This window comes from Triticum urartu, chromosome 6 (genome assembly GCF_003073215.2).
Source record: "Triticum urartu cultivar G1812 chromosome 6, Tu2.1, whole genome shotgun sequence".
Taxonomy (NCBI): domain Eukaryota; kingdom Viridiplantae; phylum Streptophyta; class Magnoliopsida; order Poales; family Poaceae; genus Triticum; species Triticum urartu.
In genome coordinates this window covers 270,368,072-270,440,160 of record NC_053027.1, presented here as the reverse complement: position 1 = coordinate 270,440,160, position 72,089 = coordinate 270,368,072, and positions in this window count along the sequence as shown.

Here is a 72,089-nt window from a genome sequence, read left to right as displayed (position 1 = left end):
TCAATGGCTCCGACTAAAATTTCGCTACGGTGGACACCACCAACGATCTAAAAGCGCTCAAGGTTTCATGCTTGAAATGCCCGAATCTTGTCAACATCCAGCGCCACTACAAGGTTTGGGCAGCGACAAAAACAAACTGAACTCCCTGGTTGACCTCGCCTCGGCCATCATCGACCACTACTACATGAAGATGAAGAATGAGAGCAATAAGGACAGGAACGCCTGGCACAGTGTGTGGCATAAGAGACTGGATGAACAACATGTCAAGTACGCGGCCATGGACGCGTACACAAGCTATGAGATGTACAGGCGAATCGTTGACATGAGGAACTATCTTTTTCCTGACCTAGATGAGGGATCGAGCCACATAGCAGTGGTGGGAGTGTCATACGAAGTATATGACTAGACGATTGTTTCTCCTAGTTTAGAATGCATGCAAATGTTTATTGAGGTTTGTGTGAATGATCTATATAGTCACTTATGTAATTGGATGTTTATTTCAGTTATATATATATACATGTTCTTCTACTGTAGATAGAGCAAATCACACGGCTTATTAGCAGCAATCATCTGTGTTATTATTGGTCTTCGCACACATTTCTGATTACTGACTTGTTTGCCGCATATCACACACATCTTGCTCAGTTGAAATGTTTCCATTGTGTTGCCTAATCACACACAGTTCATCCTAGTGAACCGTATGCTATATATCGCACACGCCTTCATCTGGCTGCCTGTTTCTTTTGTTCCTCCTCATCCCAAACAGTTAATTGAACTGAACTATATGCCCTGCATCGCACACGCAACTAAAATCTGAACCGTGTCTGATGCATCCATCATCGCAAACGTTTTGCACCTTTTTGACGGTTTTTTACACCACTTTTGCGATTATGGCATCGCACACAGTTTCGTCGAAGGGTCTCTGATCGTAGTGTCGCATTTGGACCATCCTGCAGTAGTGTTTGGAGGTGAGCGATATGGTTGAGAGCAGGGATGATGCTTCCATCTTTGGAGGTGAGAGTGATGATCTGTCATCTTTAGCCTTCATCCACGGCGACGACTACGAGATGGTTGAGCATACAATTTCCCCTTTGAGCTAGGAGGCGTATGGTGATGAGTTGAGTGACATATGCCACCATATTGAGTGAGAGTGACTTCACCACTTGCCCCATATATGATGAGCTTCCCCAATTCCCATGTGAGGAGAGCTACCACCACCACTTGAGTGATTTGAGTGATTCCACCATATGTGACATAGAGTGCACCTACCTTGAGGGAGTGAGTGAGCCACCACCACATAGAGAGAGTGAGGTAGTTGATAGGGCATGTGAGGCCATTTCGATTTCTAACAACTTAACCTCCACCTCTATTGTGTCTTTTCATTTGGTGCTAGGTTCCTCATATGATGACACGCCGATCCTCGATGACTTCGCCCTTCCTTTGGCCAAGATGATGTCCATGGTGGAATGTGATGCACCCCCCACATGGTTCCATCACGATGATGACGTTGACCACGATTTGGTCTTTGCCACCTCACCTACACCACATGAGTGGAATGACAAAGTAACATAGGTGATGGTGATGCTCTAGTCCCACTAGTGGACATTCTTGACATTGATTGCTCGCATGATGTTGATCCACCTATTACCATGCTTCATGCTAGTATGATTTCCCCATGCAATGGTTTACCCATTTATGATGAGTTTGATGATTTTCATGTGTATTATATTAGTTGTGATGCCATGTTACATAGGATCTCTTGTGATAATTCTATTGGGCACATCATTTTTGACAATTCGCTTGACTTTTCATATCCTATGCATGAGATCTCCCATATGTCATATTTGCAATCTCATCATAGTGACTATGCATATGCCATTAAAATATACCCAATTTGCACATATGGCATAGATGACAAACCCATGGTTATTGGCATTTGTTTTTCTTGTGATGATATTGATATGCTCCCTTTGCATCAGTTCCATCATATGCCATGCCACGACCATGTAGCTTCAGACATGCATTGTTTTCCATGTGAATTTTCTCCATATTATGCTTCTCCTATTGCACATGAGGAGAGCCCCATAGTTTCCTCATACATTTTAGGAGATTTTGATCCATTCTATCCATTGCATGATCCTAATACTTGTGTACACAATATTCTTCCCATGAATAAACATGCTATTGATGTGCCATATACTTGCATTCCCAGTTTGTGTCCCCGTTGTGTCATAAGTAACAACTATTCTTTCATGATGGATCACATGTTCATATACCATGTTTCCAATTTCCTTGAGTGATGCTTATCTTGCGCTAACTTTCACGTGCACATACACATCATGATGGATGATGTGTACATTTACCACGCACACACTTTCTTTGGGTTGCGTCTCTTTTGTGTAGGTACCCATGCATACTCGTCAACCTCGCAATCCCATGAGTTGATGAATCAAGCTATAGAGAGCAATGATGATTTGGGATACCGTGGATTGTCCTTACCACTGCTCCCTTCATGCGAAGACCTCACGCATCTCTTCTACGTGGCCCTCACATGGTTATGTGTTATTTACCACTTCTCACTTTTTGCCCACATTGCCATGATCACTTCGCATGATATGCTCATTGCTATGCTTTGGCCATGCATTTGTGACCCATGCTTTGCATCTCACATGACACTTGATTCTAGTTCTTATATGTGTATTTGCAAGTTTGGTGGAGATATTGCTTGTTATTGCCATATTCCTTTGATGGATTCCTCTAGTATGTTGCATCTTCGTGCTACTAGTTTGCATGTTATGATTGATATGCTTGCCTATGTTGCATCACCAATGATTCATCCTTGTTCGTTTCATGCGGTTGATGTCATCCATTTCCATTCTTTACACATGATTACTATTACATGTTCTCATATGTCTCCATATGTTGCCTCTCTCATGCTAGATGGTTTGTCATGTATTGAGTGAAACAATGTTGTTAGTCTTGCTAATGAGATTGCCCCCATAGCATTCTCATATATATTTGGATATTTTGACATATCTCTTGTGAAGCATGCTTATCTTCCTTCTTTGCACCATATTCCTAGTGCCATGAGTATAGCCATTGTTGCATCATATTCTTCATGCACTTTTGTTTCTAATGGTTATGTGCAAGAGAAGAAAACTGATACGTCTTCATCGTATCTATAATTTTTTATTGTTCCATGCCAATATTATTCAACTTTCATATACCTTTGGCAACTTTTTATACTATTTTTGGGACTAACATATTGATTTAGTGCTTAGTGCCAGTTCCTGTTTGTTGCATGTTTTATGTTTCGCAAAAACCCCAAATCAAATGGAATCCAAATGGGATAAAAACAGACAGAGAATATTTTTGGAATATTTGGAGAATTTCGGAAGAAAACTCCACGCAAGACGGTGCCTGAGGGAGGCGCGAGGCAGGGGGGCGCGCCCCTGACCCTCGTGGGCTCCTCGTAAGGGGGTTGATGCCCTTCTTCGACCGCAGGAAAGCTAATTTTTGGGAAAAAATCATGGCGAAGATTTCAGTCCAATCGGAGTTACGGATCTCCATATATATACGAAACGGCGAAAGGGTAGAAGAGGAGAACAGAGAAACAGGGAGAGACAGAGAGATGGATCCAATCTCGGAGGGGCTCTCGCCCCTCCCATGCCATGGAGACCAAGAACCAGAGGGGAAACCCTTCTCCCATCTAGGGAGGAGGTCAAGGAAGAATAATAAGGAGGGGGGGCTCTCTCCCCGTCGCTTCCGGTGGCACCGGAGTGCCACCAGGGGCCATCATCATCACCGCAATCTTCACCAACAACTTCACTGCCATCATCACCAACTCTTCCCCCCTCTATGCAGCGGTGTAACCTCTCTCTTACCTGCTGTAATCTCTACTTAAACATGGTGCTCAACGCTATATATTATTCCCCAATGATGTATGGCTATCCTATGATGTTTGAGTAGATCCGTTTTGTCCTATGGGTTATTTGATGATCGTGATTGGTTTTGAGTTGCATATTTTACTATTGGTGTTGTCCTAAGGTGCTCTTCATGTCGCGCAAGCGTGAGGGATTCCCGCTGTAGGGTTTGCAATATGTTCATGATTTGCTTATGGTGGGTGGCGTGAGTGATAGAAGCACAGACCCGAGTAAGTAGGTTGTTAGCGTATGGGATAAAGAGGACTTGATACTTTAATGCTATGATTGGGTTTTACCTTAATGATCTTTAGTAGTTGCGGATGCTTGCTAGAGTTCCAATCATAAGTGCATATGCTCCAAGTAGATAAAGTATGTTAGCTTATGCCTCTCCCTCATATAAAATTTCAATAATGATTACCGGTCTAGTTATCGATTGCCTAGGGACAAATAACTTTCTCGTAACAAAAAGCTCTTTACTAAAACTAACTTAGTTGTGTCTTTATCTAAACAGCCCCTACTTTTTATGTACATAATCTTTGTTATCTTGCAAACCTATCCAACGATACCTACAAAGTACTTCTAGTTTCATACTTGTTCTAGGTAAAGCGAACATCAAGCGTGCGTAGAGTTGTATCGGTGGTCGATAGAACTTGAGGGAATATTTGTTCTACCTTTAGCTCCTCGTTGGGTTCGACACTCTTACTTATCGAAAACTGTTGCGATCCCCTACACTTGTGGGTTATCAAGACCTTTTTCTGGCGCCGTTGCCAGGGAGCAATAGCGTGGGGTGAATATTCTCGTGTGTGCTTGTTTGCTTTATCACTAAGTAATTTTTATTTGCTGTTCTTAGTTGTTCTTTATCTTTAGTTATGGATATGGAACACGAAATACCAGAAAAATTAGGTGTACTTGCTTCTCATGGAGATGAGGAACCTCCTAAAACCCTCGATGCTCGTTATGTGACAGATATTATGTACTACTTTGATAATCCAGAGAAAACCCCATTCAATTTGGTAATGGGAGACATGTTGGATCAACGTGAATACTTTAGGGATTATCGCTTGACTCAAAAAGGGAAACTATTATGGGATCAAATTTATATGTTGAAATGGTATGCTAGGCAACTATGCTTGAGATATGATTATACTTGTTGCTCTAGGATGAAGGCTCCACACCTTCCCTTTTTATGCAAATTTAATGATAATGAAACTTTGGCTTCTTATGCTAGATGTATATATGACTATTATGATGTGGAACAAATAGAAGAATTTGTTGCTTTTATGGGTGCTTATGAAATTGAATCTATGTTCAAAGAATATGAAAATCTTTATGATGCTGTCTACAGACCTGAAAATTTAGCTATCCTTAAATATTGTTATGAGAATAGGAGAGCGAAGAACAAAAGGAGGAAGAGCGGATTGATCACCCATGCCCACCTTCTAATGAGAGTAACTCTTCAACTCATGCATTGTTTAATTTCCCTTCATGCTTACTGAAGGATGAATGCTATGATAATTGCTATGATCCCGTTGATTCTTTTGAAATATCCCTTTTTGATGATGCTTGCTATGCTTGTGGCCAAGATGCCAATATGAATTAGGCTTATGGAGATGAACTTGCTATAGTTCCTTAAGTTAAACATGAAATTGTTGCTATTACACCCACACATGATAGTCCTATTATCTTTTTGAATTCTCCAAACTACACTATATCGGAGAAGTTTGGGCTTATTAAGGATTATATTGATGGGTTGCCTTTTACTGTTGCACATGATGATTTTGATAGATATAATATGCATGTGCTTGCTTCTCCTACTTGCAATTATTATGAGAGAGGAACTATATCTCCACCTCTCTATGTTTCGAACACGATAAAATTGCAAGAAACTGTTTATACTATGCATTGGCCTTTACTTTGTGTGCATGAATTGTTCTTTTATGACATGCCGATGCATAGGAAGAGAGTTAGACTTCGTTTTTGCATGATATATGTTGCCTTGTGCTCACTACTAAATTACAAATCATTGCTAATTAAAATTGGCTTTGATATACCTTGGGATCCGGGTGGATTCACTACTTGAGCACTATATGCCTACCTTAATGGCTTTAAAGAAAGCGCTGCCAGGGAGACAACCTGGAAGTTTTAGAGAGTCATTTATTTTTGTTGAGTGCTTTTATATAGTTTAAAAACAAAAAAATAAAGAGGGGAACCCAAAACTTTTCAAAAAGAAAAGCGAAAGTGAGAAAGACAAGCATTGTTGAAGTGGGAGCTAGCCTCGAACTTCTCACAGAAACATTGTGAATCTTGATTACAGAAACTTTTCAACAAAAATAATTATTCCCTTGTACGATTCCATTGTATTATAAAAATAATGTGCCAAGGTTTGCCTTTAGGATGTTTACATTGCTTGTTGGTTTGTGCGGTGCAGGACAGAAACTTTGGCTGTAGTGCGCGATTTTACATTTTTTACTGGAACGTCAAATGGTTCTGATTATTTTTGCAATGTCTTTCTATACAAATTGTTTATTTTTCGTAATTTTTGCAGAATTTTTCAAGTATCAGAAGTATGGTGAATGTTCAGATTATTACAGACTGTTCTGTTTTAGACAGATTCTGTTTTTGATGCATAGTTTGCTTGTTTTGATGAAACTATCAATTTATATCAGTGGATTAAGCCATGAAAATGTTGTATTATATTAGATACAATGCCAAAACAAAATATGAATTGGTTTGCAACAGTACTTAGAGTAGTGATTTGCTTTATTATACTAACGGATCTTACCTAGTTTTCTGTTGAAGTTTTGTGTGGATGTAGTGTTCGATGATCGAGAAGGTCTCGATGTGAGAACAAGGAAGAGAGGCAAGAGCTAAATCTTGGGGATGCCCTATGAACCCCAAGTAAATATTCAAGGAGACTCAAGCGTCTAAGCTTGGGGATGCCCCGGAAGGCATCCCCTATTTCTTCAACAAGTATCAGTATGTTTTCGGATTCGTTTCGTTCATCCGATATGTGTAAATCTTGGAGCATCTTTTGCATTTAGTTTTCACTTCTCTTTTATGCACCATGCTGGTATGAGATAGTCCTTGGTTTATTTATAGAATGCTCTATGCACTTCACTTATATCTTTTGAGTATGGCTTTATAGAATGCTTCATGTGCTTCACTTATATCATTTGAAGTTTGGATTGCCTGTTTCTCTTTACATAGAAAACCGCCATTTGTAGAATGCTCTTTTGCTTCACTTATATTTGTTAGAGCACGGGCATATCTTTTGTAGAAAGAATTAAACTCTCTAGCTTCACTTATATCTATTTAGAGAGATGACAGGAATTGGTCATTCACATGGTTAGTCATAAAATCCTACATAAAACTTGTAGATCACTGAATATGATATGTTTGATTCCTTGCAATAGTTTTGCGATATAAAGATGGTGATATTAGAGTCATGCTAGTGGGTAGTTGTGGATTAGTATAAATACTTGTGTTGAGGTTTGTGATTCCCGTAGCATGCACGTATGGTGAACCATTATGTAACGTAGTCAGAGCATGAGGTATTTATTGATTGTCTTCCTTACGAGTGGCGGTCGGGGACGAGCGATGGTCTTTTCCTACCAATCTATCCCCCTAGGGGCATGCGTAGTAGTACTTTGCTTCGAGGGCTGATAAACTTTTGCAATAAGTATGTGAGTTCTTTATGACTAATGTTGAGTCCATGGATTATACGCACTCTCACCCTTCCATCATTGCTAGCCTCTTTGGTACCGTGCATTGCCCTTTCTCACCTCGAGAGTTGGTGCAAACTTCGACGGTGCATCCAAACCCTGTGATATGATACTCTCCGTCACACATAAGCCTCCTTATATCTTCCTCAAAACAGCCACCATACCTACCTATTATGGCATTTCCATAGCCATTCCGAGATATATTGCCATGCAACTTCCATCATCATCATATACATGACTTGAGCATTCATTGTAATATTGCTTTGCATGATCGTAAGATAGCTAGCATGATGTTTTCATGGCTTGTCTGTTTTTTGATGTCATTGCTACGCTAGATCATTGCACATCCCGGTACACCACCGGAGGCATTCATATAGAGTCATATCTTTGTTCTAGTATCGAGTTGTAATATTGAGTTGTAAGTAAATAAAAGTGTGATGATCATCTTTATTAGAGCATTGCCCCATCAAAAAAAAGAGAGAGGACAAAGAAGCCTAAATAAAAAAGGGGGCCAAAGAAGCCCGTAAAAAAGAAAAAAAGAGAGAGAAAAGAAAAAGGGGTAATGTTACTATCCTTTTACGACACTTGTGCTTCGAAGTAGCACCATGTTCTTCGTATAGAGAGTACCTTGAATTATCACTTTCATATACTAGTGGGAATTTTCATTATAGAACTTGGCTTGTATATTCCAATGATGGGCTTCCTCAAATTCCTGAGGTCTTCTTGAGCAAGCAAGTTGAATGCACACCCACTTAGTTTTAGTTTGAGCTTTCATACACTTATAGATCTAGTGCATCCGTTGCATGGCAATCCCTACTCCTCACATTGACATCAATTGATGGGCATCTCCATAGCCCGTTGATTAGCCGCGTTGATGTGAGACTTTCTCCCTTTTTGTCTTCTCTACACAACCTCCACCATCATATTCTATTCCACCTATAATGCCATGTCCATGGCTCATGCTCATGTATTGCGTGAGGGTTGAAAAAGCTGAAGCGCGTTAAAAAGTATGAACCAATTGCTCGGCTTGTCATCGGGGTTGTGCATGATGTGAATATTTTGTGTGGTGAAGATGGAGCATAGCTAGACTATATGATTTTGTAGGGATAACTTTCTTTGGCCATGTTATTTTGAAAAGACATGATTCCTTTATTAGTAGGCTTGAAGTATTATTGTTTTTATGTAAAATGATAAATTATTGCTTTGAATCACTCGTGTCTTAATATTCATGCCATGATTAGATACATGATCAAGATTATGCTAGGTAGCATTCCACATCAAAAATTATCTTTTTTATCATTTACCTACTCGAGGACGAGCAGGAATTAAGCTTGCGGATGCTGATACGTCTTTGTCGTATCTATAATTTTTGATTGTTCCATGCCAATATTATTCAACTTTCATATACTTTTGGAAACTTTTTATACCATTTTTGGGACTAACATATTGATCCAGTGTCAAGTGCCAGTTCCTATTTGTTGCATGTTTTCTGTTTCGCAGAAACCCCATATCAAATGGAATCCAAACGGGATAAAAACCGACGGAGAAATTTTTTGAAATATTTGGAGAATTCCGGAAGAAAAATCCACGCGAGGCGATGCCTGAGGGAGGCACGAGGCAGGGGGCGCGCCCCTGACCCTCGTGGGCTCCCCGTAATGCAGTTGATGCCCTTCTTCAGCCGCAAGAGAGCTAATTTTTGGGGGAAAATCATGGCGAAGATTTCAGTCCAATCGGAGTTACAGATCTCCATATATATACAAAATGGTGAAAGGGCAGAAGAAGAGAACGCAGAAACAGAGAGAGACAGAGAGACAGATCCAATCTCGGAGGGGCTCTCGCCCCTCCCATGCCATGGAGACCAAGAACCAGAGGGGAATCCCTTCGCCCATCTAGGGAGGAGGTCAAGGAAGAACAAGAAGGAGGGGGCTCTCTCCCCCTCGCTTCCGGTGGCACCGGAGTGCCACCGGGGCCATCATCATCACCGCAATCTTCACCAACAACTTCACCGCCATTATCACCAACTCTTCCCCCCTCTATGCAGCGGTGTAACCTCTCTCTTACCCGCTGTAATCTCTACTTAAACATGGTGCTCAACGCTATATATTATTCCCCAATGATGTATGGCTATCCTATGATGTTTGATTAGATCCGTTTTGTCCTATGGGTTATTTGATGATCGTGATTGGTTTTGAGTTGCATGTTTTATTATTGGTGCTTTCTTATGGTGCTCTCCGTGTCGCGCAAGCGTGCGGGATTCCCGCTGTAGGGTTTGCAATATGTTCATGAGTTGCTTATGGTGGGTGGCATGAGTGACAGAAGCACAGACCCAAGTAAGTAGGTTGTTTGCGTATGGGATAAAGACGACTTGATACTTTAATGCTATGGTTGGGTTTTACCTTAATGATCTTTAGTAGTTGCGGATGCGTGCTATAGTTCCAATCATAAGTGCATATGATCCAAGTAGAGAAAGTATGTTAGCTTATGCCTCTCCCTCTTTTAAAATTGCAATAATCATTACTGGTCTAGTTATCGATTGCCTAGGGACAAATAACTTTCTCGTAACAAAAAGCTCTTTACTAAAACTAACTTAGTTGTGTCTTTATCTAAACAGCCCCTACTTTTTTTTACATAATCTTTATTATCTTGCAAACCTATCCAACAACACCTACAAAGTACTTCTAGTTTCACACTTGTTCTAGGTAAAGCGAACGTCAAGCGTGCGTAGAGTTGTATCGGTGGTCAATAGAACTTGAGGGAATATTTGTTCTACCTTTAGCTCCTCGTTGGGTTCGACACTCTTACTTATCAAAAACTGTTGCGATCCCCTACACTTGTGGGTTATCAAGAACCATCATGATGGATGATGTGTTTATTTATCATGCATATACGTTCTTTGATTTTTTATGCATGTGTAGGATCTTTGAAATCATGTTGACTTCTACTTCATGTCAGTTGACCATTCAAGCTCTTGAGAGCGAGCCTCATACTTTCGACCAGGACTTTCTTCTACAACACTTTTGCTTGTGCCTTGGTATTGTGAAGGACGCACAAGGACATGCTTTTGAGGTGATATCCTTCTCTTTCGAACACCCAAACCATGATCATGCATAATGTGGATCATACTTCATGTGTTGCCTACACCATGACACTTTCCACACATGCTAGTGCTCTTACTTCGAGTTATCATTGCCACATTGTCATGCCTCATGACATATATGCCTTGTGTGCTACATCGGACTTGTGGATTACTTGCTCGTATCATATGTTTGGTTGCAACCATGTAATTTCTTCACGTATGCCATGCACCTTTGATTGTCAAATGATTGACTTGATTGCCTCACACATGTTGAACAATTGTTCTTTCCATTGTGTTGAGTCCCACGATATCTTCACCACACCCTATGCACGTTATGCTTGGATTGTCTTGCACTTGACCCATGTGTTTAGACACTTCATTATATTTGGTGTTGTGAATAATTCATATGCATACCATAGACCATTTGTTGAGCGCTTTGTGTGTGTTTGCTATGATCTTGAGGTAGATGCTTGTTCACTTGTCACACATATTAGTATCTCTACCTCCCATTTACATGCTTATTTCCATGATGACCTTTATTTTGCTCAATTTATATGCTTACATGCGATGCCACACTTCTTTGTCAAACCATATGTTATGCTTGATGACGTCACTTGTTGGCTGAATCACCTCTTGAATGCTTGGTTTTGCACTAACGCTAACCATATTTGTTTTTCCAAGTGTTTGTCATCTTTGCTCCTTTTAAAGGAATTACAAGACGCTGTGACATTGGAGAGTGCCCATTTCGAGCTTCAAGATGAAGAACACTTGGTGATCGTCCACTTCTACATGACGACACCATCTCTTTCCCACGGTGATTTGGTTTTTGATTCGAGGACGGATCTTTCCCAAGGGGGAGGGGATAATGCGGAGCATCCTGCGGATATCACTATGTCAAGAGTTCCATTGCTAAGAGACATGCCCAACTCCTACTGCAATCACACTAAGGTGAATTCCATCCTTAATGTGTGGCTTCTTAGTCCCCTCGAGGATGGTATACTACTTGACCTTCCTACCATGTGTCGATGTAGGTTTGAGCCCAATGATGAGCATGCCATGGAGGAGGTCATCCAAAACTGAGCGCCTACACCATCCACAAGAGAAGTGATGTACGGTGGAACCCTAGATGGCCGATCTTTCATGAAAGGAGCGGATCCCGCGAAGAACACGAAGAACACGAGGAGAAATCACGAGGGGAAACACGAGAGAATCACTAAAACCAACAAGATTCGGTCACACATACGTTAGATCCGAGTACACATAGAGATCACACGGTCCGAATCCAACAAGGGACGATACTTAGGTGTAACACCCCGGATGTAACTTTCCATATTTATAACTCCGACTCTTGCCATTTTCGGCTTTATGTTATGAGATTCCCTTCGTGGTTGGGTTTTTGTCTTTGTTTTGCATTTTGTTCATGTCATGCATTTCATATCATGTCATCATGTGCATCGCATTTGCATTCGTCTTTGTCTCATGCATCTGAGCATTTTCCCCGTTGTCCGTTTCGCAATCCGACACTCCCACATGCACCCGTTACACCCCGCTTGTCTCTTTACGTGAGCGGGAGATAAACGTTCTCGGAATGGGAAGAGATTTGTCAAGTAGCCTAGGTACATCACCGGTAGACCGTATGTCAAATTTCGTTCCATTTGGAGGCCATTTGATGCCCCAACGGTTAACCGGGCAACCGCAAAAGCCTCTTTTGTGTGGCAGCCCAACACCCCTCCAAAACAGCCCAATAACCCATCTAAACCACCTCCATGTTGTCCTTCGTCGGATCACGATCGTGTGGGCGAAAACCGCACCTCATTTGGACACTCTTATCTCCATCTATGTATAAATATGTGCATCCCCTCCAAAATCCTGGTCCAAACCCTAAAAATTCATCCCCCCGCCACCAGACACGTCCGCCCCTCGTCCGACGAAATCACCAATGCGTGCCAGCCACTCCGAGAGCGCCACGTTGCACCCCAGATCCGCCGCCACCTCCGGCCCACGGGGCCCGCAGCCGGCCCGCGCGGCCCGTGCGCCGCCGCCGCCCGAGCGCTCACCGCCTCTCCGCCCGTGCCCCGCCGGCCCTCCGCCGCCTCCCGCCACGTCTGCGGTGCCGACCTCCGCCTTCGGCCGCCGCGTCAAGCTCCGCCGGCCGCTCGCCGCTGACGCGCGGCAGCGCCAGACCCCGCCGCCTCCGCCGCGCCCCTCATCTCCGGTGCCCAGATCCTGCCGGGGCTCACCGGATCTGAGGCAAGGACCTCTGCTGCCGCCTCCGGCCGCCCGACACTGGTGAGCCGCTGCCGCCGCCTGGTTTTTCCTCCACGATCGGGCTCGAGCCCGACCCGATCCGCTCCGCATCGTCCCCGACCCGATCCGCGACCCATTGACTTTTTCCTTGAGGTCGATTTCCAGTCTTTTCCTTCACCGTAATTTTTATGCCATCTTCATCATGTCACATCTTGGTGCTTGTAGCTCCAAATCATGCATATGATATGTCAAAATGTTCATCTTGTTGATCCCTTCATTTTAGCAGCTTTTCCATGCATGTTACTGTCCACTATGATGACATTTACATCGTTGCAAGAGTGCTACAAAATGTTAACTGCTAGTGCTTACCAGAACATGGTGATTTGTCATTTTTTGATGCATTTGATGTGTGCATCCTATGAGCATGAGGTCTACATGTGTTTTGAACTACAACATGCCATCCTTACAAAGGTGGAAGTCTTGTATTTTTTTGATCTATGTGGTTATTACTAGCACAAGCATGCAAACTAGGCTCCATGATGTTGCTGTGTTCAGGGACTTAAGATTTTACCAAGTCCTTTTCCTGCTGTTATTTTGATGCCATGTAAACTTGATGGTACCATGAGATCCATGCTTATTATGAGATACTTCATTAAGGATGTTAACATATGGTTATGCTCTATCCATTCATGCCCCTGGTTGCAATTATGGAGTGCTATAGCATGTAATTTTCTTGCTCTACTTTTGCTATATAATGTTCCTGGCAGTTTCTTAACATGTTAATCAATATTGCCATGGTTGTTGCTAGCGATGCATGTACCCTATGAATTTGACCTTGGCATGTTTAGCTTCATGAACATGTCTTCTTACTGTCGGTATGCTTATGTTGCCATGTAATGCTTTGTGGTGAGTGGCATGAGCTTGCAAAGTTGCTATCGTGAATCTATTGATACCATGCTCTGTTTTTCTTCCAAGTCTGAATCTGTTTATCAAACTTGCTATGTTTACATGGGTGCGATCATATCTTCTGTGCCTTTTCCGCTCATGTTCAGTAAGGGACTTTTGTTGTATGCTTTTACCAGAATCATGCCATGCCTTTAATTACCATGATATGTTCCTGTAGCATGTTGTTTGCTTGCTCTAAACATTTCTTCATGATGTTGTTTTTGACATGTTAGTATTTTCACCAAGTCTGTGAAGCTGATATCTTTTGCACTTTTTCCATGCTTGTTTGAACCTGTTCTTGTGTGATCTAGCCATCGCTCAGTGCTCATGTTTTGTCAAGCATATCTTGTGCATCACTGTCATATGCTTTGTTGCTATGTTGGAGTGTAGTAGTTTAGTTTCTTGTTGCATTCTAAGTGCTATCATGCTGTTAATCGCAGTTTTGCACCATTCTAGTGTTGCTTGTCATTTGCAAACTGTGCATCCGTTTCTGGTGATCCTTATATCGATTTTGACCGAAATCACCTCATCTTTCCAGAGGCATACTCGGGTTGCCAAGTTGATGCCTTTATCACTCTTTCCCTTCCGGAGCACGCATATGCATTGCATATCATATCTTGCATATCATGCCATGTATTACACCATGTTGCTTGTGCATTGCACCATGATTGATTGTTGTTTCTTTTCTCGTGTTCTTGCCTAGGGTGGATCCGGGAGACGAGTACGTGAACGAGGAACCTGTTGAGTACTCTATCGAGGATCAAGCTTTCGACAACTCTGAGAACTTTGCAGGCAAGATGACCATACCCTCGATATCACTTCTATCTTTGCTTTGCTAGTTGTTCGTTCTACCGTTATGTCGCACTACCTACCACTTGTTATATCATGTCTCCCATATTTCCATGTCAAGCCTCTAACCCACCTTCCTAGCAAACCGTTGTTTGGCTATGTTACCGCTTTTGCTCAGCCCCTCTTACAGCGTTGCTAGTTGCAGGTGAAGTTGAAGTTTGTTCCATGTTGGAACATGGATATGTTGGGATATCACAATATCTATTATTTTAATTAATGCATCTATATACTTGGTAAAGGGTGGAAGGCCCAGCCTTATGCCTGGTGTTTTGTGCCACTCTTGTCGCCCTAGTTTCTGTCATACCAGTGTTATGTTCCTTGATTTTGCGTTCCTTACACGGTTGGGGATTTATGGGACCCCCTTGACAGTTTGCCTTGAATAAAACTACTCCAGCAAGGCCAACCTTGGTTTTGACATTTGCCACCTAAGCCTTTTTCCCTTGGGTTCCGCGGACTCAAGGGTCATCGTTATTTTAAACCCCCGGGCTAGTGCTCCTATTCATTAAAATATTGTGATGGGCTAGTGCCCGCGGTTATGTGGCAGACGGGAATTTGTTAATATCCGGTTGTAGAGAACTTGACACTTGACTTAATTAAAATGAATCAACTGCGTGTGTAGCTATGATGGTCTTTTTTCGGGGGAGTCCGGGAAGTGAACACGGTCTTGTGTTATGATTGAATGTATGTAGCTTCAGGATCACTTCTTGATCACTTCTAGCTTCTCGACTGTTGCGTTGCTTCTCTTCTCGCTCTTATTTGGGTATGTTAGCCACCATATATTCTTAGTGCTTGCTGCAGCTCCACCTCACTACACTATCCTACCCTCAAGATTAAATAGTATTGATCTCGTGGGTGTGAGATTGCTGAGTCCTCGTGACTCACGAATACTTCCAAATAGTTGCAGGTGCCGATGATACTATTGCAGGTGATGCTACCGAACTCAAGTGGGAGTTTGACGAGGATCTGGGTCGTTACTACGTTTTGTTTCCTGATGATCAGTAGTGGATCCCAGTTGGGACGATCGGGGGTCTAGCATTTGGGGTTGTCTTCCTTTTCTGTTGGATTTGGCCGTAGTCGGTCTTTGAGTGTATTTGGATGATGTATGAATTATTTATTTATTGTGTGAAGTGGCGATTGTAAGCCAACTCTTCATACCTTTCTAATTCAGTACATGGGATTGTGTGAAGATTAACCCTCTTGCGACAAAACTACCATGCGTCTATGCCTCTAACTCGTGCACCGACACGTGGGAGATATAGCCGCATTGTGGGTGTTACAATAGGTAACCGATTCTTCTCCGTGAGGAGGTCTTGGGGTCTTCTTGTTAGGGGTTTTGAATCCAAGTGGATCTTCTCCGAAGAGGTGACGGTCCCTCCCGATGGACTAGATCTGGATGGGAGGCTCTATCTCACATATGAGCTATCACAACGATAACCCTAGCTAGGAGGAGGAGGAGGAGGAGTATATATAGTCTAGGTGGGCTAAGGGGTACATGGGCCTCGGCACTTCACTGTGCACAGACAGGCGAAGCCGGATGTCCGGGCATCGGGCCCGATGTCCGGGCCTTCGTGAGGAGCCAGATGTCCGGGCTTGCGGGTCGGATGTCCATGTTGGCGGGGCTGGTCTCGGTGCTCTCTTGATAGCCTGCTGAAAGTGCAACTATGCCTAGGTGGTTTTGGTAATTCCTAACAACATATAGCTCATTGAGCTAATGCTATTTCAAGATTAGTATTTCAGGAAAGCTCAATGATTGGCATGGCATGGATGAGAAAAGTGGACACCTCAAAATGCTAAGGACAAAAGGATTGGCTCAAGCTCAAAGCTCAAGACTCTACTGAGGGAGTCCTGGATTAGGGGGTCTCCGGACAACCAGACTATATCCTTTGACCGGACTGTTGGACTATGAAGATACAAGATTGAAGACTTTGTACCGTGTCCGGATGGGACTCTCCTTGGCGTGGAAGGCAAGCTTGGCAATACGGATATGTAGATCTCCTCCCTTGTAACCGACTCTGTGTAACCCTAGCCCCCTCCGGTGTCCATATAAACCGGAGGGTCTAGTCCGTAGGACAACAACAATCATACCATAGGCTAGCTTCTAGGGTTTAGCCTCTACGATCTCGTGGTAGATCAACTCTTGTAATGCTCATATCATCAAGATCAATCAAGCAGGACGTAGGGTATTACCTCCGTTGAGAGGGCCCGAACCTGGGTACACATCATGTCCCCCACCTCCTGTTACCATCCGCCTTAGACGCACAGTTCGGGACCCCCTACCCGAGATCCGTAGATTTTGACACCGACATTGGTGCTTTCATTGAGAGTTCCACTATGCCATCATCATAAGGCTTGATGGCTCCTTCGATCATCGGTAATGATGCGGTCCAGGGTGAGGTTTTCCTCCCCGGGCAGATCTTCGTATTTGGTGGCTTCGCACTGCGGGCCAACTCGCTTGGCCATCTGGAGCAGATCGAGAGCTACGCCCATGGCCATCAGGTCAGGTTCGGAAACCTAAACTACACTGCCGACACCCATGGAGACTTGATCTTCGACGGATTCGAGCCCATGTCAGGTGCACTGCACGATCACGACGAGCATGATTTAGCTCTACTGTCGGACAGTGTTCGGGAAATCACACCTGCAACTACTCCGGCCTTCAATCCGGAGCAAATTGCGCCATCCAAGGACGGGTGGATAGACCCTGCCATGGAGGCCGCACTCTCAGTGTCGATAGAGCCGGATACTTACCTCATCTCTTACGAGAGCCGTGTTGCCGAACCATTGGATTGATATCCGGCCACGGACTCCGAGCCGCCTGCATCCATGCCTATCGAATCCGATTGGGCGCCAATCATGGAGTTCACCTCCGTGGATATCTTTCAGCACTCACCTTTCGGCGACATGCTAAATTCATTAAGGTCTCTCTCCTTGTCAAGAGAACCTTGGCCGAACTATGTTCGGCTAGAATGGGATGCGGACGACGAAGAAATTCGCTCCCCACCCACCACCCACTTAGTAGCCACTGTCGACGATTTAATCGACATGCTCGACTTCGACTCCGAAGACATCGACGGTATGGACGACGATGCAAGAGACGAACAGGAACCACCGCCCACAGGGCGCTGGACCGCCACCTCATCATATGATATATACATGGTGGACACCCCCAAAGAAGGCAATGGCGACGAGACAGCGGAGGATGACCCCTCCAAGAAGCAACCCAAGAGCCGATGTCAACGGCACCGCTCTAAGTCCCGCCATAGCAAAAGTAGTGATACCAGAATAGGAGACAATAACACTCCGGATAGTGCCGAAGACGACAACAATCCCCTCCAGCACGATTTAGAGCGGGAGGGTGAACAAGCTAGTCCTCTAGAGCGGGCAGCAGATGGAGAATCGGAGGAGGACAATTACATGCCTCTCTCCAAAGATGAGGCGAGCCTCGGCGACGAAGAATTTATCGTGCCTGAGGATCCCGTCGAGCAGGAGCGCTTCAAGCGCCGGCTTATGGCCAGAGCAAATAGCTTGAAGAAAAAGCAACAACAGCTTCGAGCTGATCAAGATTTGCTAGCAGACAGATGGACCGAAGTCCTTGCGGCCGATGAATATGTACTCGAGCGCCCCTCCAAGAGTTACCCAAAGCACATGTTGCTATCTCACCTCGAAGAGGAAGCATTGAAACCCACATCACCGGCGTATGATGTGGCTGACGGGCCACCTCGTGGCCAAGACAGAGAGGCATTTCAGCAGGAAGTCCATCCCGCACCCCGCCGCCAATCAAACAAAAATAACAAGGCCCGGGGAAACACGCGGGAACTGCGAGATGTATTGGAAAACAAGGCAAAACATGCAAGATCGATCTACGTATCATGGGGGCGCGCACCACCACGCGACGATGATCGTCATGCCGAATACACTCAAAGCAAATCCGGCCGACCCGAACACGGCAGGAAAGACTCGTATAAATCGTGTCATGGTATAGACCGGCACAGAGGCGTCGCACACCCCTTATGCTTCACTGATGAAGTAATGGATCACGAATTCGCAAAAGGGTTTAAACCCGTAAACATTGAATCATACGATGGTACCACAGACCCCGTGGTATGGATAGGAGACTTCTTCCTCCACATTCACATGGCCCGCGGGGATGACCTACATGCCATCAAACATCTCCCGCTAAAACTTAAAGGGTCGGCTGGGCATTGGCTCAATAGCTTGCCGGCAAACTCCATCGGAAGTTCGGAGAGCCTGGCAGAGGCATTCCTGGACAATTTCCAGGGCACTTATGTGCAACCGCCGGACGCTGACGATTTAAGTCATATAACTCAGCAGCAAGGGGAATCGGCCAGAAAATTCTGGACCCGGTTCCTAACCAATAAGAACCAAATTGTCGACTGTCCGGATGCAGGGGCCTTAGCGGCATTTAAGCATAATATCCGTGATGAATGGGTCGCCCGGCACCTCGGCCAAGGGAAGCCAAAATCCATGGCAGCCCTCACGACACTTATGACCCGCTTTTGTGCGGGCGAAGATAGCTGGTTGGCTCGTTGTACCAATAGAACAAGCAAACCTAGCATATCATAAGCCAGGGATAGCAACGGAAAAACACGACGCAACAAACACAAGCGCCGCAAATATGGTGAAAATGCCGAAAATACGGCAGTTAATGCCGGGTTCAGGGGCTCAAAGTCCGGTCAGCGGAAAGGGCCACCCAAAAATAAAAATCTGGGTCCATCCAACCTGGACCGCATACTCGATCGCCAATGCCAAATTCATGGCACCCCAGAAACGCCAGCCACCCATACCAACAAAGAATGATGGGTCCTCAAACAAGCCGGTAAGGCAGGCGCCAAAGACGAAGAGGGGTCTCAAAGCGACGATAGTGATGAAGAGCACAAATCACCGAACACAGGAGGGCAAAAGTCCCCCCCCCCATATTCAATCGGTGAATGTGGTAAATACCACCCAAATAGCCAACTCGGACCAGATATGCACCCTTAGGGATGGCGACTCAACGGAACTAGCCGTCCCACAATACAAACTAGGGCCAGTCACCTTCAACCGCACGGATCGTCCGGTTAACGCCAATCAAGGCAATCCGGCCGCACTAATCCTTGACCCAATAGTAGACGGGTTCCACCTCACTCGAGTCCTTATGGACAGAGGTAACAGTTTAAATCTGCTTTACCAGGACACAGTGCGCAAGATGAGCATCGATCATTCAGCAACCAAACCCACTAGAGCCACTTTTAGAGGCATCATACCAGGTATGGAGGTTAGCTGTACAGGCTCCATTGCCCTTGAGGTAATCTTCGGATCACCAGAAAATTACCGTATCGAAGAGTTAATCTTCGAAATCGCCCCTTTCCGCAGTGACTATCAAGCACTGCTCGGGCGAACCGCGTTCGCTCGATTCAACGCGGTGCCACATTATGCCTACCGTAAGCTCAAGATGCCCGGTCCACGTGACGTCATCACGGTTCATGGCAAGGCCGAACCTTCCTTCGGCACCAACAAATACACCACTGACTTAGCAGTAGAAACAACAAGCAGGACCTTCCAGCCGAACCTCGAGTCGACGTCCAGGCTCCGGGACACCGTCAAGGAGCTCCGAACTACTTCATGGAAGGATACTCCGGCTCACCCAGAGTTCAACTAAACACTCCGGCGAAGGCCATGACAGGCCGAACTCAGCGGTTCAACTGCCCTTGGGCACGTAAACATTTTTATACTTCCTTCGTAGGTTCACCTTTGCACCGACCAAGACGGACTACACGGAGGCAGCTTGAACGCGTTAGGGAATCCTTAGACATTCCCCGCAGTGACCGTCCGGCTATATTACGGATCCACACTCAACCTCTTCCCCCTGGTCACAACAGGTTCTGCTATCACAACCTCTTTTTTTATCACATTACTTGTACCCATACGCATAGACGTATCATTCAAATACAACATGTGGATTTATATGACTTTTACCTGCTGGTTATTTCTTATCGAAATCATTTTGTCACGTGGCATCCGTACACAGCGATATGCCTTAAATATGCCAGGGGCTACGTTTTTTCCCGTAACATGGCAATAAAAGTCTGAACACCTTCATGGAAGTTCAGCACCCCAAACCTATAGCATTATATGCATCAGCTCCGAATCATGTCTTGGGTCAATAGTTGGGTTTGCCCGGCTCCCATGTTTTGGTACCTTACGTTCCGCCATATCGGCTAAGGTAGCACGGGGAGAACTACTGCGATTGTGTCCCGGTTCTTCTGGATGAGCACCTCAGTAGAGAAAGCCGAAAACTGACTGTCATGATACGGCGAGAGCTGGTCAGCTGTTCGAGCGGTTACCAAATCTTTAAGGATTTCTCCTGCATAATGCCATAAACAATGCAGCATGCGATGGATCGGTTTTTCTCTGATCAGGCGCTTATTGAGCCCCTAGTACGGTCTTCCGAACACAAGGGGTTGCGTCGACCATACTAAAGCTCCTATGGCTAAGTGAGAGTGATAAATCCCTATAGTCTGATTGCCCGGTTCGTTGTGCTGAGCACCACCTTCGAAGGACCCAAAACTGGGACAAAGAGTGCTCAGGTTTATCCCGAACACCCCCATACTTCTTACGTGGGGGCAGAAGCCGACGACTGGCCCACTCTCAGGTTTAACATAAAAACGGCCGCACAGGAGGGTAAACTTTTATATAACAGGCGACATATAAACGACCTTGTTCAAACATTACAAAGGACAACATGATTGGCATTCATGGAAATATAACGTCCTTGGTGCATAGCTCCGCTGCAAGGTAGGATCCTTTCAGGACACTCTTATAATATAATTCGGGCTTGCGGTGCTCCTTCCCCTCTGGCGGTCCTCTAGTCACCAGCTTTTCAGCATCCATCTTCCCCCAGTGCACCTTTGCACGGGCGAAGGCCATTCGCGCTCCTTCTATACAGACCGACCGCTTGATGACGTCAAGTCGAGGGCAAGCGCTTACAAGCCACCTCACGAGCCCGAAGTAGCTGCTTGGAATCGGCTCGGCAGGCCATAGCCGGATAACCATATCTTTCATGGCTAGTTCTGTCGCCTTATGCAGTTCGATCAACTGTTTTAGTTGATCGGCAAAAGGCACCGGATAATTTGGCACCAAATACTGTGACCAGACGAGCTTATCCGTGGTGTTCCTTTCTTTGGCTCGGTAGAATTGCGTGGCATCTGAGATGCTGCAAGGTAGCTCAGCAAATACACCTGAGAAATCAGGATTCAAAATCAGAAACGTAGTTCTCCCTTCAAATACTTGATTTACATGGGAAAAGCCTTCCCCGCCATGATCTTTCTCACCTCTTGGATCCCCTGCAGGGCGCTTTGGGTTTCCCCCCGAGCATCGCTCATGGCTTGACGTGCCTTGGTGAGTTCGGACTCTTTCTACGTTAAACTTTGCTCCAAGGTCTCGCATTTACTTACGGCCTCTTGCAGCTACTGCTCAGCTTTTATAACTCTGGCCTCGTGTTTCTCACGAAGAGTACACTCTGTGGCCGCATTTTTCTCGGCCTCGGCAACGGCCCTTTTGAGGGCCTCAACTTCGGTCATAACCCCTAGCACAAATTATGCGGCTTATTTCATACCTTGTTTATCCCTCAATAGCATTTTCAATTGGCCAAGTTCTTCTATGGCCCGCTCCAGACTTTGCTTTAGTCCGGAGATCTCCGCGGTACGAGAGGCCGCAGCCGCCACAGGTGCCTGCTTGAAACAGAAGAGAAATCAATGTCATTCAATGAGTCTTCCTGTGATCATCAATTCGATCCCCTATCCGGTTCTTTCTTTCACCGAACAGTGTATCAGGGGCTACTATCTATACTATGACACTCTTCGACAACTCATAAAACATACCTCAAAGCCTCTTATAAGGCTAATACAGGCTTCGTTCAGTCCACTCTCAGTTGCCTGAAACTTCTCAATCACCACACCCATAAGGCCACGGTGTTCATCAACGATGGCAGCGTCTTGTCACGCCACCAACAAAGCATCCGACACTTCTGGATGGACAGAGGTCGCCGGCGGAACAGGCACGCCTCCTCCAGCCGAAGGAGGCTTTCTTCTTGATTCTGGAGTCGTATAGGTCTCTGGAATCGCATCCGGTGGGGAGCCGAACTCAGGATCGCCCCCGCCGTCAGACCCCATGGGAATCTTTTACCCCACGTGTTCGGCCCCTGCGGTTTGACCTCCAGGCACCGCCTTCACGGTTTCTTCCTTTCCTCCTTGGCCAGGGTCCTTCTGGGATGAAGCCTCGGTGTTATGCACCTGCTTGGAGGAAGGGGCCTTTGAGGGTGTCCTGCTCTCCATAGCATTTGAGCTCAGCAAGTCCTCTGATGAGGATTGTTTGGTACGGGACCTCACCAGACTACAAAAAAATATGGCTTAGGTTAAAATACTAAGCCACGATGAGTCCGGACGCTTAAACATACTCGGATTTTATACACTTACGAGTTCACCAAAGGCTGGGCCCTGGGATCCCATGTCGGGCCGCTGTCGATGGCGGTAGTGGACTCCTCCGGAAGAGGAGCCCTTCCCCTTTTGGGCAGTTCGGCCTCCAAGGGTGCGGAGGCCGTCCTTTTCCTTCTTCCCCTGCAGGGGATTCATCTTCCTCCTCTTCGTCCTCTTCGGAGGCAGAATGGGCATCAGAACCTTCGGGTATCGTGTCCGAAGTGCCGCAACGACAAAGGCCACCCCGGGTCTTTTTGGCCTCCTTCTTGGCCGTCTTCTCCGGCACCTTGTAAGGCGCCGGAACCAGCATCTTTGTCAAAAGTGGGATGGCTGGGTCTTCGGGCGGTGGGGCCGGATAATTGATCCGCTCTGCCTTCTTCGTCCAGCCCTAGGAGAGTTGAATAACACGCGTTAAGCGCTTCCTTTGGGTCATGCAGATAGAAAAGTTTGATAAAATCACCGAACTTGTAGGGCGGGACAGTTGGTACCCGCGGTCCTCAGCGGAGTCCGGCCATGATTTGCTGGACTTAAAAAGCACCTTCCAAATGTCCTTGTGCGAGGAGCCGAAGAACCCTCGCAAGGTTTGGTGCCTGGCAGGATCGAATTCCCATAGTTTGCAAGTCCAGTATTGACAAGGCAGTATCCGGCGGACTAACATCACCTGGACTACGTTGACAAGTTCAATGTTCTTGTCTCCCATACCTTTAACGCGCGTCTGGAGCACCGACAGTTCGTCGGATGAGGACAGGACCAGGCCTTTCTTAACCCAAGATGTAAGCCACAGAGGGGCACCGGATCAAAACTTGGGAGAGGCGGCCCATTCCTTGCTGCACGGCTCAGTGATGTAAAACCACTTCTGTTGACACTCCTTGACAGAATCGTTAAAGTTCCCGTTGGCCATATGACATTGGGCATCTTGCTCACCATAGCGCCCCCGCACTCGGCGTGCTCGCCGCCCACCACCTTGGGCTTCATGTTAAAAACCTTCAGCCATAAACCGAAGTGTGATGAAATGCGGAGAAAAGCCTCGCACACAACAATGAACGTCGAGATGTTGAGGAAGGAATTGGGGGACAGATCGTGAAGGTCGATCCCATAATAATACATGATGCCACGGACGAACGGGTGGAGGGGAAACCCTAGCCCGCGGACAAAGTGTGGGAGGAATACAACCCTCTCGTGGGGTCCCAGAGTGGGGACTATCTGTCCTGCCTTCGGGATACGGTGGCTGATTTTCTTGGCCAGATACCCGGCCTCCCGAAGCTTTTTGATATCCTTCTCTCGGACGGTAGAGGCCATCCATTTGCCTCCTGCTCTGGATCCGAACAGCTTTGGAAGACCCTTTGTGGGCAGAGAAGGTGAACGCTTGGGCGCTGGATCCTGAGCAGAAGGGAATGAATTGGGAAGAAGGTGTGGGTGAAAAGAGTGAATCATTGTCCCTTTATAAAGGCGGAAGAGGCGATGCGCCTCCCCACTCACCTGGAAAAACCTCTTATTCCCCAAGCGCCGGAATTGATGGCACGGTTGGGTTACCCACATCCGTATTGATGAGAATCCCATGATAGGGGGACACGATCTCTACTTCGACAAGACGTGTTAAGAAAACCGCCTCACGATATGTGCAGTGCTGGTTGAGAAAAACGGTTCGAATAATGACCGGGCCATGGCATGATGTCATGTTGCTAAAATGTGTCAGCAGATTAGATTTGTGGGAATATTATTCTATCTACGATGGTATGTGGAATTTGTTTTGCAGAGCCGGACACTATCCTTATGTTCAAAATCTTCTATGGAGTATTCGGAGGAAGAACCCACCTTGCAATGCCGAAGACAAATCTGCGTGCTAGACTCATCATCATTGAAGCCTGGTTTAGGGGCTACTGAGGGAGTCCTGGATTAGGGGGTCTCCGGACAGCCGGACTATATCCTTTGGCCGCACTGTTGAACTATGAAGATACAAGATTGAAGACTCGTCTCGTGTCCGGATGGGACTCTCCTTGGCGTGGAAGGCAAGATTGGCAATACGGATATGTAGATCTCCTCCCTTGTAACCGACTCTGTGTAACCCTAGCCTCCTCCGGTGTCTATATAAAATGGAGGGTTTAGTCCATAGGACAATAACAATCATACCATAGTCTAGCTTCTAGGGTTTAGCATCTACGATCTCGTGGTAGATCAACTCTTGTAATACTCATATCATCAAGATCAATCAAGCAAGACATAGGGTATTACCTCCATTGAGAGGGCCCGAACCTGGGTAAACATCGTGTCCCTCGCCTCCTGTTACCATCCGCCTACGCATAGTTCGGGACCCCCTACCCGAGATCTGCCGGTTTTGACACCGACATCTACGTTTTCTATTTTAGTGATCCAAGATCACATTGAGTCTATAGGAAAAGCCAATACTATCAAGGAGGGATGAGGTGTTGCTTAATGAGGCTCTTGCTCAAAATTCTTAGTGATATGCTCCAAAGCCCTCAACTACTTTCTCACATCCACATATGACCTAAACCAAAAGTCAAACTCGGCTCCACCGATTATTTCTATCCGGTGCCATCGAGTTCAGATGTCATAGGCACTGCCACAAACCCTAGGCAAATCAGTCTCACCGATAGGGATCTTGGTCTCACCGAGATGGGATTGTAATCTCTCTGTTTCCCTTCGTAACGTTTCGGTCCCACCGAGATGAGCGATCGGTCCCACCAAGATTGCAATGTAAACTCTTTATTTCCCTTTCGTAACATTTCGGTCTCACCGAAATGAGCGAATCGGTCCCACCGAGTTTACCTGACCAACTCTCTGGTTAGCTTATTTCCAAAATTGGTCTCACCGTGTTTGTGTAATCGGTCTCACCGAGATTAGTTATGCCCTAACCTTGACCATATCGGTCCTACCGAGTTGCATGTCGGTCCCACCGAAAATCCTAACGGTCACTAGATTTGCTGAATCGGTCCGACCGAGTTTATCAATTCGGTCCCATCGAGATTGGCAAGTTGTGTGCAATGGTTAGATCTTGTGTGGAGGCTATATATACCCCTCCACCTCCTCTTAATTCGTGGAGAGAGTAATCAAAATGAAGCTGCACTTCCAACTTACTTTTTTCTGAGAGAGAACCACCTACACTTGTGTTGAGGCCAAGATATTCCATTCCTACCATATGAATCTTGATCTCTAGCCTTCCCCAAGTTGCTTTCCACTCAAATCTTCTTTCCACCAAATCCATATCCTGTGAGAGAGAGTTGAGTGTTGGGGAGACTATCATTTGAAGCACAAGAGCAAGGAGTTCATCATCACACACCATTTGTTACTTCTTGGAGAGTGGTGTCTCCTAGATTGGCTAGGTGTCACTTGGGAGCCTCCGACAAGATTGTGGAGTTGAACCAAGGAGTTTGTAAGGGCAACGAGATCGCCTACTTCATGAAGATCTACCCTAGTGAGGCAAGTCCTTCGTGGGCGACGGCCATGGTGGGATAGACAAGGTTGCTTCTTCGTGGACCCTTCGTGGGTGGAGCCCTCCATGGACTCGCGTAGCCGTAACCCTTCGTGGGTTCAAGTCTCCATCAACGTGTATGTACGATAGCACCACCTATCGTAACCATGACAAAAACATCCATGTCTCCTATTGCATTTTAATCCTCCAAACCCTTCCCTTTACATTCTTGCAAGTTGCATGCTTTACTTTCCGCTACTCATATACTCTTTGCATGCTTGCTTGAATTGTGTTAAGATTGCTTGACTTGTCCAAAGTTGCTAAAATCTGCCAAGAACTAAAATTGGGAAAAGGATAAGTTTTATTTGGTCAAGTAGTCTAATCACCCCCCTCTAGACATACTTTCGATCCTACACCTGCACCGGATTTCCGGGCAGGTGCCGGATGTCCAGCCCATCGCGGGGTGCCCGGTGGTCGGCTGGATGTCCGGCCACTATAGAGTCACCTGGCGTCCGTCTCGCTCTACTCTTCTTCTGGTTGGTGGCGTCGGATGTCCGCGCTCCTATCGGATGTCTGGCCGCTGTAGCTCCACGGCGACTCCACTTGAGGCACTTCTTGATCTGCTTCCGTGTGGACTTGTCCTATGCTTCGAGCATCTCCATGGTTGTCTCCTCCGTTCCTGAGCACATGTAGTGTCTTGGCATTAGGTAGCAACCATGTCTCGCACGACTAGAAAGGGGAAGCATTTAGGAACGGGTTCACCTTGTGTACAATGGCGTATGTTTGAGGTCTCGTCGTACGTCCACTTGGGGCTTGGGGAGTAGTCATAGTGTACATGGGGATGATCGTCAGATGCTCCGCATCATCTTCCCTCCCTTGGGAATGATCCGACCTTGGATCGAAAACCTCATCACCATGGAAACGGTTATCGTGGACGTATTTGTAGTTGGACGAAGTGGAAGACATGGCGCAATCGAAGTACTCCAAGGTGTCTCCGGAGTGGTACACATGCAAAAAGAGCTAAAACAAACGACACTCGAAAATACAATGGTTAGCGCACACAAGGTGTCCATCAAGTAAATATGAGTCCGTTCGGCAAGATTGTTTGTGAAAAAGTGCATGAAGCTTAGTAAGATGATATAGAATGATATGCAAAGCATTCATGGGGGCAAAAGCATTCATTGTGCACACAAATGTATTGTGAATGTTATCAATGCAACCATTGTGCAAAATGATGTCATAATGGGACGGTGTATCAAAAGCATGAACATAGTAATTGGTGCTCAATGTGACTATGTGATCATGCAATTGATGGTAGGCAATATGATCATGATGTATGAATATGCCATCAAGAAACATCACAACAATTTTGCTTTGAACGTGTGATGCGGAGCATCCCACGTTCATCCCCATGTGCACTCCGACTACTCTCCAAGCTCTAAGAGAACATAAGACGAGACCTCATCTATACACCATTGGACACAAGGTGAACTCGCTCCTCTTCGAACCATCACTTTCAATACGTGACACATGGCTACTACCTCAAACATGTGTGCTATGCATGACCAGGAACCAAGAGGAAGACCATGGACAAGAAGGCGAGGACACCAAGCGCGAGAAACGAGAAGACGAGCTACGGAAGAAGCTCCAGCCACTGGACGACCGGTCGGGACCGGACGTCCGACGCCTGAAGACCCATCGGATGATCGGCCCGGACCGGACGACCGGCAATCCCGCACCCGAGCCAAAACGCCGGACGTCCGACAAGTACTGGACGAGCGGACCCTCGAGAGCCACCGGACGTCTGGTACCCGTCGGACGTCCGACGCCTGTCTGTGCACAGCGTATCGGGCCGAGCCCGTGTATCCCTTCGCCCTCACTTACCCCTTCGTGGCCCTAGACTATATATACTCCTCCACCTCCACCATTTGAGGGTTAGCGTTGGTTTAGCTCATACTTAGAGATAGAGCTTCGCTCATCCACATCGGATCTACTCCTCGTGAGAGACAGCGGCCTCTTCGGAGAAGATCCCTTTGGATTCAAGACCTCCTTTTGGAGAAGAACATCAAGAACTCCTCATGGAGAAGACCGGCTACCTTTGTATCGTTCGTTGTTAACTTTGGATCTTGTATATCACCTTTGTGTTCATCAATCTAGCGCATGTTTGATCTATTCTTGTTGGTTGAGTGATTCTCTCATGGTTCCTCTTGTGTTTCCCCCGTTTTCCCCTCGTGTTCTTTGCGTTCTTGGACGGGATCCGCTCCTTTCGTGAAAGATCGGCCCCTAGGGTTCCTACCCTACATCAACGTGCATAAGCTCATTTATCATGGATGACATAGAAATTGAAGATGCAACAAGGCGATCATAATGTGAGTCAATCCATGCATAAGGTGCAAATTTGTTATGGGTGGTGTTGTACCATAGCTCAATGTCGTGGCACTCCTCAACTTGAAGGTCCATAGGGTTCATCTCCAATGTCGGTCCTCCATCCAATAGATGTATCATGTAGACAAGAAGTAGGAGACAACAATGAAAGAGTGACCCATCCAATATGCATATGTGAGGATGGCTCAAAGTGGAGGGGTTCACCTTTATGAGGATGTCAAAAATGTTGGTGTCACACATCATGTAGATCTTTGTATGACCGAAATGTCTCGTGATGGTACCGCCTTGTGAATCCTTCAACACAAAAGAACATGACAAACACTCGGAAAAACAAATGAGGTTAGTGGAAGTGCAAAACCTATCATTCGTGTGGTAAGATACCAAACAATTGTATGGATTATGCTCATCATAAGAAAGGACAAGGTAGCATTGCATAGTATGGAGGCATATGATGCGAGAACAACCAAATACAATAGGCTCAATCAAACAAGCATGCATCACAAGTAAGGTGTCAAAGTCTCCAAGATCAATAAGCATGGTATGGTTGCACTCACTACAAGTGGATATGAGAGAGGCAACTAATGGACACAAGAGACAATGATCAAGACAAAGCAAGTGAGAGGCATGAACATATGTGTCATCAACCCCAGAAAGAAAGTAAGAATGGAACTTGGGTGATGTGACAAAGCAAGCAATCATAGTGATCAAGTGGTGTGAGCTAGTAGTGCGAAGATCAACATACTAGAGGTAATCATGGCAATCATGTCATGTGTGCAAATAGTGGGCATGAATAATCCACATTACATAGCACAAGCATGAAAGCAAGATATGGGAAATTTATCATCATTGTATTGGCAAGAGGTCATATGGAAATAGCAATGGAACATCATGGCTCTCCCAACACAACAAGCATCAATAGCATGGGACACAAAGAAATCATGGCAATAGCTACAACAATCTTCACCAAGCATGCAAATACACATAGGAGTATCATAATTGTGAATCATGGGGAGATGCAAACAAGGGTCACAATTGCATGGAAAAATCATGTAAAGAGGCATAACATGCAAAGTGAAGATGGTACGATGGGCATAAATGAACAAGTGGTATATAGCCCATAGCCGTGAGAGAGCCAAGTAAAAGAGATGCGCATAGTCCTTGGGCGAAGGGAATGGTGCTAAGGATAGTCCACGGAATCCCAAGTCATCGTTGCTCTCAAGAGCTCGTTTTTTCAACTCATGGGATTGAGAGGTTGACGAGTATATATACATGAGTACCTACACAAAACAAAGACAAAGGGAAAATTGTGTGTGCATGGTATATGTACACATCATCCATTATGATGCACATGTGCTTGTGTCGGTTAGCACAAAATATCCAACGCTCAAATAAATGAGATGCATGATATAGAAACATGTCATCCATCATGATAGGTTTGTTGTTATGTATAGCATAATGGAGACCCAAATTGTGTAATGCATCATGGGAAATATCTAGAGCATTGTTATCCATGGAATGCATATGGTGCACGCAATTATGGGAATCATGCAAAGTATGGAATGCATCAAGATCTCCTAATATGTATGAGGAAACTATGTGGGTCTCCTCATGAGCATTAGTGGAAACATCACATCGAGAATATTGACAACATCCAAAACAAAGCATATTTGGTTCTATGTAATCATGGCATGGCATAGTAGATGAATTCCGCAAATCATGTAAAGGAAGCTTAGCAATATCATCACAAGAAAAAAAAAGCCAAAGACCGCCATCTCGACATCTATGCCATAAGTGCAAATAGGATTTATTTTAATGGGACATGCATAGTTACTATGTTGAGATTGAAATGATGCAATATGGAAGATCTCACTCATAGCATATGACAAGTTTAAAGGATTGTCAAACATGATGTGACCAAAAGAATTTTCACATGATATCCTATGGAGCATAGCATCACAACTAGGCAAATCAACATGCTCATCATCATAAATGGGTGGCATATCAAAGCATGTAGAAGACATAGTATGTGGTGAATCCATAAGGTGATCACCATCATGCAAGAATCATTTGCAAGATAGTCCACGAGTGGGACAAGAGAAGCACCATCACCTATGTTACCTTTGGAGAATAGCTCATGAGTTGTAGGTGCGGTATCGAAGATGAATTAATCGTCAACTTCATCTTGATGGAACCATGTGGGGGTGCATCATCATCCACAATTGCCATCGTCGTCTCCATTGGAGGTATGGACTCGTCGAGGATAGGCGTATCGTCATGTAGGAGACCTAGCACCAAACAAGAAAACACACTCGGAGTAGAGATTAAGTCGTTAGAAATCATAGTGGCCTCACATGTCGTCTCAACTACCTCACTCACTAATTGTTGTGTCTCACTCACTCCCTCTTGGATGCCCTCATTCATATGCTTGGTGGAGTCACTCAAATGGCTCTCAAACTCACATAAGATGTGTGGCATGTGCTCATGCATGGGGCTAGTGGTGGTCAAACTCATCCTCTCATAGGAAATGCTCTCAGTGTCATGTATGGTGGAGTCACTCATATCACTCATGGTGGGGTGGCTCTCCTCACATGGGAATTGGGGCATCTCGTCATATGTGGGTGTCAAAGATATGTAGGTGCAAATGTCTCCATGCTCAACTCCTATAGCCGCCCTAGTTGAAGGGATAGTTCCATGCTCAACCTCCTCATCCATAACGCCTCCAAATATGAATGTGTAGGATGTGGCAAAACATCACTCTCCTCCGAGACCGAAGATGAAGTCTCATGCGCGCTCGCGTAGCTTGACTCGGAGTAGGAGACATTTTGTTGAAGAGGTTCGTGGTCGACACCGTGGTCGAAGGGGATGGCCCTTGCTCGACCTTCTTATCATCTTCTTGTATGAGGCCCATATGATGTGGCACCTCGTAGCTCGTCGCCATGACCAAAGGGAATTTCCCATGCTCGGCATTCTTCCTTGAGGGGCTTCTCAAGATGGGATGGTCGCCCTCACTTGTAGATGGTCGCCTTGTTGTTGAAGATGTCGATGTAGGCGAACTCATGGGAAGGTGAAGATGATGTACGTCCAAAGGCGAAGATGCCTCGATAGCACTTGGCGAAGATGCTGAAGTGGTGGTGGTAGTAGTCGTAGCGTCCTCTCGGTGGTGCTTGTCTTGCGTCCTTCTCTTGTGCTCATGATGTTTGGCCATAGCATGATGTAGAGCTTGTTGGGAATTGTAGGTTTGCGGGTGTCGAGCATCTTCATGATGATGGTGTCGTTGTCGTACTTGAGCTTGTAGTAGACGTCGTTGGTCATCTTCATGCCATGTTGCTTGGAGGTGACTTGCTCTTCATGATGATGTGGATCACGAATGTGATGATGGTCTCCATGTAGATGTGGACGTGGATGACTTGTGCTTGCATCACATGGGTGCTCCGAAGATGATCAAATTGCTCGCCATCGCCTTGAGGATGATGAAGGGGAAGAATGGGTGATCAATAAGGTCCGAATCTCCTCCATCCATGCATTGTTCTCCTCCTTTTGGGTGGAGAGCGTGTGGTCGAGTTAGTCTCTTGTACGTAGCTCGGAGTGTCGTATGTCGATGGCAAGGTTGTCGATGCTCTCTTGCAATCTTGATTGTGCGCCTTGCATTTGTCATTGTAGATCGAAGATGGATGATTTTGTGATGTAGTTGTTCGCGCCATCGTTGTTGTGGAAGAACGGAGATGAACTGCCTTGCCTATCCATCACAAGACTCGAGCAAATATGAGTGGGAGAAAGAGAAGAACTATACCAAATGTACCTTGACCGATGTTGAACATGGATCAATGATCACGCAATAATGTAACAAGGAAATAGCACAATTGGTACTGAATCTTGTCAACTCTCACACCTACACAAGTAAGGCTTATTGTGGAGCTCGGTGAGGATAGTGGCACAAAAATTTGATGCAAAATGTTAGCAAGAGTCAATAATGTTGAAAGAGATTCACAAATTCGCAAGTGAAACAAATAGACCAATAGCAATATGTGGCACACGGAAAGGCACACACAGATAGATAAATGGGGTCGTGCAACCAAGGAATGAGCTCAAAGTGTGGAATCCACGGAAAATGCTCTTGTTGCACAACTCTAGAGAGACGCTAGAACGATTACACAATAGGCGGATATGACTTGTGCACAACCAATAGGATAAAAAAATGCAACGACTTCTATCCGTGTGTCGGTGGAAACAACCACTAATGCTATGGGGAACAAAATGGATTAGGTTGCGGAAGTCGTTGGTGGTTATGCGGATGATATGGTGGAAGCCCTAGGCAAAGATGCCAAATTTCCAAAAATTTGATGGAGTCAAATGGTGGTATTTTTATGTGATGGGGGATGTCAAAAGCTTCAAACTAAGTTAAATAATGTCAAAAACGGACTCCGGATGAATTAGTTATGTTCAAAAACAGTGAAACGCCGAAGGCTGAAATCCTAGGGGCCGGACATCTGGGGTCGGAGCCGGAAATCCGAGACCTGATGTCCAGAACCGCGCGTGAATTGTGCTCCAGGAGCCGGATGTCCGGGCCTACGGGCCGGATGTCTGGGGGTCAGATGTCCGGGGCTACGGGCCGGATGTCCGGGGCTACGGGCCGGATGTCCGGGCTCCAAATCTGAGGATGAACTCAAGGAACTCGATTTTGGGGGCAGAAATTGATTATTTTAGGTGGAAAATTGGAGAGAGTTCGTGGATGGAAAGTGGGGAAACTTGGGGGAAAGATAGATCCACTAGTAACACAATGAATCCACGAATTGAAATCAACAAAACATCACCAAGATGATGTAGGGTGGAACCACGAAAGGGGCGGATCCCGCGATGAACACGAAGAACACAAGGGGAAAACATGAAGGGAAAGAGAGGAAACACTCAAACCAACAAATCACAAAAAAATTGGGGGCTATTTTTGGTGGGATTTTCGAATTTAGGACGAAATCAAGCAAAAGAAGGCTAGAAACAAGGGGGTACGGGCTCCAAATTCATGATCAACCTAGCTCTGATACCAAGATGATGTAGGGTGGAACCCTAGATGGACGATCTTTCATGAAAGGAGCGGATCCCACGAAGAGCATGAAGAACATGAGGAGAAATCACGAGGGGAAACACGAGAGAATCACTCAAAACAACAAGATTCGGTCACACATACGCTTGATCCGAGTACACCTAGAGATCACACGGTCTGAATCCAACAAGGGGTGATACATAGGTAACCAATTCTTCTCCGTGAGGAGGTGTTAGGGTCTTCCCATTAGGGTTCTTGAATCCAATTGGATCTTCTCCGAAGAGGTGACGGTCCCTCGCGGTGGAGTAGATCCGGATGGATGAGCGAGGCTCTATCTCACATATGAGCTATCACAACGCTAACCCTAGCTAGGAGGAGGAGGAGGAGGAGTATGTATAGTCTAGGTAGGCGAAGGGGTACATGGGCCTCGGCCCTTCACTGTACGCAGTCAGGCGGAGCCGGATGTCCGGGCGTCGGGCCGGATGTCCGGGCCTTCGTGAGGAGCCGGATGTCCGGGCTTGTGGGACGGATATCCGGGCTAGCGGGGTCGGTCTTGGTGCCCTTTGCATAGCCTGCGCCGGATATCCGGGCAGGTGCCGGAAGTCCGGCCCGTCGTGGGGCGCCGGATGTCTGGCGGTAAGCCGGATGTTCAGCCGCTATAGAGTCGCTTGGCGTCCGTCTCTCTCTGGTCTTCTTCTGGTTGGTGGCGCCAAATGTCCGGCCACTGTAGCTCCGCATCGAGTACACTTGATGCACTTCTTAATCTGCTTCTGTGTGGACTTGTCCTATGCTTCGAGCATCTCCATGGTTGTCTCCTCGGTTCCTGAGCACATGCAGTGTCTTTGCATTTGGTAGCAACCATGTCTCGCACGAGTGGAAAGGGGAAGCATTTAGGAGTGGGTTCACCTTGTGTCCAATGGCGTATGTTTGAGGTCTCGTCGTATGTCCACTTGGGGCTTGGGGAGTAGTCATAGTGTACATGGGAATGATTGTCGGATGCTTCGCATCAAGAATCCTGCAAACGGAGAAGGAACCGTCAAGGAGAAGGCGAGGTTCCACCTACACCGACTGGTGTCCAAGAGAAGGCGACATGTTGTGATATAGGATGAAATCCTATAGGGGGGATCTTTTCACACATGGAGGGGGAAAAGGGAAAACTCACAAGAACACAAAGAGGAAATCACTCAAACAATTCCCCAATCACACATCCACTAGAATAGCAAAATAAGATCCACAAGTCACAAGCACAATCAAAGGAAAGATACAATGGCAAAGTTCTTCCCACTCCTAGGAGATGAGGTCTTGAAGATAGTCTTCTCCTAGAGGAGGTCTTGAAATCCACTAGGATTCTTCCCAAAGGGGTCTTGATTCCAAAAATGGGAAGGTAGAAGGAGCAAAGCTCACAAATATCTCATCTCATACTTTGCTAACCCTAAACATAACCCTAGGTACGGTTTATATAGTCTTGGGGTCGAAAGAGATGAAGAGGGGCTCGGTTTGGGGATCTCAGTCGTCCATCCTGGGCGGCCCGTGCGCACGGGGTAAGTTGGTCCTGTGGGCACGGTATAGGCCCGTGCGCACGGGGGGCTCCAGAGCCAACTTCCTGGATAGCCCGTGGGCACGGGGTCTCGGGGGCCCGTGCGCATGGGGTCACCTGGGACTTCCAGTTTTGCTGGTGTTGCTCTCCGTCTTGGTCCGCGTGGCCTTGGGGTGGTTCCTCTTCTCCGTGGGGGTGCTCCTGAGCCTCTTGGTGGTGTTCCTCTTCATACGTAATGAGACATAGCATATCTTGGTGAGGTAGTGATGCGGAGCATCCCACGTTCATCCCCATGTACACTCCGACTACTCTCCAAGCCCTAAGAGAACATAAGACGAGATCTCATCTATACACCATTGGACACAAGGTGAACTTGCTCCTCTTCGAACCATCACTTTCCATACGTGAGACATGGCTACTACCTCAAACATGTGTGATATGCATGACCAGGAACCAAGAGGAAGACCATGGACAAGAAAGCGAGGACACCAAGCGCGAGGAACGAGAAGAAGAGCTACAGAAGAAGCTCCAGCCACCGGACGACCGGTCGGGACTGGACGACCGGCCCGGACCGGACAACCGGCAATCCCGCACCCGAGCCAAACCGCCGGACGTCCGACCATACCGGACGACCGGACCCTCGTGAGCCACCGGATGTCCGGTACCCGTCGGACGTCCGACGCCTGTCTGTGCACAATGTATCGGGCCGAGCCCATGTATCCCTTCGCCCTCACTTACCCCTTCGTGGCCCAAGACTATATATACTCCTCCACCTCCACCATTTGAGGGTTAGCGTTGGTTTAGCTCATACTTAGAGATAGGGCTTCACTCATCCACACCGGATCTACTCCTCGTGATAGACCGCGGCCTCTTCGGAGAAGATCCCTTTGGATTCAAGACCCCCTTTTGGAGAAGAACATCAAGACCTCCTCACGGAGAAGACCGGCTACCTTTGTATCGTCCGTTGTTGACTTTGGATCTTGTATCTCACCTTTGTGTTCATCGATCTAGCGCATGTGTGATCTATTCTTGTTGGTTGAGTGATTCTCTCGTGTTTCCTCTTGTGTTTTCCCTCGTTTTCCCCTCGTGTTCTTCGCGTTCTTGGACGGGATCCGCTCCTTTCGTGAAAGATCGGCCCCTAGGGTTCCTACCGTACATCATATTGGTATCATGAGCCACGTTGATCATGATTTCGGAGCCTCCCCCACCGTTTTCTATCCTTCTTTTGCTTGATTTCGTCCTAAATTCGAAAATCCCACCGAAAATAGCCCCAATTTTTTTTGTGTGATTTGTTGGTTTGATGATGTTTTGTTGATTTTGATCCATGGATTTGCTTGTTTTCGAGTGGATCTAGCATCTCCCCAAGTTCCCCATCTTTCATCCACGAAATCTCATCAATTTTGACCCCAAAATCCCCAAATTCCGCCCAAAATCGCGTCCCGAATCTCGGATCTGGAGTTGACCCCGATACACCGGATGACCGTCACCGTACCGGACGTCCGGAGCCGCAGGAACCACCGGACGTCCGACCTTACCGGACGACCGGAACCCCCTAACCCGAGCAGAATCAGCGGATTTCCGACCAGACCGGACGTCTGGCAACCGGACGTCCGTTTTTTCCGGACATCCGCTACCTATAGATATCAACTTCGGCTGATTTTTGTTTCGGCCATAACTAAATCATCCGAAGTCCGATTTTCGCGTTCTCTAGCTCGTTGGAAAGCTCTTGACATCCCCCTTCGCACAAAAATACCACCAACATCTTTTGACTCCATAAAATTTTGACAATTTTGGCATCTTTGCCTAGGGCTTCCACCACATCATCCGCTACACCACCACCGACTCCCGCAACCTAACCCATATTGATCCCCAGCGCATATGTGGTTGCTTGAGGAGTGATTTGAGTCTCCTAAGGTGTCTAGGCTACATAGGGATGGTTGCTTCTTCATCAACCACCACCACCACTTCTGCATAGGCTTGACCACTATACACTTCCGCCCCCCCCCCCACTTAACCCATTTTTGTTTGTGTTGTGAGTTGTGTCTCCTAAGGTGTTTCGGCTACTTAGGGACCATGCTTTCAATCCGACACCGCGTATAGTTCACCACCTTACCCTCCATTTCCGCATTGCGTACTCCACAACCCATCATTGCCTTTCCGCAATCCAGTTGAGCTTCCGCAACCACCGCCGCATCCCGCTACCACCATTTTGACTTTTGAGATTTTGAGTTCGCGGTTTTTTTCGTTTCCTAAGGTGTTTCAGCTACTTAGGGACGAGTCTCCATCATCTTGGTATCTACATCAAGAACGCCGCTACTCATCATCGCCAAGGACGGTAACCTCCATATCATCTTGGTATCGTGGTACCCCTCCATTGTACATTCCCCTTGCAATTGCATTGTTAACCCCTAGCCCATTTTGCGTTATTTGACTATCGAGACTAGCCATTTGAGTATTGCCAGCAACGTTACTTGTGCACATTAGTGATCTACACCATACATTGCATACATACCATATCATATTGGTATCATATCATCTCGTGTGCCTCAAGTTTGTTCCCGCATATACACAACTACTATCTTGGTTTGTGCACTTCGCAAAGTGGATATATATAAAAAAAGAATAAGCTTTTAAGCAAAAGAGAAAGAGCAAAGAAGCTTGTAAGAAATAGCCATAGCATCCACCACATTGCATAGGATTGTCATATCCGATCATCTTGGATCAAACACCGGGAACCATACATACATAGCATACTTGGGATAGAAAGTTTATCCGTTTTGCATCTTATAGTTGTGCACAAGTGTCATATCCGCCTAGTGAGCAATCATGCTAGTGTCTCTCTTGAGTTGTGCAACACGAGCGTTTTCCGTGGATTCCACATTTTGTGCTCACCCTTGGTTGCACGACCCCATTTATCTATCCGTGTGTGTGTTTCCGTGTGCCACATATTGCTATTGGTCTACTTGTTACCCTTGCGAATTTGTGAATCTCTTTCAACATTATTGACTCTTGCTAACATTTTGCATTAAATTTTTGTGCCACTATCCTCACCGAGCTCCACCATAAGTCTTACTTGTGTAGGTGTGAGAAACCGACAAGAATTGTTACCAATTGTGCTATTTCCTTGTACACATTGGAGTGATCATTGATCCACTTTCAACTTCGGTCAAGGTACATTTGGTATTCGTTCTTCTCTTTCTCCACTCATATTGGCTCGAATCTTGTGATGGATAGGCAAGGCATTTCATCTCCGGTCTTCCACAACAACGACGGCGTGAACAACTACATCACCAAAGCGTCAATCTTCGATCTACAACGACAAATGCAAGGCGCACAATCAAGACTGCGAGAGCGCATCGAGAACCTCTCCATCGACATTCGTCACCCCGAAGCGAGGAAAAGGGACTACATCGACAACAAGCTTTCCGCACAAAAGGATGAGCAAGATGCAAAGATGGAGGAGATTCGGGCCTTGATCAAGTCTACTTCCCCTTCGCCATCTTCAAGGCGGCGGCAAGCACATCGATACTCTTCGGAGCGCCCAAGCGACACAAGCGCAAGACGTCCACGTCCACATCTCCATGGCGACCACCATCATGTTCGTGATCCACCTCGTCATGAAGGGCAAGTCACCTCCAAGCAACATGTGCACGACGATGACGAACGACATCTACTACGAGCTCAAGTGCGACAATGCCACCGTCAACATGAAGATGCTCGAGATGCGCCTTCCTACAAGTCCCAACAAGCCCTACTTCACGCCTAGTCCTAACTTCATGAGCACAAGAAAAGACCGCGAGACGAGCGCCACCAAGACAGAGCTACGGCTACACCAACCACTCCGGCATCTTCGCCAAGTGCTATCAAGGCATCTTCGCCTTTGGACGTACGGCATCTTCGCCAAGTGCTATCAAGGCATCTTCGCCTTTAGACGTACGACATCTTCGCCTACTTCCCGGGAGTTCGCCTACATCGACATCTTCAACTACAAGGCGACCAACTACACGTGAGGGAGACACTTCCATCTTCGGAAGCCCCTCAAGGAAGATGGGCGAGCATGGGAATTTCCCTTCGGTCATGGAGACGAGCTACGAGGTGCCACATCATTTGGGCCTCCAGCAACAAGACGGCGACAAGAAGGTCGAGCAAGGGCCATCCTCTTCGACCATGGCAACGAGCACGAACCTCTTCAACAACATGAAGACGGCGCCAATATTGGACTCATACTCCGAGTCAAGCTACGAGACCGCTCATGAGACCTTATCTTTGGTCTTCGAGGAGAGTGATGATGTGCCATCTTCAGTCTTCATCCACGGCTACGGCCACGACATGATTGAGCATGGAGACATTTGCACAAACATCTCTCCGACAACGACATGTGACGAGATGCCCCAATTGCCATGTGAGGAGAGCCACCACCACATGAGTGACTCCACCACACGTGACATTGAGAGCATTTCCTATGAGAGGATGAGTGTGACCACCACTAGACCCACACTTGAGAGCATGCCACACATCCTATGTGAGGTTGAGAGCCATTTGTGTGACTCCACCAACCATATGAGTGAGAGCATCCGAGAGGGAGTGAGTGAGCCACAACACTTAGTGAGCGAGGTAGTTGACACGACATGTGAGGCCACTTTGATTTCTAACGACTTAACCCCTACTCCCAGTGTGTTTTCTTCTTTGGTGCTAGGTCTCCTACATGACGACACGCCTATCCTCGACAAGTCCATACCTCCAATGGAGACAACGATGGCCATGGTGGAAGAAGATGCACCACCCACATGGTTCCATCATGATGAAGATGACCACGACTTGGTCTTTGACACCTCACCTACAACACATGAGCGATGCTCCATAGGTAACATAGGTGATGGTGATTCTCTTGTCCCACTAGTGGACTATCTCACCAATGATTGCTTGCATGATGTTGATCCACCTATTCCCATGCTTCATGCTAGTGCAACTTCTTCATGTCATGACTCGCCTATTTATGATAAATATGATGATGAGAATGTTGATTTGACTAGTTGTGATGCTATGCTCCATAGGATATCGTGTGAAAATTCTATTGGCCACATCATGTTTGACAATCCATTAACCTTGTCATATGCTATGAGTGAGACCCATATTGCATCATTTCAATCTCAACATAGTGACTATGCATGCCCCGTTACATTAAATCCCATTTGCACTTATGGCATAGATGATGAGATGATGGTCATTGGCTTTTGTTTTTCTTGTGATGATATTGACATGCTTCCTTTACATGATTTGCGCGATTCATCTATTATGCCATGCCATGATCACATTGTCCCAAATATGCATTGTTTTTTATGTTGTCAATATTCTCCGTATGATGTTTCCACTAATGATCATGAGGAGACCCCCATAGTTTCCTCATGCGTATTAGGAGATTTTGATGCATTCCATACATTACATGATTCCCATCATTGCTTGCACCATATGCATTCCATGAACAACAATGCTCTACATATTTCTTGTGATGCATTACACAATTTGAGTCTCCATTATGCTATACATAATAACAAACCTCTCATGATGGATGACATGTTTCTATATCACGCATCTCATTTATTTGAGCATTGGCTATTTTGTGCTAACCAACACAAGCACGTGCGCACCATGATGGATGATGTGTACATCTACCACGCACATACAATTTTCCCTTTGTCTTTGTTTTGTGTAGGTACTCACGTATACTCGTCAACCGCTCAATCCCAAGAGTTGACGAAACGGGCTCCTGAGAGCATAGATGACTTGGGATCCCGTGAACTATCATTCCCACCTCTCTCTTCGCGCAATGACTACGCGCATCTTTCTCATTTGGCTCTCACACGGCTATGGGCTATATACCGCTTCTCGCTTCTTGCTCATTTTACCGTGTTCACTTTGCATGCTATGCTTGCTTCTTTGCCTTTGCCATGCAATTGTGACCCTTGCTTGAATCTACCCATGATTCACCATTATGCTACTTCTATGTGTATTTTCATGCTTGGTGGAGATCCTTGTTGCCATTGCCATGTTTATCATGTGCCTCATGCTATTGATGCTATTTTGCTCATATCTTGCCTTCCTACTTGTGATGTGTATTGTGCATTATTCATGACTACCATTTGCACACATGACATACTTAACATGATTCCTTCTAGTACGTTGCATCTTCGCACTACTAGCCTGCTTGCCTTGATTCATAGGATTGCTTGCTTTGTCGCATCACCCATGTTCCATTATTACTTGCTTTCTTGGGTTGATGACGTATATGTTCATGCCTCTCACATGATACATCTTGTGATGCATGCTTGCTTGCTTGCGCCTATTCTATTTGGTCGTTCTCACAGCATATGCCTCCGTACTATTAAATGCTCCCTTTTCCTTTCTTATGATGAGCATGATGCATCCACTTGTTGGGTATTTTACCGCACGAATGATAGGTTTTCCGCTAACTTCATTTGTTTTTCCGAGTGTTTGTGATGTTCTTTCATGTTGAAGGATGCACAAGGCGATACCGTCATGACACAATTTGGTCATGTGAAGGCATACACGAGGTGCAACACCAACATTTGCGAGAATCTCCTAAAGGTGAACTCCTTCCCTTTGAGACATCCTCAAAAATGCATATTGGATGGGTCACTCTTCCATCCTCAAATATGCACATTTGAGATGGAACACATGGACCTTAAAGTAGAGGAGCGCTTGGATTTATTGGATGCACCTTCGAACCTCCACTCATGCCACGACATCGAGCATTGGTATACCAACACCTCCATATTTGTTGATTGTGTTCACACATGTCATGCTCGATGGACATATCATCCACATGACAAATTTGCATCTTATGCATGGATTGACTCACATCATGATTTCCTTGTTGCATCTTGTATTCCCATGTCATCCATGATATATGAGCTTGTGCATTTCATTAGCAAATTTGTTGTGATATACCTTGATGGCATATTCATACATCATGATCTTATTGCCTACCATCAATTGCATGATCACATCACATTGAGCATCCATTACCATATTCATTCTATTGATAAACCGTCTCACTATGACATCATTTTGCATCGTGGTTGCATTGATCACATCCACAATACATTTGTGTGCACAATGAATGATTTTGCTTCCATGCATGCTTTACATGTCATTTTACATCATTTGGATAAGCATCTCATGCATTTTCATGAACAATTCCTTTGGACGAACTCATGTTTATTTGATGGACACCTTGTGTGCGTTAACCATTATATTTCCGAGTGTCGTTTGTGTTTGCTCTTCTTGCATGTATACCACTCCGGCGACACCTTGGAGTACTTGGATTGCGCAATGTCTTGAACTCCGTCCAACTACAAGTCCGTCCACGACTACCATTTCCATGGTGATGAGGATCACGATCCAAGGTCGGATCTTTCCCAAGGGGGGGAGATTATGCGAAGCATCCCACGTTCATCCCCATGTACACTCCGACTACTCTCCAAGCCCTAAGAGAACATAAGACGAGACCTCATCTACACACCATTGGACACAAGGTGAACTCGCTCATGTTCGAACCATCACTTTCCATATGTGAGACATGGCTACTACCTCAAACATGTGTGCTATGCATGACCAGGAACCAAGAGGAAGACCATGGACAAGAAGGCGAGGACACCAAGCGCAAGGAACGAGAAGAAGAGCTACGGAAGAAGTTCCAGCCACTGGACGACCAGTCGGGACCGGACTTCGACGCCTGAAGACCCACCGGACGACCGGCCCGGACCGGACGACCGGCAATCCCGCACCCGAGCCAAAACGGCGGACGTCCGACAATACCTGACGACCGGACCCTCGTGAGCCACCGGACGTCCGGTACCCGTCGGACGTCCGATGCCTGTCTGTGCACAGTGTATCGGGTTGAGCCCATGTATCCCTTCGCCCTCACTTACCCCTTCGTGGCCCTAGACTATATATACTCCTCCACCTCCACCATTTGAGGGTTAGCGTTGGTTTAGCTCATACTTAGAGATAGAGCTTCGCTCATCCACACCGGATCTACTCCTCGTGAGAGACCGCGGCCTCTTCGGAGAAGATCCCTTTGGATTCAAGACCTCCTTTTGGATAAGAACATCAAGACCTCCTAACGGAGAAGACCGGCTACCTTTGTATCCCCCGTTGTTGACTTTGGATCTTGTATCTCACCTTTGTGTTCATCGGTCTAGCGCATGTGTGATCTATTCTTGTTGGTTGAGTGATTCTTCCATGTTTCCTCTTGTGTTTTCCCTCGTTTTCCCCTCGTGTTCTTTGCGTTCTTGGACGGGATCCGCTCCTTTCGTGAAAGATCGGCCCCTAGGGTTCCTACCCTACATCACGTAGCAACAATGTTCCATTCGTATCCATATGCAAGCTAAGTAGGTAAGAGTTCACCTCGGTTTCCAAACCACGTGTTCTCTCTCTTGTCATAGGTCCACGTGGGGCTTGATGTGTCGGTGTAGACTCCATGGGGATGATGGAAGGATGCTCCACATATCTCCCCCCCCCCCTTGGGAGAGATCCGTCCACGGATCGTGATCTTCATCACCAGGGTACTTGGCCAAGTCTTTGACATTGAATGTGTCGCTCACATTGTACTTGTCTCATGGGATGTCAACCTTGTAGGCATTGTGATGGAGGCAAAGGTGTCCCGATGTTTCGATGAGATGGTGGCTATCGTTTCTATGGGAGTCGACCTTGACGATCCGACTACGAACGTGCGAGACGTTGCGCCTTAGCAATCGCTAAACCAACTTCCGAGGGGTTATTGACCACGCCGGAGCACGATCAACCTGACCACAAGGGTCTGTTTCCTGCGAGCAAACGAAGAACAAGCAAGAAACTAAGATTGCAATCTGGATATTGCGAATATAAGATGAAAGCTTTATTGATCAAGGTGGGGTTCTGTGACGTCTTGGACTGGTCGTTGGACACAAACGAAGTACGCGAAGTTGCAGCTATGGTGAACTTTTAATCTAAACAAAACCCAAAGTCTAAACGATGCCCTAAGGGCTGTATATATGGAGGAGAGAGGGGGGTTGGTTTCGGACCCCTCCACCAAGGGCCACGAAATCCCCACTCTTGTTTCCCCACACATACGGACTCTAAAAATAGCCTATACTTAAGTACTTTGAAAATACATGGGCCTGGCCCAATAATAAGGTGACGCATCACCTAGAATAGCCTCTGGATGAAATTTATGAAGTGGCATCTTGTATATTTCGTCCCATGCTTCATGCACTCATTATGGTGGCTTCAGAGTCCTGGAAGCATCACTTGTAACTCCGTTCTTGTTCCCCTTGCGCATGCCATCATCTCCATGCTTGAACTTGCTCCAAGGTTCATCTTTCTTGTCCAAGCTAGGCCCTTCATTCATAAGCAAAACAAATGTATCCAATTTAGGTAGCATCATATTCTCATGAACATTAGAATCGTTACCAAGAAACGAAAGTACCTGATAATTCAATTGGCGTGCATGAGCTCTAGTAATTGGTCCAGTATGTATAGCAGCAGGGGTTGTGGGTGTAACAATGGTATTGATGTCCTCATCACGTTGTCATTGTAGCGTGCGAGTACCTTGAATGGGCCATCGGCTCTTGGAAGTAGCTTGGACTTGCGCTCCTTGGGAAAACGATCCTTGTGGAGATGTACCCAAACTAGGTCACCCGGTTGGAACACCATTGGGGACTTGTTGGAGTTGCGCTTGGTCGCGAGTTGTTGTACTTGGCGCTCTATGGTGTGCCTTGTATCTTGGGCGAAGTCCACTAGCGCCGCTCGTCGCTCAATCGCCGGTGTTCAGAGGCGAATCTGCGAGCAGTGCCGACAGCGCACTGGCCCGCGAGGTGAGTGCACGCTGCACCGGCAGCTAGCGCGCCGCGCACTACCGTTGTACGGCCTAGATGCGCTACGCGCTAGACGTCGCCGGTGGAGAAAGCGCGGGAAAGCGCATGAGAGAGAGGAAGAAGAGAAGTCAGAGGTAGAAGAGGAGACTGATAGTGGGCCCCGGGCCCATCTGTCAGACAGACAGAGCACTGTGCTCTCGGGTACGACCAGCGTATTTTAGAAATTTAGAAATTTGTTCTAAATTTACTCTAACCAAGAGTAGGAATTTCTCGTTTTCCCCCATCCCTGGATTTTTCCACGCAGCGCCAGTATTCCACACTGTAGTTTTACACCACTTAATTGCCCACTCGTTGTAGCCTCATTTTATTGCATGTGTAGGATGGTTATTTTGTGATATTACTTTGAGATAGTAGGAGTAATTTTTTTAAACAACCCTTAATAAAATATCGAGGACGGGATTTTTTTTCTTAAGGGGGGTAGTGTTGTAACACCCCAAACTTTTAACCTTGGTTTATTAATTACAATTTTGCCAGGAAATTAAAATTTTATTTTCTGGTTTTATCTTTTAATTTTCAGATCACTCTGCCCCTCTGGAATTTTGAGTTTTTCCTTCTAGGTGGAAACCTTTCAGAAATATTGTTGGACTTGTATATCTTCCCAAGAACATTTCTTCTATCAGTGGAATTATTTCTACAATTATTTTTCCTGAGCTTTATTTCTTTAAAAATGATTTTTCATAAGTTTTAGGGTTCCATTTGCACTGCAGCCCTTTCAAATACTTCTTTAAAATCCCCACCAAAATTTGGGGATGTCATGTGATGTTCCCACATCACTTTTATGCAAAAATCTCTTTTAGTCATTTGGAAATTTTGAGCCCTACCCCAAGTTTTCAAATCTGGTCCAGTTTGTAATTTGCACTACAACCTATTAAAATATTTCTTTATAAATTCCACCAAAATTGGGAGATGTTAGTAGTAGTGTATAATTCAACTTTATGCAAAAACCCATTGGTGTTCTTTGAAAATTTTGAGCAAATCATCTTCTTTTGCTCTCTGGTCCAGTTGGGTATTTTCTACTGCAACCATATTTTATCTTGCCCTATTACCCATGATTTTTCTCCTGCTCATAGACCACTCTACCAAACCCTTAAGTCCAGGAGATTGGACCCATTGTAGTATTTTTTGGTCCATGTAATAATGCCTTTCATTTTCTATCCAGAACTGAAATTTGCAAAACTTGCACTAACAAGTTTCTGGTTTTGCCAAACTAACCTTGCCACCATCAACTACATCTAAAGAGACTCTGATCTGGAGATTTTGGCCACCCAAAGAGATGCCTAGATGCCCATGGCATTCTGTCGAGCACCTTGGATTCATGGACAGATTTGACATAGTTTTGGTTTGCATTATGAACTTGATCCCCTGTCCCGACAACCTTGTCCACTAAGCTCCTAGCTACCAATAACCTAGACCTGTTAACTACCAGCCTCATTCGAGCCCTCTAACACACGTTGGCATTTCGTCAAGCACCTGGCGTGCGTGCTCTGGGCGCACCCAGAGCGCACGTTTTGCACGCGGGCGCGCAACTGAGCCGCTGCATTCGCTTACCTCCGCGCCCTGGCCTTTGCTCGCCCGTAGGGCCACGCCCTGTCCTCACCCGCTCGCCAGAACCCTCCAAGCCACCCTTGGCACCCTACAGCGCCGCCGTCAGAGCTCCCTTGGCGGCACGCTGGCGTCTGCAGCAGGCTCCTGCCATGGACGGTGCCCCCCGAGCCACTCCAGCGCGCCAGCTCGCCCCTGAACAGCCCGAGCTCATCCACGAGTCCATCCGCTAGCGCCCGTCGCCGCCACGTCGCTCTGCTAGCAACAGAACGATGGTTCGCCGGCGTTCTTATCCGCAGCCGCGGGGACCGACCTCCCTGGGCTATAAATAGCCCTTCCGATCACGCCTAGGCTCGTCAGCAACCCTGTTCAAGTAGTAGGAAGCCCCCCTCCTCCCCAGTTGGCCAGAGGCCATCATCTCTCCCATCTCCGGCAGGCCCGACTGCCGCCACGTTCTGGTAAAATCCGGCCAAGACCGAGGCCCCTAACTCCTCCCGTGCTCCCATCCTCCTCCCCTCGACCGTGCGGAGCCACCCCACCTCTCAATCACGATCGGGTACCACCGTAGCCCGAGACCCCAATCCACCAGAGGCCACCGTCCGCCACGGAGCTCACCGCCGGCGACCCCCTTTGTCCCCACGACCCTCTCGGCCGCTGGAGGACCGCCCTGGACTAGCGGATCCATCCCTGCCTCGGAATCCCATGGGGAACCGCCGTTCATCGGCGGCAATCGCCGGAGCTCCGCCTCTGCTCGGCCAGAGGAGAAAGAAGGCGCGCGAATCCCGTGGGGAACCGCCGTTCATCGACTGGTCAAACCTGACCAGTGGGCCCGATGGACCCACTGTCAGTGACCCAGCGACGACCCATGCTGGCTTTAGTGGAAGCGCAAACCCCATAGTACGTTTCCTCCTGTTCGAAAACGTATTACTCCCCGAACCGTTTTGTTTTTCTGATTTTATTAAAAACAGAATTTTGACTAAACTTTGACTAGCTATAACTTTTAAAATATAAGTCCAATTGATTTGATTCTTTTTTTGTTGTTTCTCAAATTTTGTCTAGTTTATTTTCATATTTATTTGAAAATCTTCTGAACAACTTTTTTGTACTGTTTTGAAACTATGTGTTAGTTCAAAATTCTCTTAAATAGGATTTGGAGAGGGAAAGAACTTTCGAAAAGTGCACCCCCACTTGCATACTCTTGAAGGCAAGCATTCTGAACCCTGGCATAATATTGTTGTGTGTTGTTTGATAGAAATACGAGACCACCTCGACGCAAAGTATTCAGTATTTTATGTGGTGCGATGATCATATTCATGAGTGTGTAATGATGATTCCTTGCTATTGGGATTTTGACATGCTTCTGATAGTAATCACCCTCGTATGCCTTTCATGCCTATCGGAAGGAATCCGGGAAAATCTCTGTCTTGGGTAGACACGAGCTGGTCTCTAATTCTTCGTCGAGACGGTTATGTCCGGTAAGGCATGGTGAGGTATGATGAGTGGTGATTCTGTCTGACTGGTGTGAAATATATTTCTTCTGCTTATCATGCAGGAAATGCTTTAACCTCCTGAGTCGACCATTGATCGAGTCTTGTTCCAGTAACCCCCATACTTGTTTCGTACTACCACTTGTCCCTGCCATAGGTAGGGTACGGTTCAGTAAGTTGTCAACCCCTTCCTAGCACACACCGTACAGAGAGGCCATGGTGGAAGATACCGGCTGCATCCAGTAGGCATGCCACCTGGTCCGGGGGCATGGGTGTTTCCGGTTGGAGACGAGGGGGTAGCTCCCCTTGTTTGCGCGTGTTACAAATTTTGTGATCCCATGCTAATCGAGGTTGTAGCCTCCCCACTTAGAGTTTCGCTTAACGGGTGTCGTGGGTGATTCCATACACCGGTAAGTTAGGCTGGTGTGAGCGGTCAGGTGTGTTTTCAATTAAAAGACCGTAGACGGAATTAGTCCCGATGGACTAAAGGAATCCATTACTCGTGAGTAAAGAGTACACCCTCTGCAGAGATTATATCTATTTGAATAGCCGTGTCCATGGTTAAGGACTACAGTCTGGGATGGGTCAAGTGTCGGTCTTCGGAGGAAAAACTGCTAAACTAGAACATGGATCGTGACTTGTGACTCATGATGACTATGATTATTATTATTGTGGACTAACCACTTACATTAGTTGAATTATTGAGTATCCCTGGGACGGTTCTACCTCCTGGATATTCATTGTGATTATTCTTTTATAAGCTCTTTATGTGGTGTCGCTTAGACGCCCGACTGTGGCATGCCTGTTATTCAAATTATTTATAAGCCCTTTATGTGGTGTCGCACAGACGCACGACGGTGGCATGCCTGTTATTTAAATTATTTATAAGCCCTTTATGTGGTGTTGCAAAGACGCCCGACTGTGGCATGCTTGGTATTTCTTTTATTTATAAGCCCTTTATGTGGTGTCGCTCAGACGCCCGACTGAGGCATGCTTTATATTATTATCCTTTCGAGGTGTCGCTTCAGACACCCGATCGGTGCATTCTATTTCTACTCCCTTATTGCATATTCATGTTGTACATGAACAACATGCTTGCATCCATCATGAATTGTTATCTTGTGACTGGTGTTGTGATCATAGAATATTTCAGAGCATGATTATCATTTGTTATATTATACCCGTGTTCATAATGTTTGCGAGTACTTTCAAAGTACTCACTGGCGTGTCCCTGGCTATTGTCTTGGCCAGATTTCTTGCATGGAGATGAGCGTTGCGATGACAGCCCCGGAACCTACGCAATGGTGATAGCAGCCCCGCGAAGATAGGAGTTATCCAGGTTAGCTGTTCCTATGGGAAATGGAGTCCCATAGACGCTGATGAACCACAAACCGCTTCCGCGATCAACCACTAGAAACCATTTGTTGTACTCATAGGCTAGAATGGTCTTGTACTACACATTTTGTATTTTTCTTGGAGTTTCTGTATCAAGTTGGTGTCTCATCAGCTAACAGTAATCCTGTGGCTAGTGAGCACAAGGGCCATTTTCTGGGAAATTAATATCCCGAAAATCGGATCGCGACACCTTCCTGCCCCACATGTAAGTAATCAAGAGATACCTTCTTCGAAAGAGCTATCTTATTACACCTCACCCACCACACTATTTCGTGCTCCAAAGGAGAGGCGCTCGACGCCACAACACGCACCAAAAGCATCTCCGAGGAGAGTGGTGCCTGCGCTGAGCACATCCTCAAAGAGAAAGGCAAACAATAATACAGCAGAACCTTCATCAAAGAGGTAAGGCTTTCTTTTTCAAATATGCCTCCTGGTCGCCACATCAAATCATGATGTCATCCGCCGCATTTTATCAGGAAAAGCTTCTGCCGGACTATGTCCGGGGATCCTTCCGGTCGTGCCTCCACTAGTCAGGTTCCAGACACTGCCCTAAGGACGGGGGCTGACACGGGAGTGGCACCGGACTGTCCTTCCGCAGAGGATTCAGACGATATGTCCGTCACGAACTCTGAAGTGGAGAGCGCCATGAATCATCGTCATCGGAGGGCTGCTCTTCGTAACCCCAGCTTTTCAAAGGAGGCATTCAATGCCTTTAGCTCAGCCGATGCGTACATCTGAGCTGCTCGGGATGGACTTGCCAGAGCCACAGACCAGCATCTAAAAGATATGTAGGTAAGTGTAGATTTGATAATCATATACCAGTAGCCCCTGAGAATTAAAGCAGTTGATACAACTGATTTAAGGATCATTGTATAATCAGGCACTTATGGAGAAGAATAGCCTGCTGTCTCAAGAGCTGGAAAAGTGTCGGACCCAGCTGACGGTGTCTACCGCCGAATTGGAAAAATCCAAGGAGGCCCCGCTTGTAATGTATCTCCCTATCAGGAAAAGTATAATCATATACCAGTAATATTAATACTGTTGTGTTTCCGCTGACAGAATCAGTAGAGCAACTGAGAGAGAAACTGAAGGTCGCCCAGGCTGGTGAACAAGAAGCCAAAAGGCAACATGCGGCAGGCGAACGTGTGCTAACGCGGGGCAGGGAGGAAAAGAACAAGATGCAGGATTCCAATACCCGGATGGGCGAAGAACTAAAAGATGTTTGAGCTCAGCTAGCTGACACCGTCAAGGCGAATAGGAGGCTACAAGGCGGCATATTCAGTATGCTTTTTAAACTTGCCTCCCTATAATCGGACGAGGACATGAACTGATAGATTTATGTCTACAGGTATGTTGACTGGCTGTCCCGAAGAGGAAATGTCTGGATCTCAAGGCGACCTGCTACAAGAGCTGTCCCGGATGCACGAGCGAGTTCGGCAAGCAATGCGGAGTGTTGCCAAGGCTTTATGGCCATCCGCCTCTCCTCGAGGAGGTATGGAGGAGCTCGTGGAGCTATTCAAAGGGGCACGACGGCGTATTTGATTATGGAAGATACAGCCTGCCGAGAAGGTGCACGAGAGGCCTAGGCCATGGTGAAGACACGATACACCAAGCTTGATCTGAACCATATGGCCCGTGTCGGACCTAAGGGGTCAGATGAAAAAGAAATTCTAGTTAGTTTGGTATATGACCAAGTAAAGATAGCCGCCACATATTCCCAACAGGATTGTAAGCTAGACAGCCTGTTAGATGGCATAGAGGAAGAAGTTTTTGAGTCTAAATGACTATGTACTTCAATTGAAAAATTTGTCCCAAGCTGAATTGTAACACGATTGTCATGGCAGACCTTTTCGCTTCGACCTCTGTACCCGAAGGCTCACAGTGTTTCTGAATACCCGCTCAGTAATATAAACCGAGGTATGCGTGGAAACCAGGCGTAGGGGTCATACTTGCTTGAACAGACAAGTTGTATCCGGCTAGCTATGTTATATTACATTGTTATTGTAAGAAACATCTTCCAGGGAGAATAGTTCCGTTAAGGGTTCCTTTCCCTGGGCGAATATGCGTTAGTATGCATGTTCGAACTATGATTGAAAAAACCGCAATGTGAGTGACATCTGGGGCTCATAGTGTAATGAGTGTAACACGTCTTTAGTCCGCCGACCGAATATTCCCTTAAGAATGCTAGCTTTCGGCTTCACCCAGTCTGAGGTACACGTTGGTATGACTCGGCAGTAACAATCGGAGAGGTGCTCCCTTTATGCCCTAGCCAAACTAACGGGTACGTAGGGCATAAACACAGGAGCCAGGCAACCCAGCTTGGCCAAAATTGAAGTCATAATGATGCATATAATGGCGAAGAAAAGGTACATATGCGCAAGAGTACACATATGTGTTGAGCTTGATACTCGGAAAATAATAATATGCTTCTGTAAAAGAAGCCCCCAGGTATTATGAATGTATACATTTAAGGATGTGCACGTCATAGGTGTGCGGTTTTGACCGTACAAGAGCTAAAGAGCTAAAAAAGGTTAAAGAGAGGAAAAAATAAAATAATGGAAACAAAGGGAGAAGAAGATGAACAAAGAGTCCGGCTCTAGGCGTAGAATCTTCGGAGTCTAGCCGCGTTCCATGGGGTCGGCTCTAGGCTATTGTCTGATGCATCATGTAGGCGGTATGCTCCTCCAGTGAGAACTTCGTCGATGATGAAGGGACCCTCCCACTTGGGCTTGTGTTTGTCCTTTTTCTTCTCTGGCAAGCGTATAACGAGTTCGCCAACATTATAAGTCTTGGCCCGCACTTGTCTACTTTGATATCTGCGAGCCTACTATTGATAAAATGTGGAACGGGATTTTGCGACGTCGCGCTCCTCCTCCAGGGCATCTAAGCTGTCCTGTCGATAAAGCTCGGCCTCTCTATATTCATACATGTGCACTCGAGGTGAGTCATGAATAATGTCGCAGGGTAGCACAACCTCTGTGCCGTACACCATGAAGAAGGGTGTATATCCGGTAGTGCGATTGGGCGTGGACCGCAGCCCCCAGAGTACGGAGTCAAGCTCCTCAACCCAGTGCTTGTCTGATTATTTCAAAGACCACACTAATCTAGGCTTAATGTCGCTCATAATAAGACCATTAGCTCATTCGACTTGACGTTTGTTTGTGGATGATAGACCGAGGCGTAATCGAGTTTATGCCCAATTTAGCACACCAGGATTTTACTTCATCGGCTATGAAATTGTAGCTGTTATCGATGATGATGCTGTGTGGGACACCATAACAGTGCACGACACCTGATATAAAGTCGATCACCAGTCCAGCTTCGGCTGTTTTCACTGGTTTGGCGTCTATCCCCTTGGTGAATTTATCTACCATGACTAGCAGATATTTTTTCGTATGGCTCCCTCCTTTAAGGGGTCCCACCATATCAAGCCCCCAGACCGCAAAAGGCCAAGTAATGGGGTTATTTTGTAGTGATGTAGGCGGCATATGGCTTTGATTGGCGAAGAGCTGGCATCCAACACAACGTTGGACTAAGTCCTAGGCGTTTTCTCGGGCCATCGGCAAGAAGAAACATGTACAGAAGGCCTTACTTACAAGGGCTCGAGCCGCAGCATGGTGACCACAAAGGCCAGCATGGATTTCAGCCAGGAGATGCCGTCCTTCTCCTTCAAAGATTCATCTTTGAAGGACTCCGGTAGCACTTTTCTTGTAGAGCTCTCCATCATGGACGCAAGTCATCTATTAATGACTAGACGTGTTTAGTTTTGATGACGACGTCATCCACATATGCCTCCACTGTCTTGCCAATTTGCTTTTCCAGACATGTTTGAATCATGCGTTGGTAGGTGCCACCGGCGTTTTTAAGCCCAAAGGGCATGGTGTTGAAGAAGAAAGGCCCGTATGGGGAGATGAATGTTGTTGCCGCTTGATCGGATTCCTTCATCTTAATTTGATGGTATCCGCAGTATGCATCGAGGAAACACAGTGAGTCGTGTCTTGCAGTAGCATCAATGATCTGACCGATGCGGGGGAGGGGGAAGAGATCCTTAGGGCAAGCCTTATTGAGGTCATTGAAGTCGATGCACAGGCGCCAGGATATGTCCTTCTTTGGTACCATCACCAGGTTTGCTAGCCAGTCCAGGTGTTTTCATTTCTCTGATGAACCCGGCCTCGATTAACTTGGCTAGCTCCTCCCCCATGGCTTGTCGTTTAGGTTCGGAAAAGCATCGCAGTGTTTTCTTGATCGGCTTATATCCCTTCAATATATTGAGGCTGTGTTTGGCCATCCTGCATGGGATTCCTGGCATATCAGAAGGGTGCCAGGCAAATATATCCGCGTTCTCGCACAGGAACGTTTGTAGTGCGGCGTCAACCGTTGGGTCCAGCTGTGCCCCGATGGAAGCTGTCTTCTTGGGGTCCGTCGGATGGACATGGAATTTGGCTATTTCGTCTGCTGGTTTGAAAGAGGTGGATTTGGGACGCTTATCAAGGATTACGTTGTCCTTGTCCACCGTGGAGCGTAGTGCAGTTAACTCTTCGGCCGCGAGGGCCTCAGACAGTGCCTCGAGGGCTAGGGATGTTGTTTTGTTTTCGGCGCGAAGGGCTATCTCCGGATCACTAGCAAGAGTGATAATGCCGTTGGGCCCGGGCATCTTGAGCTTCATATAACCATAATGAAGTATAGCCTGAAAGCGTGTGAATGCATCTCGCCCCAACAGGGCATGATATCCACTATTGAAAGGGGCCACTTGGAAGGTTATCTCTTTGGACCGATAGTTCTCCGGCTTGCCAAATACCACATCGAGTGTGATTTTCCCTGCGCATCATGCCTCCCGACTGGGAATGATCCCTCGGAAGGTTCTATTACTATGCTCGATGCGGCTCCCGTCTATTTCCATTTTACTCAGTGTATCCTCGTAGATGAGGTTTAATACACTGCCACCATCCATGAGCACTTTAGTGAGTCGAAAGTTGTCCCCAATTGGATTGAGGACCAAGGCGGCTGGTGCCCGGACTGACCGGATTTTTGGTTCGTCACTGGTGTTGAAAGTTATGGCTGTGTCGTTCCAAGGATTTATCGTTGCGACTTGGCAGACTTCGGCGAGGTCGCGGAGTGCCCTCTTGCACCGATTGACTGTCAATACTATGTGGTCATCATGTTCTGGGGGGAATTGCTCCGTGGTGTTTTTGGTGAGGATATCCTCGCCGCTCTTGGCCACTTGCCAGAGTATCCAACATGCTCTAAGGCTGTGCATTGGTATGCTATCCGGTGTTGTGTGTAATTTGCATGGCCTATCGAGCCATCCCTCCAGAACGGTTCCGCGTCCCGTGATGGGCTTCAATTTCTTTACTACTGGGTCAGGCGTCCCATGAGGGTGCATCCTTTTTGCCCGGACGAGGGGTTGAGTGGAAACTGGTGGTTCCCAGTGAGATGTCTGAGCTTTCCAGGCGCTTTCCATTGCGCAGTACTTCTGTACTATGGTTGCCAAGTAAGCGAAGTGTGATACGTGACGGCGGGTGATGGCGTTGAGGATTCCTTCGTCCGTTCAATTATTTCAGAATACTAAGATCGCATCTTCGTCACGGCAATCTTTAATCTTGTCTTTGACAAGGAGGAATCTAGCCTAAAAGTGATGGACTGTTTCCTGGGACTTCTGTTGTATGCACGTGAGGTCGTGCATATCTGGGTGGGTGGGTGGCTTTAGATCCGAATCCTGACCCAATTTGGGATCCGGATTCTGAGGGATTTCCGAGCTTAACAGTTCGAGCTCCGGGATATCAATTGATTTTTAAGTCCGCCATCCGATTCTAGGTTCAGAGGACAGGGCGTGTTGTTCTGCGGATGGGTGTCCGGCTCTTCGAGCTCGGAAATCCGAACATAGTTCGTCCTCAATATTGAGGAAGAGTTGTTGATTTTCTCTTCTACTACTGCTATCTGATAGGTGATCGACGGAGATTTGATTTCTCTCTGGTCGGGTTTAAGCCCAATCCGATCGTAGTCCATAGCGACCCACAAGTCAGTGATGCGATCGAGGAGCTTGTTTAAAGACGATAACTCTATTGGGTCCATCCATTTGGAGTATTCAGGGTCAACACGAAGGTGATTTTCGAGGACTCGAGAAGTCATCGTCGGCTTAACGGCCGGACGGGCGGTCATGGTAAAGCTACCCAGCCGGAGGGTTTGGCCTGAGGCCAGGGCTCCTCCGGAGGTGATACTGTCCTTGATAACAAGGCGAGCCATCAACCCTGTCTTCGACATCACAGAGGAGCTCTCAATGAAAGCACCAATGTCGGTGTCAAAATCGGCGGATCTCGGGTAGGGGGTCCCGAACTGTGTGTCTGAGGTTGAGGTTAACAGGAGACAAGGGACACCAGTTTTAACTAGGTTCGGGCCCTCTCAATGGAGGTAATACCCTACATCCTGCTTGATTAATATTGATGAGTATGAGGGTTACAAGAGTTGATCTACCACGAGATCGTAATGGCTAGAACCCTAGAAGTCTAGCCTATATGATTATGATTGCCTCTATGGACTAAACCATCCGGTTTATATAGACACCGAAGGGGACTAGGGTTGTACAAAGTCGGTTACATAGAAAGGAAATAGTACATCCGGCGGCCTAGCTTGCCTTCCACGCAAAGGAGAGTCCGATTCGGACACGGGAGAAAGTCTTCTATCTTGTATCTTCATGGCCCAATAGTCCGGCCCACGTCACACTGGCCAGACGCCCGAGGACCCCTTAATCCAGGACTCCCTCAGTAGCCCCTGGACCAGGCTTCAATGACGAGGTGTCCGATGCGAAGATTGTCTTCGGCATTGCAAGGCGGGTTCGTTCTCCAATCACTTCAAAGTATCTGACTTAAAGAGCTGTATTTGGCTCTCCATTTAATGTCACATCCATCGGCTTCTGTGCCTCCACACCTTCTATTCCACGCATCGAGCGAATACGAGAGGCCGAGGTATTTTTACATAACCCCCCTCCGGCCACATAAGAAAGGCCTCTATTTAAAGGGGTTGGATCTCAGATCCATTCCACACCCGGCGGAAAATCCTCAGAGTCTTTCCAGGGGAAACCATTCAACATGGCTAGCTTCCCTAGTTCTTCCTCCCATCCAGGGGAAACCATTCAACATGGAGTATTCAGGGTCAACACGAAGACGATTTTCGATGACTCGAGAAGTCATCGTCGGCTTAACGACCGGACGGGCGGTCATGGTAAAGCCGCCCAGCTGATGTCTACTACACAACCTTCTTCTTGTAGACGTTGTTGGGCCTCCAAGTGCAGAGGTTTGTAGGACAGTAGCAAATTTCCCTCAAGTGGATGACCTAAGGTTTATCAATCCGTAGGAGGCATAGGATGAAGATGGTCTCTCTCAAGCAACCCTGCAACCAAATAACAAAGAGTCTCTTGTGTCCCCAACACATCCAATACAATGGTAAATTGTATAGGTGCACTAGTTCGGCGAAGAGATGGTGATACAAGTGCAATATTGATGGTAGATAAAGGTATTTGTAATCTGAAATTATAAAAACAGCAAGGTAACTAATGGTAAAAGTGAGCGTAAACGGTATTGCAATGCTAGGAAACAAGGCCTAGGGTTCATACTTTCACTAGTGCAAGTCCTCTCAACAATAATAACATAATTGGATCACATAACTATCCCTCAACATGCAACAAAGAGTCACTCCAAAGTCACGAATAGCGGAGAACGAACGAAGAGATTATGGTAGGGTACGAAACCACCTCAAAGTTATTCTTTCCAATCAATCTGTTGGGCTATTCCTATGAGTGTCACAAACAGCCCTAGAGTTCGTACTAGAATAACACCTTAAGACACAAATCAACCAAAACCCTAATGTCACCTAGATACTCCAATGTCACCTCAAGTATCAGTGAGTATGATTATACGATATGCATCACACAATCTCAGATTCATCTATTCAACCAACACAAAGGACCTCAAAGAGTGCCCCAAAGTTCCTACCGGAGAATCACGACGAAAATGTGTGCCAACCCCTATGCATAGGTTCATGGGAAGAACCCGCAAGTTGATCACCAAAACATACATCAAGTGAATCATGTGGTATCCCATTGTCACCACAGATACGCACGGCAAGACATACATCAAGTGTTCTCAAATCTTTAAAGACTCAATCCGATAAGATAGCTTCAAAAGGGAAACTCAATCCATTACAAGAGAGTAGAGGGGGGAGAAAACATCATAAGATCCAACTATAATAGCAAAGCTTGCGATACATCAAGATCATACCACCTCAAGAACACGAGGGAGAGAGAGATCAAACACATAGCTACTGGTACATACCCTCAGCCCCGAGGGAGCACTACTACTCCCTCCTCGTCATGGAGAGCACCGGGATGATGAAGATGGCGACTGGAGAGAGATTTCCCCCTCCGGCAGGGTGCCGGAACGGGTCTAGATTGGTTTTCGGTGGCTACGGAGGCTTCTGGCGGTGGAACTCCCGATCTATCGTCTATTCTGGAAGTTTTAGGGTACATGAGTATATATGGGTGCAGGAAGTACATCGGTACAGCTTCGGGGGGCCCCACGAGGCAGGGGGGCACGCCCTAGGGGGTCGCCCCCCACCCTCGTGAGCACCTCGGCTCCTGACGTGGGGTCCAAGTCCATCCGGTAGCTTTCCTTCCAAAAATAACTTCTCAAGTTGATTTTGTTCCGTTTCGACTCCATTTGATATTCCTTTTCTTTGAAACACTAAAATAGGCAAAAAACAGTAATTCTGGGCTGGGCCTCTGGTTAATAGGTTAGTCCCAAAAATAATATAAAAGTGGATAATAAAGCCCAATATTGCCCAAAACAGAAGATAATATAGCATGGAGCAATCAAAAATTATAGATACGTTGGAGACGTATCAGCATCCCCAAGCTTAATTCCTGCTCGTCCTCGAGTAGGTAAATGATAAAAACAGAATTTTCGATGTGGAGTGCTACTTGGCATAATTTTAATGTAATTCTTCTTAATTGTGGCATGAATATTCAGATCCGAAAGATTCAAGACTAAAGTTTAATATTGACATAAAAATAGTAATACTTCAAGCACACTAACTAAGCAATTATGTCTTCTCAAAATAACATGGCCAAAGAAAGTTCATCCCTACAAAATCATATAGTTACTCATGCTCCATTTTCATCACACAAGAATGCTCTCATCATGCACAACCCCGATGACAAGCCAAGCAATTGTTTCATACTTTAGTAATCTCAAACCTATAAACTTTCACGCAATACATGAGCGTGAGCCATGGATATAGCACTATGGGTGGAATAGAACAATGAGGGGGTTATGTGGAGAAGACAAAAAAGGAGATAGTCTCACATCAACGAGGCTAATCAATGGGCTATGGAGATGCCCACCGATTGATGTTAATGCAAGGAGTAGGGATTGGCATGCAACGGATGCACTAGAGCTATAAATGTATGAAAGCTCAACAAAAGAAACAAGTGGGTGTGCATCCAACTTGCTTGCTCACGAAGACCTAGGGCACTTGAGGAGGTCCATTGTTGGAATATACAAGCCAAGTTCTACAATGAAAATTTCCCACTAGTATATGAAAGTGATAACATGAGAGACTCTCTACTATGAAGATCATGGTGCTACTTTGAAGCACAAGTATGGTAAAAGGATAGTAACAGTGTCCCTTCTCTCTTTTTCTCTCATTTTTTTGGGCCTTTTCTTTTTTATGGCCTTTCTTTTTTTGGGGGGGCCTTCTCTTTTTTATGGCCTTTCTCTTTTTTTATTTATTCCTCACTTGGGACAATGCTCTAATAATGATGATCATCACACTTCTATTTATTTACAACTCAATGATTACAACTCGATACTAGAACAAAGTATGACTCTATATGAATGCCTCCGGCGGTGTACCAGGATGTGCAATGATTCATGAGTGACATGTATGAATGAATTATGAACGGTGGCTTTGCCACAAATACGATGTCAACTACATGATCATGCAAAGCAATATGACAATGATGATGCGTGTCATAATAAACGGAACGGTGGGAAGTTGCATGGCAATATATCTCGGAATGGCTATGTAAATGCCATAATAGGTAGGTATGGTGGATGTTTTGAGGAAGATATAAGGAGGTTTATGTGTGAAAGAGCGTATCATATCACAGGGTTTGGATGCACTGGCGAAGTTTGCACCAACTCTCAATGTGAGAAAGGGCAATGCACGGTACCGAAGAGGCTAGCAATGATGGAAGGGTGAGAGTGCCTATAATCCATGGACTCAACATTAGTCATAAAGAACTCACATACTTATTGCAAAAGTCTACAAGTCATCAAAAACCTCGGCACTACGCGCATGCTCCTAGGGGGATAGATTGGTAGGAAAAGACCATCGCTCGTCCCCGACCGCCACTCATAAGGAAGACAATCAAATAACACCTCATGTTTCAAATTTGTTGCATAATGTTTACCATACGTGCGTGCTACGGGACTTGCAAACCTCAACACAAGTATTTCTCAATTTCACAACTACTCAACTAGCACGACTTTGATATTATTACCTCCATATCTCAAAACAATCATCAATCATCAAACTTCTCTTAGTATTCAACACTCTTAGTATTCAATACTCTATATGAAAGTTTTTACTAATCTTGAATGCCTAGCATATTAGGATTATTTAAGAAAATTATCATGCTATTTAAGACTCTCAAAATGATATAAGTGAAGCATGAGAGTTCATCTATTTCTATAAAATAAAACCACCATCGTGCTCTAAAAGGATATAAGTGAAGCACTAGAGCAAATGACAAACTACTCCGAAAGATATAAGTGAAGATCAATGAGTAGTCGAATAATTATGCAACTTTGTGAAGACTCTCTAACATTTAATAATTTTAGATCTTGGTATTTTATTCAAATATCAAGCAAAACAAAAGAAAATAAAATGACGCTCCAAGCAAAACACATATCATGTGGTAAATAAAAATATAGCTCCAAGTAAAGTTACCGATGAACAAAGACGAAAGAGGGGATGCCTTCCGGGGCATCCCCAAGCTTAGGCTCTTGGCTATCATCGAATATTACCTTGGGGTGCCTTGGGCATCCCCAAGCTTAGGCTCTTGCCACTCCTTGTTCCATAATCCATCAAATCTTTACCCAAAACTTGAAAACTTCACAACACAAAACTTAAAGTAGAAAATCTCGTGAGCTCCGTTAGCGAAAGAAAACAAAAGACCACTTCAAGGTACTGTAATGAACTCATTCTTTATTTATATTGGTGTTAAAACTAATGTATTCCAACTTCTCTATGGTTATAAACTATTTTACTAGCCATAGATTCATCAAAATAAGCAAACAACACACGAAAAACAGAACAGTCTGTAGTAATCTGTAGCTAGCGCAAGATCTGGAACCCCAAAAATTCTAAAATAAATTTCTGGACGTGAGGAATTTATCTATTAATCATCTTCAAAAATAATTAACTAAATAGAACTCTCCAAATAAAAATTACAGCAGTTCTCGTGAATGCTAAAGTTTCTATTTTTTTACAGCATGATCAACAAGACTTTCCCCAAGTCTTCCCAACGGTTCTACTTGGCACAAACACTAATTAAAACATAAAAACTCAATCATAACAGAGGCTAGATAAATTATTTAATACTAAACAGGAGTAAAAAGCAAGGAACAAAAATAAAGTTGGGTTGCCTCCCAACAAGCGCTATCGTTTAACGCCCCTAGCTAGGCATGATGATTTCAATGATGCTCATGTAAAAGATAAGATCTGAAACATAAAGTGAGCATCATGAAGATTATGACTAGCACATTTAAGTCTAACCCACTTCCTATGCATAGGGATTTTGTGAGCAAACAACTTGTGGGAATAAGAATCAACTTGCATAGGAAGGTAAAACAAGCATAACTTCAAAACTTTAAGCACATAGAGAGGAAACTTGATATTATTGCAATTCCTACAAGTATATATTCCTCCCTCATAATAATTTTCAGTAGCATCATGAATGTATTCAACAATATAACCTGCACCTAAAGCATTCTTTTCATGATCTACAAGCATAGAAATTTTACTACTCTCCACATAAGCAAAATTCTTCTCACGAATAATAGTGGGAGCGAACTCAACAAAATTAGTGGAAGTCATAGATAGGAGGCATGCTTATCATTATTCTTTAAAGCACATAGAGAGGAAAATTAAGATCAAGATGACAAGTTTCATGGTTATCATTATTCTTTAAAGCATACGTGTCATCACAATAATCATCATAGATAGGAGGCATGCTTTCATCATAGTAAATTTGCTCATCAAAGCTTGGGGGTCTAAAAATATCATCTTCATCAAACATAGCTTCCCCAAGCTTGTGGCTTTGCATATCATTAGCATCATGGATATTCAAGGAACTCATACTAACAACATTGCAATCATGCTCATCATTCAAATATTTAGTGCCAAACATTTTAATGCATTCTTCTTCTAACACTTTGGCACAATTTTCCTTCCCATCATACTCACGAAAGATATTAAAAAGATGAAGCGTATGAGGTAGACTCAATTCCATTTTTTATAGTTTTCTTTTATAAACTAAACTAGTGATAAAACAAGAAACTAAAAGACTCGATTGCAAGATCTAAAGATATACCTTCAAGAGCTAACCTCCCCGGCAACAGCACCAGAAAAGAGCTTGATGTCTACTACACAACCTTCTTCTTGTAGACATTGTTGGGCCTCCAAGTGCAGAGGTTTGTAGGACAGTAGCAAATTTTCCTCAAGTGGATGACCTAAGGTTTATCAATCCGTAGGAGGCGTAGGGTGAAGATGGTGTATCTCAAGCAACCCTGCAACCAAATAACAAAGAGTCTCTTGTGTCCCCAACACACCCAATAGAATGGTAAATTGTATAGGTGCACTAGTTCGGCAAAGAGATGGTGATACAAGTGCAATATGGATGGTAGATAAAGGTATCTGTAATCTGAAATTATAAAAACAGCAAGGTAACTAATGGTAAAAGTGAGCGTAAACGGTATTGCAATGCTAGGAAACAAGGCCTAGGGTTCATACTTTCACTAGTGCAAGTCCTCTCAACAATAATAACATAATTGGATCACATAACTATCCCTCAACATGCAACAAAGAGTCACTCCAAAGTCACTAATAGCGGAGAACGAACGAAGAGATTATGGTAGGGTACAAAACCACCTCAAAGTTATTCTTTCCAATCAATCCATTGGGCTATTCCTATAAGTGTCACAAACAGCCCTAGAGTTCGTACTAGAATAACACCTTAAGACACAATTCAACAAAAACCCTAATGTCACCTAGACACTCCAATGTCACCTCAAGTATCCGTGGGTATGATTATATGATATGCATCACACAATCTCAGATTCATCTATTCAACCAACACAAAGGACCTCAAAGAGTGCCCCAAAGTTCCTACTGGAGAATCACGACGAAAACCTGTGCCAACCCCTATGCATAGGTTCATGGGCGGAACCCGCAAGTTGATCACCAAAACATACATCAAGTGAATCACGTGGTATCCCATTGTCACCACAGATACGCACGGCAAGACATACATCAAGTGTTCTCAAATCTTTAAAGACTCAATCCGATAAGATAACATCAAAATGGAAACTCAATCCATTACAAGAGAGTAGAGGGGGGAGAAAACATCATAAGATCCAACTATAATAGCAAAGCTCGCGATACATCAAGATCGTACCACCTCAAGAACACGAGAGAGAGAGAGAGAGATTAAACACATAGCTACTGGTACATACCCTCAGCCCTGAGGCAGAACTACTCCCTCCTCGTCATGGAGAGCACCGAGATGATGAAGATGGCCACAAGAGAGAGATTGCCCCCTCCGGCAGGGAGCCGGAACGGGTCTAGATTGGTTTTCGGTGGCTACGGAGGCTTCTGGCGGCGGAACTCCTGATCTATCGTCTGTTCTGGAAGTTTTAGGGTATGTGAGTATATATGGGTGCAGGAACTACGTCAGTGGAGCTTTGGGGGCCCCATGAGGCAGGGGGGCGCGCCCTAGGGGGCACCCTCATGAGCACCTCCCTTGGCTCCTGACGTGGGGTCCAAGTCCATCCGGTAGCTTTCCTTCCAAAAATAACTTCTCCAGTTGGTTTCGTTCCGTTTCAACTCCGTTTGAGATTCCTTTTCTTCGAAACACTGAAATAGGCAAAAAAACAGCAATTTTGGGTTGGGCCTCCGGTTAATAGGTTAGTCCCAAAAATAATATAAAAGTTGGTAATAAAGCCCAATATTGCCCAAAACAAAAGATAATATAGCATGGAGCAATCAAAAATTATAGATACGTTGGAGACGTATCACCAGCCGGAGGGTTTGACCTGAGGCCAGGGCTCCTCCAGAGGTGATACTGTCCTTGATAACAAGGCGAGCGATCAACCCTGTCTTCGTCGTCACAAAGGAACTCTCAATGAAAGCACCAATGTCGGTGTCAAAACCGGCGGATCTTTGGTAGGGGGTCCCGAACTGTGCGTCTGAGGTTGAGGATAACAAGAGATAAGTGACACGAGGTTTTACCCAGGTTCGGGCCCTCTTGATGGAGGTAATACCCTACATCCTGCTTGATTAATAATGATGAGTATGAGGGTTACAAGAGTTGATCTACCATGAGATCGTAATGGCTTGAACCCTAGAAGTCTAGCCTATATGATTATGATTGCCTCTACGGACTAAACCCTCCGGTTTATATAGACATCAGATGGGACTAGGGTTGTATAAAGTTGGTTACATTGAAAGGAAATAGTACAACCGGCCGCCTAGTATGCCTTCCACGCAAAGGAGAGTCCTATCCGGACATGGGAGAAAGTCTTCTATCTTGTATCTTCAAGGCCCAATAGTCCGGCCCACGTCACACAAGCCGGACGCCCGAGGACCCCTTAATCCAGGACTCCCTCAATGGTGTCATCGGAGTGTCGACTCGAGCGGCTCCGTCTTGAGTAGGACGAAGTGGTAGAAGAGCGGTTGACCAACAAGGCACAAATCTCGTCCATTGTTGCATCATTCTCTTGTTTATGTTCGTCGAGCTTGTTGTCGAAGTAGTCACTTGTACGTTGTTGGAGAGTCGCAAGTCGGTGGCGAGGTTGTCGATGCGTTCGTTGATTGCTTGTTGCTCTTAATGCAAAGCTCGTTGTGCACCAAAGAGGTGGCTCTTTGTGACATAGGATGACATGTCGTCGTCTTGCTCGATGAAGAGTGGGTTGGTAGAAGTACTTTTGGCCTATCCATCATTCCAAGAAAATATGTGAGTGGGAGAAAGATAATAACTTATACCAAATGTACCTTGACCAATGTTGAAGATGGATCAATGATCACTCAAATGTGTAACAAGGAAATAGCACAATTGGTACCAATTCTTGTCGGTTCTCACACCTACATAAATAAAAGCTTATGGTGGAGCTCAGTTAGGATGGTGGCACAAAATTTGATGCAATTGTTAGTGAGCCTCAAAAATGTTGGAAAAGATTCACAAATTTGCAAATGCAACAAGTAGACCAATAGCAAGATATGTTACATGGCAACACACACACACGGAGAGATAAATGGGGTCATGCAACCAAGGAATGAGCCAAAATGTGGAATCCACGAAAATGCTCTTGTTGCACAACACTAGAGAGACGCTAGCACGATTGCACAATAGGCGGATACGAAACGTGTGCACAACCTACTAAGCAAAAATGCAATGACTTCTATCCCAAGTGTGCTCTATGTACAGTATTCCGATGATATGATCCAAGATGATCGAGTTTGACAATCTTAATGTCGTATGATGCTATGGTTCTTGCTTAAAAGATCTTTGCTTATCTTTCCCTTTTTGCTTAAAAGCTTGTTTGGCTCTTTCTCTTTGGAGCTCTTTTCTCATGCAAAACTTGACAAAACAAGATAGCAATTGTGTATGCGATGACAACTTTATGACAGAAAAGATGATACCAAGATATGCACCACGATGATATGGTATGTATGCTATGGGGAAGTATGATCACTAAGGTGCACAAGTAACGTTGTCAGCAATACTCAAAGGCTAGTATCAATGGGTAAGATACGCAAAATTGGGCTATGGTGGTTTATCAATGTAATGGCAAGGAGTAGACCAAGATGTCGTCGAGATTACCGTCGTGGGCTACTCGTGTGTAAGCAAGGACGGATGATGGTGAAGTGGTTATTGTCGATGATGACGAATCCGTGGCAAAGATGAGCGGCAGTAATGTTGATGTCAAAAGGTCCCTAAGTAGCCGAAACACCTTAGGAAACGAAACACGTTAGGAAACGGAAACTGCAAATCAAATTCTCAAAGCAAAATGTGTCAAATTGTGTTGGAGTGCGAAACGAGTAAGCTATGATGGTTGCGGAAAGCGAGTTGTGGTTTTGGAGTGCGTATGCAGAGGTGGAGGTGGAGAGGTGGTGGTGGCCAAACTAAACTTTTTCAGTTTCGTCAGGAAACGTCGGACGTCCAGGGGATGTCGGACGATCGGTGGTCATACGTCCAGTAGCTGGTGGACATCCGGTGCCTGGGTGATTTCGGGCACGGGATGAACAACTAGGGCTCATGGTGGAGGTTGCAAAATTGGTAAAATCTGCGCGATTTTGTGGATGGAAATGGTGGAGACGAAGGGAAAAAGCTAGATCCACTCGTTGCACAGAAAATCCATGGATCAAATCCAACAAAACTTCATCACACCAACAAATCACAAAAAAATTAGGGCTATTTTGGTGGGGATTTTCGAAATTGGGGAAGAACACAACAAAATCAAGCTAGAAAACAAGGGGTAGGGGCTCCAAATCCATGATCAACATGGTTCATGATACCAAGATGATGTACGGTGGAAACCCCCGGGCCGATATTTCACGATTGGAGTGGACCCTACGAAGAACACGGGAGGGAACGAGGGGAAACACAAGAGAAATAACTCAAACCAACAAGATTCGGTCACACAGATGGTAGATTCTCAAAACACAAAGGGATACACAATCCAAATCCAACAAGGGACGATACATAGGGTAACTAGTTCTTCTCCGTGAGGAGGTTTTGAGGTCTTCCCGTTATGGGTCTTGAATCCAAGTGGATCTTCTCCGAGGAGGTGACGGTCTCTCTCGGTGGAGTAGATCCGGATGGATGAGCGAGGCTCTATCTCACATATGAGCTATCACAACACTAACCCTAACTAGGAGGAGGAGGAGGTCTATTTATAGTCTTAGTGCAAATGGGGGAGAAGTGAAGGGGTACATGGGCCTCGGGCCAGAAACTGTGCACAGACAGGTACCGGACGTTCGGTGGGTTCTAGTCGTCCTGTGGCTCGCGGGCGTCCGGTAGTCACCGGACTTCCGCTATTTTGGCTTGGATGAAGTGGCACCCGGTTTCCGGAGATGGCCGGTCGTCCGGTCGTCGTTCATCCGGTCGCCTCAGACTTCCACTAATTTCGCTCGGTTGGGGACCTGCTGGATTTCCGATGGAGATCAGATGTCCGGTCACTGGGAGGTGTGGCCGGCCATCCGGTTGTTGGTCGTCTGTTCGCTGTAGCTTGCGTTGGCTGGGACTTGGGTAGGCTGGGTCTTCAGGTGCCGGACGTCCGGTCCCGACCGGTCGTCCGGTGGCCAGAGCTTCTTTGGCAGCTCTTCTTCTTGTCCCTCATACTTGGTGTCCTCGCCGTCTTGTCCGTTGGATGTAGCTGCTCAGTGGCCTTCCTCCAAGTACCTGATCACACATAGTGTCTCCGCTTGAGGTAGTAGCCATGTCACACGTGTATAAAGTGGTAGTTTGGAGAGGAGTGAGTTCTCCTTATCTTTGATAGCCTTTGCTCGTACTCTTGTCATTGGTCCAAGTGGTGTTGTGGGAGATGTAGTTAGGTCCATGGGGGTGACCTTGGGATGCTCCGCATCACAAGTGGCAATAAACTTCAGTACGTAATAAAAATGTTTCCTTACCAAAGGAGCTTAATTCCCTGGAAACAGCGCCAAGAAAGAGTCTTGATGACCCACAAGTATAGGAGATCAACAGTAGTACTTTTGAGAAGAAAGAGTGTCAAATCCAACGAGGAGCAGAAGGAAATGATAAGCAGTTTTTAGCAAGGTAATTCGTAACAAGTAGCCAGGTGCAACAAGGTGGTCCAATACTTTTTATAGAAAAGGACATGCTGGAGCATTCTCTTATATGAAGCAAAGCATTCTCTGAGGACACATGGGAATTGTTGTCTTGTCACGTTGATCATGTTTAGTTGATTCATGTATGCTGCTTTGATAATTTGATATGTGGGTGGACCGGTGTTAGGGTGAAGTTCTTAATTGAACAAACAACCCTCTTATGATTACCCCCTCTCGCAAGCATCTACAACTACGAAATAAGAATTAAGATAAATCTAACCATAGCATGAAACATATGGATCCAAATCAGCCCCTTACGAAAAAACACAGAAACTAGGGTTTAAGCTTGAGTCATTCTCGCAACCCATCATCTACTTATTACTCCCCAATACCTTCCCTTAGGCCCAAGTATGGTGAAGTGTCATATAGTCGATGTTCACATGACACCATTAAAGGAAGAACAACATACGTATCATCAAAATATCGAACAAATACCAACTTCACATGATTACTTATAACAAGACTTCTCACATGTCCTCAAGAACAAAAGTAACTACTCAAAAATCATATTCATGTTCAAGATTAGAGGTGTATTGAATATGCTTGAGGATCTCAACATTTAATCTTCCACCAAATAAACCAACTAGCGTTAACTACAAGATATAATCAACACTACTAGCAACCCACAGGTACCAATCTGAGGTTTTGGGACAAAGATTGAATACAAGAGATGATCTAGGGTTTAAGATGAGATAGTGCTAGTGAAGATGTTGATGAAGATGGGTCCTCCCATGATGAGAGGATCGTTGGCGATGTCGATGGCTTCGATTTACCCCTCCCGGAGGGAAGTTTCCCCGGCGAATCGCCCCGTCAGAGAGAATAAGTGCTCCTACCCAGGTCCGCCTTGAGACGGCGGTGCTTCATCCCGAAATAGCCTCATATAGTAGAAGATGGGCACCGGGGGCTAGGTGGGGGCTCATGAACTCATAGGGCGCGCCCCATGAGCTCGTCGCTCTTCGTTGGCCCCCTTCTATTAATTCTTCTTCTAGTATTTTTTTTATATATTCCAAAATAATTTTTGTAAATTTTCAGGTCATTTGGAGTTGTGGAGAATATCTATTTCTGTTGTAGCTTTTTCAGGCCCGGAATTCCAATTGCCGACAATCTCCCTCTTCATGTGAAACTTGCAACATAAGAGAGAAAAGGCATTATCATACCATATAAAGTGAAATAATGAGCCAAAACATAATAAATAACAGTAGGATAACATTATGCAAAATGGACGTATCAACCACCACCCATGCCAAAGCCACCATCACCACCACCCATGATGAAACCACTCATGTCGAAGCCTGCACCACCACCACCCATGTCGAAGCCACTACCAACATTGCCGAAAGAAAAGCCCCCACCAAACCCAACACCACCACCGGCCATAAGATTTTGAAGCTCCATCTTCCTCCGGAGCATGATCTCCATTATTTTCATCTCCCAAAATTCTCTTGCCATTGCATCCATGCTCTATGGATTCATCATCATGAACCGGTCCTCCTCGATGGTCCTCTCGTCCTTTCTCTTTTGTTCCTCTAGGATGATCTTGCACTCCTCGAAGGCACACCTCTTTTCCCACTTCTCCTCTTTGTGCTTCTCTTTACATGGCCAATTTTGCATCCTAGTGCTTGGCTAGCATAGCCTCCTTCATCTTCACCATCTCGCCAATTTGATCCCTCAAAGTGATTGCCTCGGACGTCCTCTTGACCATTGCTTTCTCCTTCTTGTTTCCATCCAGTTTGCCCTTGTTTCTTCCTCCTCTTGGTGCATCATCATTATCATCATCATCCTCAACCTCCACTTTGATGCCTCTCTTCAGAGGGGCTTCCTTGTCCCTCATCCTCCACTTCTCACTATCCCATAGCCATTGCCAACAATGTTGAAGATTGAATGACCGGCCCCGGGGGTTTGCTTGTAGTAATCATTGACGATGCGATCCTACACACAAACATTGAGACAAGTATGAGCTCGTAACCTTCCTATGAACAAGCCTAGGGACATGAAGATGAAGAAATGTTCACATAATGATCAATAGTGGCGCCACTTGGTAGTGCATTCCACAATAGCTCCAAGCATCCAGCCCAACGGCCTTGAAGGCCCTTCAAGCTCTCACCAGATGGGAATGGCATCATTTGATGATATCTGTCATCAATCCTTTGCCAATAGTTTCCATAGGTTTGATCATGGCCGACAATAGAGTCAAGAGAGATGATTTCCCATGCTTTAAATAAGCACACATCCTCAATCTCTGTGTAGAAAGTTCGCGAAATGATCACAAGGGTTTATGCAGTAAGAACAGGCAAGCCTTTTTGGGTTGTATCCGAAGACATGGAAAGGGATGTTTTTATGTCAGCAAACGATGCCAAAGCTTATGGACTTGTCGATATTGTAGGGGATGAAATGATTGACAAGCACTGTGATGACCAAGAAAATAATTCCTAATTAGTCTAGAAAAGAGTCGTAGAATGCCAGGAATCCCAAAGAAAGATTTTTCTTTTCCGAATTATAATTATTCAGTCAATTCAAATAAGGCGTATCTTGTTCAAGACAATAAATAGAGCTGGGGTTATAGTTAAAGCAGCCAGTAGAAAATCAAAATAAGTCTAGCTATCTTTGGTTTATTCATAGCATATATCTTCTATGGATCCTCTTATTCTTTTTTTTTCAGAATTTGGATTTAATGAACTCTTTTTACAAAGGAAATCCTAAAAAAGAAAGTTGGCCTCCTCGATCTCTTGCACGTCACCATCATCTTCATTCTCATCATTCACCTCTACGTCGACCTCAACATATGACACACCAAAATTGCCAAGGGGGGCACTCAAATTCACCATGCTCTTGGCCAACATCTCTGTATATGTGTAGGGCACACTTTGGCTACAAATAAGCATGGCCAAATCTCAAGCAAGTATTCCGAACAGTCGAAACATAGATGACTGGAGAAAACCAAGCAAAAGAAAAAATTACCTCCCTGTCATTTCATTGAACAGGTTGTAGGCGTGGCCGGCGGCTCCGCCGTAAATGTGGATGCCGGGGTTGGCCAAGGCGGAGGAGCAGCCCGGTCCCTTGACGCGATCGCCTTCTTCCTCGGGGACTTCACTCGCGCATCGACGGGGCCGGTCGAGGCGGTCTTCTCCTCTTGACGGGTGGAACCGGAGCAGGGTGCCGTGCTGGCTGCGCCACCTTGAACGAGATGGCTCCCTTGCCGCTTTCTATTGATGGCGGCAGCAGTTGGAGGAATTGGGGCGGTGGTGGAAGGAGTTAGGGCTATGGGAGGCCCGGGCGGACGGAGTGGCAGGGGGGGTGGCTGCGGTGCATGGGATGGCGCACCCATGGGTGACTGGTACTCCATCCGGCTTAATTCCGGCACCACGAGGTCGTACGGCAAGGTCAGAGGGCGAATTGGCAACGACGGTGGGGCAGGAGGCGAGAACTGAAGCTGGCGAAAGTGGGTTCGCGCCAACCGAAAGGGAATCCGACAAAATTGGGTGAAATCCCGCACATATGGAGGAATTGGGCTTGCGGATGCGGGATCCCACAAAAAAATACCGGGATGGCCGAATTTGGAGTATCTGTTCGTGCCGGGTTTACGGGATGGATCCCCCAAACTGGTAGTTATTATAACAGACAGCCCGGTTTACGGGGTCTGCTAGAGATTCCTTTAAAACACTCAAGTCACTTCACAGATGCAAAAACAATATGCCCAGGTCCAGGCCATAATGAGGTGTAGCACCCTACTCCTGCTTCGTGTGTTTTAGCTATATATTTTTGGGATCTCTCCCGCTTAAAATGGGTGCAGTGAGCTCAAATTGTTCTAGTGTGGATGGGTTGACATCTTGTAGGTGCATCTAATGCCACCCTTAGTTGGTTTTGGAGTATTGATGAAAAACTTGGTTGAGGGACTAATGTGTTTGTGAGAATTGCAGG